This window comes from Lissotriton helveticus, chromosome 3_1 (assembly GCF_964261635.1).
Source record: "Lissotriton helveticus chromosome 3_1, aLisHel1.1, whole genome shotgun sequence".
NCBI classification, from domain to species: Eukaryota; Metazoa; Chordata; class Amphibia; order Caudata; family Salamandridae; genus Lissotriton; species Lissotriton helveticus.
In genome coordinates this window covers 1,605,552,956-1,605,625,044 of record NC_136061.1, presented here as the reverse complement: position 1 = coordinate 1,605,625,044, position 72,089 = coordinate 1,605,552,956, and positions in this window count along the sequence as shown.

The window sequence follows — 72,089 nt, the reverse complement described above, 5'->3', positions numbered from 1 at the left end:
TGTACATTGTCATTATGTTTACAAGGATCACTGAAAGAATATCGACTGAAAGAATATCGACTACCCAAAATGTCGTTGAGAAAATATCGACAGTCAAAATATCGAGTTTCTATCTACAAACAGGTAAGTACAAAAATATCGAGTACAAAATATCGTTTACAAAAATATCGTTGTAAAAAATATCGACTTTACTAAAAACAATGTTTAATTACATTAATATAAAAAATTAATTACTAAAATATAATTAACAATACTTAAAATAACTTTTAATAATTAAATAATTAATGAAAGTAAAAAAATTATTTTTTTTTCATCATATTTCTTAAAACATATATATATAGTAACAAAATTTAATTAAATAATAGGCAATATTGTATATGTACCCCAAAAACCCAAAACTGACCCTGAACCCTAAAAATACCCCTTTACCCAAAAACTGAAAACTGACCCTGAACCCTAAAAATACCCCTTTACCCAAAAACTGAAAACTGACCCTGAACCCTAAAAATACCCCTTTACCCAAAAACTGAAAACTGACCCTGAACCCTAAAAATACCCCTTTACCCAAAAACTGAAAACTGACCCTGAACCCTAAAAATACCCCTTTGCCCAAAAACTGAAAACTGACCCTGAACCCTAAAAATACCCCTTTGCCCAAAAACTGAAAACTGACCCTGAACCCCTTAAAATACCCCTTTGCCCAAAAACTGAAAACTGACCCTGAACCCTAAAAATACCCCTTTGCCCAAAAACTGAAAACTGACCCTGAACCCTAAAAATACCCCTTTGCCCACAAACTGAAAACTGACCCTGAACCCTAAAAATACCCCTTTACCCAAAAACTGAAAACTGACCCTGAACCCTAAAAATACCCCTTTGCCCAAAAACTGAAAACTGACCCTGAACCCTAAAAATACCCCTTTAATTTAACATAATTAGCAATTAATCAATTAAATTAAATTAATTACCAATTACATTTTAATTAATTAAAAAATATTTTTTAATTAACAATTATTTAAATATTACTACCAATTATTAAATTTACATATTTAATTAATTATAATTAAATTACTTCCCACCCTATTCCCCTATAAACCCACAACCCGCTACAGAAAATACATTATTTTAATTTACATAATTAGCAATTAATCAATTAAATTAAATTAATTACCAATTAAATTGTAAATAATTAACATATATTATTTAATTACCAATTAATTAATTATTACTACCAATTAATACATTTACATATTTCATTTATTATAATTAAATTACTTCCCACCCTATTCCCCTATAAACCCACAACCCGCTACAGAATAAAATTACACAATAATTAAAAAAAATTATTAATTAAAAATAATTATTTAAAAAAATGACACTTTTCACATATATTATAACATAAAAACACTATAAATAATTAAATATTATTTAAAAAACTATATTTTTTACTATCTAGATTATATACTTGGATATTTTCACTGTCTATATTATTTACAGTCGATATTACTTCACTTACTTTAAAAACGATATTTTGACTGTCGATATTCTGTCTAGTCGATATTTTCTCCAAACGATATTTAAAACTCGATATTCTTTCCAGTCGATATTTTGGAGTCGATATTATGTCTGTGCACCTGTTTACAACCCACTCTCCAAGGGGCCTTTTGCTTAACCTTCGGGCTGTGCCAGCAGGCCACAACCAAGATAGCCTGCTCTCCTTAAGTTGACCGCCCTCCGGTCAACAGAGCCGCAGGTAAATAATGTGCCTCAATGAGACAACCATACTGGGGTATACCCCCTTCGATGTTATAAACATATACCAAGGCATCTTGGGTAGGGGAGGAGAGGTCAAGGACCACCAGCAGGTCAGTCCCCCCTCTCCCGCCAGCCCAGAGCCCCACAATGACTGCTTGCCCTTTTCAAGGGGCAGCCAGTCCATACCAAAAAGGAAGTCCACAGCCTTTTCTTGCCTGGGACCCCGCCACAGGGCGAGTAGCTTACTGGCGCGCTCGCCCCCCCCCCCCCCCGACCGAACAGACTTCACTGCTGGGCGCCACCTCTGCACCAATCCCCTGTTCATGTATGACCGGGAATCAGCCTCCGCTCTTACCACTGCCAGTTAATTCACAGCTGATGGCACGCTGGGCCCCCAACGTTAACTCACCATCTATCATAATGCTTATGTGGAGGCCTGATCCAGACAAATGCACTGTAGTGAGCTGATTGGCACAAAGCCAAGAAACCCCGTATCTGGCACCTTAGTGGCTTTCCTCACTTGCTGCTTTTCGCCCTTTTTATTCAGCCGACCTGTTGCTGCCACTCCTATTGTAGGAGGTAGACAGTTAATAAATTAACGTCCAGGCCGACTGCAAATACCTGTAGTGACATGCAATCCTTGTCAAACTACCTGGCATGCATTATCCTCAGAATAATTATACATTCAAGATTGCAGGCCTGTGAAGCGGCTCGAGATTCAATGTTCTTGGAGGCTACTTCTCCCATTGTCCAATATAATGCGTGGCCAAACCAAGCCCGAGGAGAATTATGCATGGAATAAATAATGCGAAGATTTCACCGCTGCTGATGGAGCCTAATTTTAGCTAATGACATGTTTGCAGTAATATGTTAACTTTTACCCTTAAGTTAACTGCAGGCGGTTACATTAAAGACGTCTTCATATCTAAAATGAATTCAAACTTCATAACCCCACCATGGGAAAAGTGAACGCATTAAACATGAATCTTTATCGACTGGAACATAGACTTACAGGCAATAACTGCACACATTCCCGAATTGCTCTGATGAAATGGCGAATTAACACCCAATATTCATGATAATGACATAGCTACGCCAGGCTCCAACATATTCTGTTTTTTGTGCCAAATTCCACGGCTATGAGATAAATTTAGAATGAACAGTTACGCGTCCCGAATATATTACTAGGATCAAACCAATATTGTCTGGCAATGTTGATCTTCATAGAGTAGTATTTGCATCCAAGAAGGGACAGCCCTGACATCCCGACATACCAAATACATCTGCATTTTAATTAAATGTAATTGATTCTACGTTGATTATAGAATTTCATTTTTTTTTTTTTTATAAAAAAGCCAGTGAGTGTGAAAGGGAGTCAACGCTGAAACCATTCACAGTCATGTGACATGGACACTTTGGGAAAGGCCCCTCTGATAGGCAGAAAAATGCCCACCTCTAAATGTTTACGCTTTCAGAATTGTAAAATTAAATTCCCACTTTACTGTTAAAAAGCAGTTTACCAATACAGTTCACTACAATTATCAGTTATTAAGTAGACTAAGGTAACCTAGAGCTACTATTGGAAATGAGCCATGAAACAGTGATAAAATGACTTTGAGCTTTTCACTGTCAGGACATATAAACATAATCACATATGTCCTATGTTGAAATACAAGGGCCCCTGCCCTATTAGTGATTAGGGCCTGCCTTATGGGTGACGTAAATGGCATTAAAGGAATATGTCTGCTGACAAAAGGTTTATTTGCTGGTATAAGTAGCATGTTAAGACTGCACAACAGGTTGCAGAGCAGGCTTGAGGTATGTTTTACAATGCTACTTCAGGTGGTGTCACCATGATAGCTGCCGACTACTTGTAGCATTTAATTAACAGGCCCTGGGTTCGTGTTGAACCACCTATGCGCCCAGGATCTAGAACACTATCCTTGTATCCATACGGATCACCCTAACTCAACCCCAATTTAGGTAAGGGTTGAAGCTGTTCTTTAACATCACGTTGCCTTAACAATAACTTTGCTTACAGGACCAGATACCTCTCTAAACTCTAGTTTACTATATCATTGCTGTTCACACGCAACCGTGTGCCTGCCTTTAGGAGAGGTTTTTGCTCTGAAACTAACCTATACATACATACATGGAGGGCCCTTTAGTGTTTTTGGCGCCCCCACACCCCATGTCCTCCTTCTCGGATTCGCCTCATTACCCCGGGCAAAAAGTGCCCCTCATCGCTCCGTACATAATTTATTACTAAACACCGTGCCGCCCCTTAGATCAGTGGCCCCCTCCGCAGGTCACAGCTCCAGTGTAACTTCAAGGCCTGTGTGCGCAGCCCTAGATCTAGTGGCGAAGAATGCCATAGAAGGGGGCTCTACCAAATCTGATGCCTAATGTCTGGCCACCTGGTAATAATGTTAAGTGCACCAGCCACCAAACCAGTGGGGAGAAATGGTGCCAAGGTCACAAATGAATGGCATTGTAATGTCAAGTACACCTTAATCAAATAACGTTCTCTATTCCCTGCTTCAAAGTAGACAACCCACAGCCACACATGCCACGAAAACGCTTTCGGAAACAAATATGAGCAGAGTGGGTGACTGACTGTCACCCTAAACTTATGTTAAAGAAATGTGAAATGTGGAAATGTTGAATTCACTCCATATGGTTTGATGAACAAGTATTATTTTATTTATTTTTCCATTTTTATATAGCGAGAAATGGCCCGAGGCCATCAGAGCGTTTTGCACAAGAATCAGATTACATTACGCACATGATTTAGGCACAGGGAGGTTAAGTGATGTGCCCTGAACCCCAGGATGTTCAGTCTAGACTGGCATTTGAACTAGGTTCCCCAGTTCGGCGTGACCATCTTCGTTTAGTAGGAGGTGCCTGCCTAATGTGCAATTAATAACTTTTAGGCGAGACAGCCGCATAAATATTGTTCTTGGTCAGATCGGATACTGTATGCCTCGGTATGATATTGTATAGTATCATATCGAAACGTGATATGATATGACAACATGTCACAGCTGGGTCTAGTTGCTTAGTAAGCTAATGCCTCTGCTGTAAAGACCTGTGTTTAACCTCCGGGTCACCGGTTCAAATCCCGGTGAGTTCCCGCAGCCTTTCATCCTCCGGTGTTACTGCACATGCTGCACTGCTTCCAGATACGCCCCTGACCAGCTATACTTGCCTATATTTTATTCGAATCGATCGCATTTTTCCCCACAGTAGCAATCAGCATTAGAAATCACAGTGTCATGAAGAGCGCTAAGAGGGAGAATCAATCAATGTGCTCATCGCATCCAACAACTTGACCTCCCGCATATAAATCTTTCCGAGGGCACCCTGCCTGTTTTGCAGCTGTGAGCCCGATGCCTATTCCCCCGGGAGGTGTTTACCGCTGGTCTCGGGTGACTGGAATGACCGTAACATTTTTGCGCGCCATCCGCCTTCATTTAATGTAATGTTTGCTTTAAAAGGGGGATCAGAGCGTTTTACAGAGCACCAGTTACGCTACATGCGGACACATTATTCATTTTTAGGCACGGAGAGATTAAGTAATTTGCCCGGAATCACAGTAGATTTTGGATCAGAGCGTTTTACATATCACCAGTTACGCTACATGCGGACACATTATTCATTTTTAGGCACGGAGAGATTAAGTAATTTGCCCGGAATCACAGTAGATTTTGGATCAGAGCGTTTTACATATCACCAGTTACGCTACATGCGGACACATTATTCATTTTTGGCACGGAGATATTAAGTAATTTGCCCGGAATCACAGTAGATTTTGGCGTCGTTACCGAGACTCGAACCCAGATCCCCAGGTCCGAGGTCGAACGCACTAGCCGTTAAGCCAACCCTGTTCTTGTTTTTTGCTCCCTTGTAATGTTCTCATGTATAGCTCTGTCCCTATTGGGAAGCACTCTGATACCTTCGGGTAAAGTCAGCGCTATATCAAATAACATAACACCAATAATAAACATAACGACTCGGCGCCTGCCATGCCACCAGCCCTCTCTAAGGACTGTTAGAATCACAGACTGTGATCGTGTGCCCAATTACCCGATAATTTTGCATTTCAACCACAAGCGAACAACAAATGGTGCTTTGGAGCGTCTTTTACCCTGCAATTTCTCGGCAGTATTCGCGTTCTTGGGACCGTTTCTCTTTGCTCTGCGGGGCACCCGTTCAATAAAAGGCTCACACCCCACACGATTACCGTGGATGTCGTAAAGTCGCATCTGTTCCTAAGACGTGCCAGGGAACATACCAATGCCCATCTGGATGCGCGAGTATCGGAGGGGCTGTAAAGCCAAAGGGCGCCCCGAACCATTTCCGCACACGCGCCACACGTGAACGAAATTACTTTTAAGGAAATTGCCATTCACAATAGGCCTGACCTATTGGGCTCGGATCATAGAAGATGGCCGCGTAGGGCCATCAACCCACTCGAAGTGGACTAACGAGCCCCTCAAAATGGCCGCACCTGGCCCTGACCCCTACGACTGTATCCCCTAAGACAAGGCTGCCTGTCGGTATCTACAGAGGCCAACCCGTGCTCGTACACATGCGAGCAAAATGCGGTGCTCCGGTGTATTTTATTCACTAATCCTCCCAGAGTGCGTCGCCCGCCTATCGCGGCGGAAACTCCTAGCGCTACAACATGCTGGCCGCCACTTCTAGCGGCGCGAAGGCATTCGAGGCGTCTATTAAACATGTATTACCCGGAACGCTATGCCTCCATGATACGAACTGCCCTTGATAATAGCTGCGACGATCATTGACCTGTTGGGCTATTTTTGGAAAGGGCAGATCTGTTGCTAGCAGGGGAAGATCGGTTGAGGGAATGGTGCCATCCCAGCCGGCTGTATGCCAAACATTGATCCATTATTACTATTGCGCCCAGCCTGTATGCAGCCGGGCTACGATGTGTTTACAACAGGCGCTGTCTGCCACACTACATATATCTATGGGATTATGAATCAGCACTTATTTCAGATTGCTATGTCTTGTAAGTGAATTTCGTTTTCTTTAATTGCAGTAATTTGTTCATTAAGTCTCATCTTTCATTCTTAGTAAGCGAAAACAAACCCACATTCCCAACATTTGCTTGACATTTTCTCAAACTACCCTTGTTTGTCACCAATACCATATTTTCATTTTCAGTAAACAAACTAACTTGTTTCCGACTATAGGTCCTGAACCGTCAATCATTTCGAAATATCCAAAATATTATTTCTACTTTCTAATTTTTAACGGTATTATATCATTGTGTGTTGCTTGTATAGCACAATTTACATTACATGAGGACACACACATTTTGTTTGTTAGGCACAGGGAGATCAGTGATTTGCCCAGAATCAGAGGATGTTTGGCATCGTTACCGAGACTCGAACCCTGATCCCCAGGTCCGATGTTGCCCTAGCCGATAAGCCAACTCCTCGCTCCGGATGCAATTAACTTTTAGGATTGTATATTACCGGACAAGCTCCTGCTTCCGCTTGGAACTCTCCCCGACTGCATTCATTTCCACGAAGCATTACCTCGGAGTAAAGAAAAAAGAAAAAGAGGAGACATCGTTTAGGTTACGTATCTTGTGCTACTGCATTCGTAGTGCCGCTTGTACTTGATGAGCCTTGTGCTAAACAGCGTCACCGGTAGGCACTAAGACTCACCTAGCGACTACGCTGTGAGGCCCTCTCCTCTCCTCCATGTGCAGAGACCCAGCTACACTGTAATTCTTTTGCTGGTCTGCTGCCGCCGGAGCTGTTGGGAGAAGACAAAGAGGGTTAGTTGTGCCTCCCCCGAGGTTTTATACCCTCGGGGGAGGGAAGGTCGACCCTGCCTTCGTGACGACTCTGAGCTCCCGTGATAGGCTCACTTGGACATGCTTTACTGGCTCCCACCTGTCCTGTTGCTGCCTCGAGGACATCACAACTGGCTCCCGACCCGGATGCCATCTAAGGGCGCCACGCCCCTAGGAGCGGGTGGCGCCGTCATTGGAACTACACTGCCTCCTTCGACCATTTTCAAAAGTCACCAGGGCACCTTTTGTGACCTGAATCCTGCTGTCTTGACTTGTACAGGAACTAATCACATACAAAAGTTCAGGGCAGGAAAAAATAAACTCGAGCTATGCTGCTCCTCAGGTGCGCTCTGCAGAATTTAAAAAGGTCAGGGCCCAGACAATGGCACGGAAAGATGATAGGGGTGAAAGACTGCATGAACCTTTGAACCAACCAAGACTTGGCTATGATCGTGAAACCCATAAGAAAGGAGCAGAGGAGAAAGAGGGTCATACGTAGATAGAATGTGTGAGAGAATGTGGAGAGAGAAAGAGCAGATGAACATGAAGAGTGAAATAGCGAGAGCGGAGGCAGAGGGGAAGATAGTAGAGGGCGGGGGAAACAAGACAAACACCAATGACAGTTTACACAAAAAAGAGAATGCGACTAAAGACCTTCAACACCTACTCACGATGCATTAGGCACCATTGCATTTTCTCACTAATTACAGGAACGACTTCAATAGTTATGAGGTTACTTACATACTTGCCAATATTTTAGAAGAAGTAAAAGATTTAAAAAAAAATAATCGGGATAATGTATTTCTCACTTTGACTTCTATTGAGGCCTGAATCAGGTCTATTGTCATGTACTGGGACTAAATTAAAATATCGTTTTTTTTCCTTACCCTTTAGGATCACGAAGAAACTGATATAGCAGGCAGAGAGAGCGTGAGAAAGAACGTGTACTGTCTTGCGGGAGCAGGTTACTGGCAGTGCATACTCCATAACTCCTGGTCACATAAGACCAGTCCCTGTCCGTAGAAGTCCACAAAGGAATCAGATTTAGCATACAGGAATTCAGAGGCGGCAAACTAGCCTTGAAATCGGTAATCTCCCTCCTGATTCTGAAGGTGTGACATGTATGTGTTTATGTGAAACATTTCAATGGTTTTAGTGTTCTTATGAATGACATTTAACTGCCAAATGTGTGACACTTAGAGTGACACTTTCTTGCGAGTAACACCAAACAATTAAGTCCCTGAAAACAGAGAAATATCAGAAAGTATGTCATTTTCAACAATGAGAAGCTCTAAAAAGTTATTAAAACACCTTTGCAGAAGTTGTTTGCACTCACCCTTGGGCACTGCTGTTGCTTGCTGCTTGCTGCTGCTGGGGTTGGGCTCCTGACGCCGTTAGTGATCCCCGGCGCCATCTACCACCTCGGCTGCCGCGGGAGGAACTACGGTTCCCAGCATCCCTAGCGGCCGGACACCACCACCACTTCCTGTCCCGCGCACCAGGAGGTGCTCAAAATCGCGGAGCTCCCTCGGTGGAGCGGGGACCTTTGCAGAAGTTGTTTGCACTCACCCTTGGGCACTGCTGTTGCTTGCTGCTTGCTGCTGCTGGGGTTGGGCTCCTGACGCCGTTAGTGATCCCCGGCGCCATCTACCACCTCGGCTGCCGCGGGAGGAACTACGGTTCCCAGCATCCCTAGCGGCCGGACACCACCACCACTTCCTGTCCCGCGCACCAGGAGGTGCTCAAAATCGCGTAGCTCCCTCGGTGGAGCGGGGACCTTTGCAGAAGTTGTTTGCACTCACCCTTGGGCACTGCTGTTGCTTGCTGCTTGCTGCTGCTGGGGTTGGGCTCCTGACGCCGTTAGTGATCCCCGGCGCCATCTACCACCTCGGCTGCCGCGGGAGGAACTACGGTTCCCAGCATCCCTAGCGGCCGGACACCACCACCACTTCCTGTCCCGCGCACCAGGAGGTGCTCAAAATCGCGGAGCTCCCTCCGCGTCGCGGACGCGCGCGGACGGCGTCGGGCGGAGCCCGGGCAGAGGGCGGGCCGTCTGTGGCCGTCCGGGGCAGGAGGAGGCAGGGCAGGGCCACCCCACTTTCATCCACCGTACCGGTTTCAACTTGTGGCGCTTCACTGTGGTGCCGCAACTCAGCATGTCAACTCGCTCCGGTAAGGCCTTGAGGGGTGGCGGGGAAAGTGCCCCCGGGGGCACCATGTTTGGCTCTATGGATAAATTCCTGACTAGGGTGGCGGCTGTCATCGACAACGAACTTGCCATATCTGAACGGCGTCTTTCTTTTGACTTTCCTCCTTCTAAAAGCCCTTCTCCAGCAATAGTGTTGTCCCCACAAAATTCTATTTCCCCTGCACCCTTGCCTGGGGATCTACCTGGGGATTCTTATATTGCACCATTAGAGGGTGGTATAGAAGGGGTAGAAAGCTCACTGACCGGTAACCACGGTACTAGCTCCTGTGCCGTGCTTATAGATCCATGTACTGAGTTTTCCTTAGTAGGCCCCCCTGGCATTCAGTCCCAACACTGCCCCAAGGTTTCTGCTCTTGTCCCACAACCTCCGCCTAAAACTCGATCTAACCAGGAACCTAACAAAAGGAAGGGGAAGAGGGCAATTTATACTCGAAAGGGCTGTCCATCCAAGAGTACTAACCATCCCAGGTACCCGCCCCAGAGGGGTTCTTCCCCCCTGGGTGCCGCAGGACCTGTATCTTCAGGGACATCTATCTGTGCTCCAACTGCTATTGATACAGTACTACCTTCCCTGCTGGCCCCACCAACGCCTGACCAGGCCAACGTGGGTCCCTCCTTGGAGTCGATCGAGAAGCTGGTCAAGTCTCTTGTGTTGCCACTTATAGACCAGGTCAAGAGGTTGGGGGACAGGCTTGACTGCTTTGAGCAGGTTACCAGGGACAATTTTTTTGCCCTGAAAACCCTGCTCAAGCTCCAGCCAAAGCTCAGTGAGGATAGGACAGATAGGTTAGATAAGACCAATAGGATAGAGGTTCCAGTGAGACCCCCCTCGGGAGATCAGCTGACGCAGCCGCCCAAGCAACCAGCCTCTGGGAATTCTATCTTGGCTGCTCCTAAGGTTGGTCCTAGGCAGTTAAAGCCGAATGCTTCCACTCATGCTGCTCAAGTGCATGCTACCCCTCCCCCAGTAGTAACAACCCTGGTGTCTACCCAGGGCCCAAGGCAACATCAGAAGGGAGGGACGGGCCCTACTTCGCAACCTGGGGCCGTTTTATCTGCCACAACTGGCGGTGTAGCATCAACTCCTAAGGTTGCATCTATCCCCGTCCCACCTATAAACCGTTCCCCTTTAGGTCCTCCTCAGAATAGTAGACGAAAGTGCCCCCCAGTTAACCTCCCCCCTGAGTGTCACCCGTACGTTGTTATCCTTACCAAAGTCCCCCCTATTGGGAGTACCCAGCGGGAAAACCATCAGGCACTCAAGAATAAGGTCATCCACTGGCTGAAAGCCAACAGGCCCTTGCCTGCGGGAGTGGATGGTATTATTCTTGGTGTACGCAGGGTGGGATGGATTGGAAACGGGAAAAAATCGCTTGAAGGGGATTGTGTGGTGGTAAACTTCCAAGATGCTAGGGTCGCCCAGCTAATATGCTCTCAAGGTCAACCCACGGTTGGAACGGGTATCGACATAGTCGACTTGACATTCTTCTACCCACGGTCTATTATGACCACTCCCACCTTTCACCTTGGACAACCCACCTATATCAGCAGTCCTGGGGGCCAATTCTCTGTGGAGAACACTGTCCACGGCCTTTCGACCCCGGGAGTTTTTCCCCAGCAGCTATGCCTAGCTCCAGTGATACCAAACTGGGGACCCTGGAGCTGTTGACTCAGTTATGTTCCCGGGGAGGTCGCTGTGGCTCCAAGCCTTGTTGCTGAGTCAACACCTTACCTCAAATCCAATGGCTCCTCCTCCTCATCGCAAATTCAGACTACGGCCGAGCTTGTAGAGGAGAAGGGGGAGACTGGGGCATCCTATAATCTTCTGGCTAGTCCCCCTGGTGTGGGTCCTGTGGTCTTATCATCTCCTGTCGAGGATTGTAGCATTGCGGCTGTAACGGACCCCCAGATTAGGGTTTTCAGCTGGAATGTGGCGGGACTCGAGAGGAAGCTGGCGCTGCCGGACTGGAACGAGCGTGTGGAGCAATACTCCATATGCTTGTTCCAGGAAACCTGGAGTCGGGTGCCCCTACACAAGGCGGGCTATTCCACCCACTTTTCGCCGGCAGTAGAAAGTGCAACTGGCAGGGGCCGCCCTTCCGGTGGCCTGTTAATCTGGGTAGCCACTGAACTCAACTGTGGGGTGGAGGAGAGGGACACTAATTGCCCTGATCTCCTAAATATTTTACTGAGAAATTCCCAGGGCAGAGTTATTCTAAACATTTTTAACATCTACGCCCGTGGCACTAAGGGGGGAAGAGAATCCCCAGTAATAGCTTGTCTGGAAGCCCAACTCCGCTCATCTCCCCACAGGTCCTGTACCTTGCTGGCAGGTGACCTGAACTGCACTTTCGAGCCCCTGGACCAGGATATCCTAGCAGACCAAGAGGAACTTGATAATGGGTGGGGGATTCCGCCCCTCGAGCTTAGTCCTATTAAAAAGTGGACAGAAGTGGCCCTCCAGATCAACTCACTAGTTATGGAGTTTGGTCTTAGAGCTGCCAACGGCAGGACTAGGTCCGACAAAGTAGGGGCGCACACCTACAACAGGCCAGGGCACATGTCACGGATTGATTATTTTCTCCTTGACATACACCTGTGGAGCCTGGTGGAGGACATGGTAATTGTACCTTCTGTAGAGAGTGACCACAATCTCCTGTCCCTCACCCTGTCCCACAGGTGTTTCAATAGCACCGTGAGTAGATCTCCTTGCAACCCCGCCCCGGACCCGTCAGTGGTTACAAACTGTGGTCGAAGGTTAAAGTGGGCGAAGCTAGCTCTTTCGGAGGAGAAAACTTCTGTGATTAGGCAGCTTCTGGTTTCAGCCCTAGCCAATCTTGATTGCCAAGAGGAAGGGCTGATGGAGGTGGCACCCAGGTTCTGTGTCATAATTCAGGCCATTGGCGACCTCTTTTTAGTTCCAGCTCACCCGAGTGGAAGGAAATCAAGCTTACGATCGGGTCAGGGCTGGTACAATCAGAAGTGTAGGGAGGCGAAGTCACTTCTCATCGAGGCAGTCAAGTCCAAATTACCGTCTAGGACTAGGGAGGCCAGGAGATACTATGCACTCTGCCAGAAAAATGCAAGGATGGAGTGGGAGGTTAATTTCTAGCAGGACCTCCTGGCTGCCAGTCGTGGGAAAGATGCCAAAGGTTTTTGGGACATGGTGGGCAAAAGGAATCGTCCTGACGACTCCCGGAGGACGTGTACCATCAATGCCCAGACTTGGTTCTCCCATTTCCAAAATCTCTATTCTGCTGTCGAAGGCCCACTTAATGATTCCTTTAAACTCCCACCCTTTACTCTAGTTCGTGACCTGGAACTGTTTTCTCCCTTGGATGTAACAAAGCAGATCAAAACCTTGGTCCCTTTGAAAGCAGCTGGTCCGGATGGCCTACCGGGGGATATCCTCCGTGCTTACCCGGAAGAATGGGGGGTACTAATCTCTGCACTCCTCAACGCAATCATGGGGGGAGGCCCTGTGCCTGACTCCTGGAGAGGTGCGGAGGTGGTCCCCATTTTCAAAAAGGGCAGTCGGGACTTACCCGGGAACTATAGGCCTATAAGCCTAATAGACTCAAGCCAGAAATTGGCTGGGAAAACCATCTTGGGGAGAATCACTCAATGGGTGGACGACAACCACATTCTGTCCGACATGCAGGCTGGGTTCCGTTCGGGTACAGGAACTATTGAACAGGTCTTTAGGCTTTTGTTATTACACTGGAAGGTGGTGGTACTGGGCAAAGGCAGTCTTTACTTGGCCTTTATTGACCTTAAGACTGCCTTTGACCTGGTACCAAGGGAGGAACTTTGGAGGGTGCTTCACGGTTTAGGGATGCCCCCATACTTACTAAACCTCCTTATTAACCTGCACACCAACACCTATGCCCAGGTTAGATGGGGGCTGAATGGGGAAAAGACCGATAAGATCAGGGTCGAGAGGGGAGTAAGACAGGGCTGTGTTTTGGCCCCTACCTTATTCTCCCTCTATATTAACGGGGTGGTAGATCATCTTCTGGGCGAACCATCAGACGCCCCCATTTTGGGAGGAGTAAAAATTCCAACTCTGTTGTTCGCCGATGACACCCTCCTCATCTCTAAAACCCCCCAAGGTCTACAGACACTGCTGAACCGCTTCCAGGACTTCTGTACCACCAAGGGCCTCGTCATCAACATAGACAAGACTAAGTACCTAGTCATGCATCCACCTCGCAAACTTGGCCGCCCTCCAATTCTGAACTCTATACCCCTAGAAAGAGTGGCAGAATTTGATTATCTGGGAATCCGACTGAATGATGCGATGAGCTGGACTGCCCACATTGATAAAATGACTTTGGCGCACAAAAGGGTGGGGGGCGCCCTTCTTAAGGAGTACAATAACTCCACAAAACATTGTGTTGCTCCTATACTTGAGATCTACAAAGCTCGTGCGGTCCCAGCGTCACTCTATGGATCGGAACTGTGGGGCTTGGGCAAAGTTGACCCATTAAGCAAGGCCGAAAACAAATTTATCAAGGATCTCCTTGCCATTCCATCGAGCAGCCCGACCATCCCAGTGCTCATGGACACTGGCTGTAAAGCCATAAGGGACCAGGCTCGGCTTCGTCCCCTTCTGCTCTGGGCACGCTTGTGGAGGGTCCCGGAGCTACAATCCTATGCCAATGGCTTGGCAGAAGTGATGCACGCTGATGGTTGGAGTAGCATCAAATGGCTGAAGGACATAAAACATCTCTTAGGGGAACTAGGTTTGGACTCTTGCTGGCATAGTCACTCCGCTCCTCCAAAGAAGATTTAAAAAAAACTTTTCTGGGAGTGGGTTTGTGTGAAGCGCTCTAGAAGTCAGCAGCACTGCAAAACCACCGCAGCTTTCCTGCTGTTCAAAGACGCTGTCTTGTACGAGCCATACATGGATATTATATCAGTTGCTATGGATAGGTCCTTGTATATCAAATTCCGGCTAGGAACCTTGCCCTTGGCCGACCTCTGCTCGAGGTGGAATAAAGCCCTGCCCACATCACGCTTCTGTGCTCTTTGCCAGGATAAGCCAGAGACGGTGCCACATTTCCTTTTCGAATGCCCGGATGCTATGGTCGCCCCAGATCACGTTGGCTTGGTCCCATCTGCAGAGAACTGGGGACTCGTCAGCACTCTGTTGCCCTTCGGATTCTTTTAACTAATACAGCCCCTCCTATTGTTTGTGCTGTTGCTAAGTTTTTAAAATGGGCCTGGTTGATTAGACTTAGAAGACTGTCCACATCAATTTAATTCTTTTTTATCTAATTTATGCTGACCTAACGTGTTTTTAATTTTCATAATATTTGTACAGTCTTACTTATTTCGACATGCTGTTTTTATCTTTTTGTACTGCTTTTATGATATATGCATATCGAAATAAAGCAATCAATCATCAATCATTAAAACACTATCAGGCACCTGAAACAGAAGGTGGTTAACCTACTGCCCTTTTCTAAAATTATTGTACTTTAATGGAGCTCGAAATTGTCACACAGATGATAATACATCGCAATTAAGACACAGAATTACAATTATAAAATGTTGAAGTGGAATTTTTTGACTCGGGGAAGTAGTCCATTTTCTGTTATACTGCTTTCTAAAAAGGTTTTTACTTTTGACATTGTGAACATTGAAGCTCTGTATTTCACAACAAGAACGCTCTGTGGGCTTATATTAGGCTGTCATGCTTACCTGCCTCGAAGGAAGGGGTCCCGCGAAAACATGCTTAGCCTGACAACTCATTGTTGATCCATAATATCAAAAGTGGTGCTTAATCAGGTGTCTATGAGAGGATAAAAAGTAGACTGTAATTGTCAGAGAAAGTCAGTGCCAGACACACCTGACTTCTGCCAAGAAGTGCCTCCCCACATTAGTGTCTGCCACAGACTATGAGACAGCTAGGTTTGATTGCGTCTTCTATGCAAACTGTGGGCAAACTAGGGTAATGCTGAAGCAGGTCTGCTGCTGGTAATGATTGGCAGGCGGATGAGAGGGTGAGCAATCTCCAGAGGCCTGACCTTCTGTTTGTCTCTTGTACAGCTGGGTGTCTACTAGTGCAGTCACTGCTGGCCAGGACTATTTGTACCATGTCCATCCAAACACCAGACTTAAAGTAGCTGACATAGCTAGCTAGTCCTTGAGGTCTTTTTTGTGCACTTGACCCTGCCTGGACAGAGTGTTCAGTCTTACTGCATCAAGCAACACAGCACACTCTTCACTCTGACCGTGATGATGCATGACATACCTGAGGGATTGTGTACGGTGTCTGAGTGGGCAAGGCAGGGGGAAAAAAAGCATGAATAGAAAGCTCATAGTGAAGCATTGAAATGTAGCATGTCTGGAAAATTACAGAAGGCACCACTGAATCCAGGTAAAGGCTCACTAGACCCAGCTGTTATTGTTTGTTTAGTTTTAGAAAGTGCACACTGCATTCTGTTAGAGTGATTCACTCTGCCTTCTGGATCCAAATGATGTGTTCAGAGAGGTCGGATTTAGCAGATTTGTTTTTACAGCCAACAACCACTGTAATAATATAATACTAGTCACCATAGCAACCCAGGCCGACAGTGGCTAACTAAATTAATTTCCTGGGAACACAGTAGAACAGCAAGCCATGATTAGTGGACCTGGGCTGTTTGTTACTCTTGCACTGGCACCTAGTAATCGCATATCTACAAAGGGGCTTTAAAGTGTGGTGAATGCATTTTAGTGCAGTGATGCGGACACCAGCAAAAAAATGCGTTAGCTTTGCCTCGATGCGTGGTACTTGGCAGGTCCGGTCTTCACATTGGCATCTTGGTGGAATTACTGGATGCATATATTGAAACAGAGCATAACGACAATAGTGCAGAGGAATGGGCCACAGTAGATGGTGCGACCGTGAAGCTAGCGCAGGCCACGTGACTCTCTACAGTGGAATGTGTTCAAGGAATGGTCAGAGCTCGAAGAATAACTGGGAAACAGATTTTGCTGTCTCAAAAACCTCAAATAAATAAGCATGCTTGAAATGCACGCTGATACACGGATATTAAATGAAATAATTCAGACAAACAAAATGAAAACATTACTTAAAAGGTGTCTGAGAAACAAAAAAAACATGCAGCTTATAAGCACGCTTGAAATGCGTGCTGACACAAGAACAATAAATACGGTGCAGGCAAACCTAATACAAGAAGTGCCATCAACCAAAGCGGATGGAAAGGAGTGCCTGGTCCATGAGAAACTGATAACAGAAACACACAAGGAACGGAAATAGTATGCAACAGCCAATAGAAATGGAGGAACAGTAATTGGCCAGTACAGCAACAAATGAGAAGTAACGGAGGGATGTAACCCTGTTTTAAGATATATTAAATACAATAGATTTCACAAGCACAGCGCAAGCGCTGTGCAGGCGAAACCTAAAACTCAATAACGGGTTAGTTGTGTAATACATTCCTATAGTGCCATCTTCAGTTCTTGCGATCATTTAAAAACCACTTGAATTCCGGCATTATAGATTCTTATGACACCGGGACCCCATCATTGCAATGTAGGACCATATAGAGAGAGAGAAATGGATAAAGACAGAGAGAGCGTGAGAGAGACAGATAAAGAGGGATAAAGAGAGAGAAAGCACAGAGAAAGAGGGATAAAGAGAGAGAAAGCGATATAGTGAGAAGCAGTGAGATATCAAATACTTGGGTAGTGGGGATGCAACAAGCTCACAACAGCACTCCCCACCGGCACATACATATTGGTTCACAGAAGCAAAAATAAAGACAGAATGCTGAAAATGTAGCACCACAATCCAATTGTGTAATTTTATCGCTAATAATGTGGTGGCCAACACTTGCTAATTTTAGTTATGTACTACACACATACATTTGCTGGGCAATGGACATCTGTACCAACCAAAGAACTACTTACACAGTTTGATTCAGCCTTTTAGCCTTTTCCACCCAAAAAACGCACAACTTATTAAAACTGACATACTTAACAAAATGCACATATCCACAAAACCGAACAAAATTCTAATATGCAGTGGAGTACAAAAATGAACAGCAATACCATACTAATTGCAAATTGTACACTTTTGGACTTGGCCCTTTCTGCATGGCCATTCCCAAACTTTATGCATTTCCACTTCTGTTTTCTGAACTTGTTTGTGTTGGCTTTTAGGACTCTGTGCACTTTACCACTGTTAATGAGTGCTAATCAGTGCTAAAATGCTTGTGCTCTCTCCTTTAAACATGGTAAAATTTGCTTACACCCAAATGGCATATTTAAGTTACTTATAATTCCCTAGTAAAGGTGTACCACATGTACCAAGGGCCTGTACATTAAATGCAACTTCTGGACCTTCAGGAATTATTGTGCCACCTACTTAAGCAGCCTTTTAAAGAGTTCTCAGGCCTGCTTTTGCAGCCTTTGTGTGCAGTTTTAAACTGCCATTTCAATCCAGCAAAATAAACCCTTTGCCAGACCTAAGCTTTCCTTTTTTTAATACAAGTCACCCTTAGGGTAGGCTTTAAATAGCCCATAGTGCCAGGTGTACTGTATTTAAAAAGTTAAACATGTACTTTTAACGTTTGCATGTCCTGGTTGTGAAAAAATCTAAAATTCGCCATTCACTACTGTGTGGCCCACATCTCCCATAGGATAACATTGGGTTACCTTATTATATTTAATAAGTGGTGACTTTCCATTTGGAAATACAACAATGATGGACAGAATGTGGATCAATGTCACACATTCACCCCAGTCCAAAGATCTGGGCCCAAATCCATCGTTTTTCCACTCCACACCACCCTGGGGTAGACAATGGCGATATGCAAATCAGCGCTGACCCTGTGCCCCATGGGAACAGTCCAGTCCGAACTACAAAAGCCATGTCCTTCCCAGAACGGAAACAAGCATCCGAGGACCGGCCCGGTTTCGAGGTAACACCTCTCTTCAGCCCGGCTAGCTTGATTCCAGTGGTGTGGAGTGCCTGGGACTCACGTCTGAGCATCCCCAGTACACTTAGAGCGGTAACTGCAAACACAACAATGATGGACAGAATGTGGATCAATGTCACACATTCACCCCAGTCCAAAGATCTGGGCCCAAATCCATCGTTTTTCCACTCCACACCACCCTGGGTTAGACAATGGCGATATGCAAATCAGCGCTGACCCTGTGCCCTATGGGAACAGTCCAGTCCGAAATACAAAAGCCATGTCCTTCCCAGAACGGAAACAAGCATCCGAGGACCGGCCCGGTTTCGAGGTAACACCTCTCTTCAGCCCGGCTAGCTTGATTCCAGTGGTGTGGAGTGCCTGGGACTCACGTCTGAGCATCCCCAGTACACTTAGAGCGGTAACTGCAAACACAACAATGATGGACAGAATGTGGATCAATGTCACACATTCACCCCAGTCCAAATATCTGGGCCCAAATCCATCGTTTTTCCACTCCACACCACCCTGGGTTAGACAATGGCGATATGCAAATCAGCGCTGACCCTGTGCCCCATGGGAACAGTCCAGTCCGAACTACAAAAGCCATGTCTTTCCCAGAACGGAAACAAGCATCCGAGGACCGGCCCGGTTTTGAGGTAACACCTCTCTTCAGCCCGGCTAGCTTGATTCCAGTGGTGTGGAGTGCCTGGGACTCACGTCTGAGCATCCCCAGTACACTTAGAGCGGTAACTGCAAACACAACAATGATGGACAGAATGTGGATCAATGTCACACATTCACCCCAGTCCAAAGATCTGGGCCCAAATCCATTGTTTTTCCACTCCACACCACCCTGGGTTAGACAATGGCGATATGCAAATCAACACTGACCCTGTGCCCCATGGGAACAGTCCAGTCCGAACTACAAAAGCCATGTCCTTCCCAGCACGGAAGCAAGCATCCGAGGACCGGCCCAGTTTCGAGGTAACACCTCTCTTCAGCCCGGCTAGCTTGATTCCAGTGGTGTGGAGTGCCTGGGACTCACGTCTGAGCATCCCCAGTACACTTAGAGCGGTAACTGCAAACACAACAATGGTGGACAGAATGTGGATCAATGTCACACATTCACCCCAGTCCAAAGATCTGGGCCCAAATCCATCGTTTTTCCACTCCACACCACCCTGGGTTAGACAATGGCGATATGCAAATCAGCGCTGACCCTGTGCCCCATGGGAACAGTCCAGTCCGAACTACAAAAGCCATGTCCTTCCCAGAACGGAAACAAACTTTCCATTTGGAGCCTGAACGAATGTTGAATTTGCTGTCTTTGGAGTTTTAATTTAACACTCTCTTTAATGTTAAAATTGAATTTTAAGTCACATTCTGAGAATGGCAGTTTTATAAAGGTGGCATTTTCTTGTCCCAGATCCAACTCCTCAGTACACCTCGGGACCTGTGAAAGACTCAGATGGACTGTTGTGCTGCTCTGCAAGAAGGACTGCTACTCTTCTGCCCTGCGACTTGAGTGAGAAGGACTTGATCCCCATCTTAAACCATGGACCACCAGAGTGGCCCCTTCCTGCACATAAACAATCTCCCCATGACACAGGCATTCTTGCACCATGGTACAAGGGTGCCTGCAACGGCACATGGCAGCAATTTGTGTGCCTACGCAGGGAAAAGCACAGAGATGCAGCATATATCTGTAAATATGTCGCATGCCTGTGCTTCAAAACGAACGCAGCGCAGGAAAATGACTTGCGACACTGTGCTGCGTTAGTTCCTCGTAAATAGGGCCCTTTGTATTTTTATCAACACAAAACTATATACTTGCACAACTTCGCATCAATATTTAATTGTAATTTGAAGAAATAATAAAAAACCAAGGACATGTTTTAATTGTTAACACATTTTTTCAATATTGTGTTGCATATCCGAAATAGACATGCATAAATTCCAAAACGGTAATGTTAGTGGGGATCACTAAATTGTGGTAGAGTCACTGTTTATCAAGCTTTGTTTATTTGACTGATATCAAATTCGGCATTATCTGGAATGTATATAAATCATACAGTTTCTAATTCTCCATTACTTGCACAGGGACATATCCCTGCTAATACTTAACCCACACACATGTGTGTCCATGGGTCTCTCGTGCATGGGTATAACAGATATGTATAGGTGCCTATGGATTTGGTAATCCATCAGTAAATTGCAATAGTGACATTTTGAAAGCAACTGATAACTATACCTTTATTAGATAGCTGATATGACCACTGGGATGTATGAAAGTCTACTCCAACCATATATTTCCAACACCTACATATTGTAAGGTTTCAATCACTGGCTGGCAGAGTTCTCTTGTCCAGATTGGCTTATGAGGAGAATGCACTGAGTCTGAAATTCGTTCGATTTTAGACACTATTTTTTCAAAACATAGCAATTGCATTTTATCAAACTCAATCAATCAATCATTTGTAAAGCACACTACATATCCGCGAGGGTCTCAAGGCGCTCGGGGGGATGCTACTGATCGAACAGCCAGGTCTTGATTATCCTCCTGAAGGTTAGCAGGTCTTGGGTCTGTCGTAGGCTCAGTGGGAGGGTGTTCCATGTCTTGGCGGCGAGGAGGGAGAAGGATCTCCCACCAGTGGTTGTTCTTCGGATGCGCGGGACGGTGGGGAGTGAGAGGTCGGCGGAGCGTAGCTGGCGGTTGGGGATGTAGAAGGAGAGCCGTCTGTTGAGGTAGGCTGGGCCAGTCTTGTGGAGTGCCTTGTGTGCGTGGGTGAGGAGCTTGGAGGATATCCTCTTGTTGACGGAGAGCCAGTGCAGGTTTCTCAGGTGGGGGTGATGTGGGCGTGGCGTGGTACGTCGAGGATCAGTCGTGCTGAGGCGATTTGGGTGCGTTGTAGTCGTTTGATGAGCTTGGTTGGGGCTGCCGCGTAGAGGGCGTTTCAGTAGTCGAGTCTGTTGCTGACGAGGGACTGGGTAACTGTCTTTCTTGTATCTGGCGCGATCCATCTGTAGATCTTGCGGAGCATGCGGAAGGTGTTGAAGCAGGATGAGGAGAAGGCGTTGTCTTGCTTGGTCATTGAGAGCGTTGGGTCGAGGATGATTCCCAGGTAGCGTGCATGGTCGGTGGGTGTCGGGGCTGCCCCCAGTGCTGTCGGCCACCAGAAGTCGACCTAGGCTGAAGGGTTGGAGACGAGGATGAGGACCTCCATCTTGTCCGAGTTCAGCTTCAGACGGCTGATCTTCATCCAGTCGGCGATGACCTTCATTCCTTCGTGGAGGTTAGCTTTGGCTGTGATGGGGTCCTTGGTGAGGGGGAGGATCAGCTTAATGTCGTCGGTGTTGGAGATTATGTTGAGGTTGTGCTGTCGGGCTATGTGTGCGAGCAGGGCCATGTAAATGTTGAACAGCGTAGGGCTGAAGGAGGATCCCTGGGGTACGACGCAGATGATCTTGGAGGCTTTGGAATGGAATGGGGAGGCGGACGCTCTGGGTACTGCCAGAGAGGAAGGAGGTGGTCCAATCCAGAGCCTTGTCTCAGATCCCTGTGGCGTGTTGGCGTGCGCTGGTAGACGGTGTCGAAGATGGCAGAGAGGTCTAGGAGGATGAGTGCTGCGGTCTCACCGTTGTCCAGCATGGTCCTGATGTCGTCGGTGGTGGCGATGAGGGCAGTCTCAGTGCTGTGGTTGCCGCGGAACCCTGACTGGGAAGGGTCCAGGATTCTGTTTTATTCGAGGTATCGGGTTAGCTGTCTGTTGACGGTTTTCTCGATGACCTTGGCCGGGAAGGGGAGCAGAGAGATGGGCCGGAAGTTCTTGAGGTCTCTTGGGTCTGCCTTAGGATTTTTGAGTAGGGCGTTGATCTCGGCATGTTTCCAGATCTCTGGGAAGGTCGCGGTCTCGAGGGAGAGATCTATGACGTTGCGCAGGTTGGGTGCGATGGTGCTGCTTGCTCTGTTGAAGACGTGGTGCGGGAATGGGTCCGACGGAGAGCCGGAGTGGATTGAGCGCATGGCCTTGATGGTGTCATCGATGCTCACGCTGGCCCAGCCTAGGAGGGGGTCGTGATTGATGGTGTATGGAGGGTCTGTTGTGTTGCTGTCTGTTGGGTCTGTCTGGGTGTTGAAGCTAACGTGGATGTCTGCTATCTTGCAGTGGAATGAGGTGGCGAGGGAGTCGCACAGGGCTTGCGACGGTAGGATGACGTTGGTGTTGGAGCTGGGGTTGGAGAGTTCCTTCACGATGATGAAGAGCTCCTTGCTATTGTGTGCATTGTTGTTGAGGCGGTCTTTGAAAGAGGTCCTCTTAGCCGCCCTGATGAGGTGGTGGTGGTTGCGGATCGCGTCCTTGTTTGCTGCGTGGCTTTCCGGAGTTTGTTCACTGTGCCATTTCTTCTCTAGTTTCTGGCAGGCTTGCTTGGAGGCTAGGAGTTCTGGGGTGAACCAGCTGGCCCTCTTGCTGGTGTCTCTGTGGGGGGGTTTCTTCAGGGGGGCGAGGGTGTTGGCGCAGTCCTCGATCCAGCGCCTGAGGCTGTGGGCAGCGTCTTCGGTGTTGGAGGTTTTTGTGGGTGGGCTAAGAGCGAGGTTTGCGTGTAGTTGGTCTTCGGTGATTTTGCGCCAGGAGCGGTGGGGGATCTGTTAGGTGCGGTGGTGTGTGATGGGTTTCTGGAAGACGAAGTGGATGCAGCGGTGGTCGGTTCAGAGGAGTTCGGTGGTGTGGCTGATGGAGACGTATCGGCTTGAGGAGAAGACTCGGCCGGCGGAGTGGGTGGGCGTTGTGATGAGTTGCTTCAGTCCGAGGTTGGCGAGGTTATCGATCAGGGTTGTGGAGTTGTTGTCGTTATTGTTCTCAAGGTGAAAGTTCAGGTCTCCGAGGAGGATGTAGTCCTGGAGGTTAGGGCGTGCGTGCTGATCAAGTCGGCAATGGAGTCGCTGAACTGGGGGCAGAGTCCGGGGGGTCGGTAGACGAGGGTGCCTCTGAGGGTGGAATTAGGGTCTGTGTGGATCTGGAAATGCATGTGTTCGGCAGTGCTGAGCGCGTCATCGGTGCTAGTTGAGACCCTGATACTGTTCTTGTGGACGATGGCGATTCCTCCTCTGACTCCATTGGTGCAGTCTCTGCGGGTGATCTGGTAGCCACCTGGGATGGCTATGGTGATGTCGGGTGCAGAGGAGTTGGTAAACCAGTTCTCTGTCAGGAAGGTGACGTCCGGGGATGTTGTGTCGAGCAGGTCCCAGAGCTCGACGGCATGCTTGAGTGCGGAGCGGGTGTTCAGTAGTATGCATCCGAGGTGGTTGGGGTCTTTCTTGGCGGGTGGTTCATCGGCTCTGAGGCTGATGTAGCTGCAGTTCCGGCAGGTGAAGGGGCCGGGTGTGCGTTTCGGGTCGGCAAGGATGCAGGTGTGGCTCCGTCCGGAGTTGAGAGCATGCAGAGTGATGGCGTCATAGTGGCAGCGGTCGTCGCGGCGGGTGCGGGGTAAAGGGGTTTTGGCTCAGAGGGGCTCGTCTTAGGTGCGCCTTCTGCGCACCAGCTGCGCGGCCTCGCAGCTGCTGGCATATATGTGAAGGTGGGAGGGAGGAGCAGCTGGGAGGCGGGGGGCGGGGGCAGAGATTGGGCTGTGGGCAGTCAGGGGGGCGGGGCTGCAGGGGCGAGGGCGGTGAGGGACAACGAAGGTAACAGGAGGAAAAAGCAGCACAAAAATTGAGGTTAAAACGAGTTGCACAGAAGGAAAAAGGGCACAAAAAAACGAGTGGAACGGAGGGTGGATGGGCACAAAAAGCGTGGGAAAAACAAGTGGAACAGTGGGCAGAAAGCCACAAAAACGAGGGGAAAATTAGTTAAACAAAGGGCAGAAAGGCACAAAAAACGAGGGAAAAATGAGAGGACAGAGGGCAGAAAGGCACAAAAAATGAGGGAAAAATGAGTGGAACAGAGGGCAGAAAGGCACAAAAAACAAGGGGAAACGGAGTGGCACAGAGGGCAGAAGGGCACAAAAAAACAAGTGAACAGAGGGCAGAAGGGCAGAAAAACGAGGGAAAAACAAGTGGAACATAGGGCAGAAAGGCACAAAAAACAAGGAAAAACGAGTGGCACAGAGGGCAGAAGGGTACAAGAAAACGAGTGGAACAGAGGACAGAAAGGTACAAAAAACGAGGGATAAACAAGTGGAACAGAGAGCAGAAAGGCACAAAACATGAGGAAACAACGAGTGGAACAGAGGGCAGGAAGGCACAAAAAACAAGGGAAAAACGAGTGGAACAGAGGGCAGAAAGGCACAAAAAACTAGGAAAAACGAGTGGAACAGAGGGCAGAAAGGCACAAAAAACAAGGGAAAAAGGAGTGGCACAGAGGGCAGAAGGGCACAAGAAAATGAGTGGAACAGAGGTCTGAAGGGCACAAAAACGAGGGAAAAACGAATGGAACATAGGGCAGAAAGGCACAAAAAACGAGGAAAAAGGGAGTGGCACAGAGGGCAGAAGGGCACAAGAAAACGACTGGAACAGAGGGCAGAAAGGCACAAAAAACGAGGGAAAAACGAGTGGAACAGAGGGCAGAAAGTCACAAAAAACTAGGGAAAACGAGTGGAACAGAGAGTTGCACAGAGGGCAGAAGGGCACAAGAAAACGAGTGCACAGAGGGCAGAAGGGCACAAAAAACAAGTGGAACAGAGGGCATAAGGGCACAAAAAAATGAGTGAAAAACGGGTGGAACAGAGGTCAGAAAGGCACAAAAAATGAGGGAAAAACGAGTGGAACAGTAGGCAGAAAGGCACAAAAAACTAGGGAAAATCGAGTGGCACAGAGGGCAGAAGGGCACAAGAAAACGAGTGGAACAGAGGGCAGAAGGGCACATAAACGATGGAAATATAGGGGAACAGAGGGCAGAATGGCACAAAAACGAGTGGCACAGAGGGCAGAAGGGCACAAGAAAACGAGTGGAACAGAGGGCAGAAGGGCACAAAAACGAGGGAAATACTAGGGGAACAGAGGGCAGAATGGCACAAAAACGAGGGAAAAACGAGGGGAACAGAGGGCAGGGAGGCACAAAAAGTAAGGGAAAAATGAGGGGAACAGAGGGCAGAACGGGAAGAGAGGCACGGGGGCAGCGAAGGGAACAGAAGGGAAAACCGGGCAGAGAGAGCACGGGGACAGCGAGGGGAACAGAGGGAACACAGGGGCATGGACCACGTACAGGCAGCGGGGGAAGACAGACAACAGCAGTCACAGACACAACAATGAAAATACAGGCAATACAATAAAAGCAATAAAGCGCGGATGAACAAACCTACCGACGGCCTACCACTGGCCACCAGGGATGAGGCGCAGGTGGCAGCCTGCGGGTGGTGGAGGGCCTCGAACTTCCTCGGCAGCGGCAGCTGGGGCAGGGACACACAGGCGGTGCTGTGGGGAGGGGGAGCGACCTACCTGGTGGGGTCAAGGGTCGCTCCCACTCACACAGGAATATAATCCATCCAAGGCTTAGCCCACATTTGTTTTTCTCTGACCCTTCTGAGCATGTAGGTTTCAAACACATGTTCGCCTTCTATGTGTTTGAGTTGCCCACAGGCATTAACTTAGTACAGTTCTTTTTTAAATTTTCTTAAATGAATGAAATCTAAATGCCAGTTTATGGTACCTCTCTTTTGTTAGCATTGGTCTATATGGAATCCTATCACAACCAAACCACATTTTGTCAATTCCTACACACCCTAGGGTATCTATCACTAGGTCCTGGACCCCCTCACTTTGATTGATTGAATGGGCCACTGAGTTGAATATAACATTTGCAAGAGAGTAAGCAATTCTTTCCTTAAATATGCTTGTTCAGTTCAGTTTTCCTCACTCAGACACATATCCCTGGCAAACTCTGATCCACATCTATGAGGCAAGGCTTTGCAGGGAAGAATGGGGATGTGAAACATATATCTGACATCAATAGGTTTGAACAGTGATCCACACACTAGTCACCAGGGAATATTTTTGATCAGGGAGCTTTCATGGGAAAGTCTGCATTATTCCAACCTGGGGCCAGTTAGCACTCCAGCAAGGCAACCAAATCCAGATATATCTGAAAACTGGGGTTGGTTGAAATTTCCATTTCAACTTGCATAATTTCAATACTTTTTGGGTGCGTTTGCTATGCAAAATTCCCAAAATTAAGTGAGTACACTGCCCTGTGTAATTACGCACATTTTTCAGCAAATTTTTAACGCACGCTGTAAAAACGCTCAACCATGATGCAAGTAGCTGCTGTTTGTGGAGCCTATTTGTTTTGCATTTGTTTTTAGCATGACATGCGCCATTGTGTCTAACATTGACGCAAGGCCACATTTGTAGCTAAAATGTAGCATCAAATGCTGTTTTTCATTTTGTATACTTATGCATAAATCTGCATATTTTTTCCAAAATTGTGAATAGTTTCACAAAAGCAAATTAACAAATGTCCCCCATTCCTACTGAAAACTAGAACAAAGGGCACTACAGGGTATTGTGGAGGTCATGAGTAACAGCATATTTTATTACCCAGAATCTCCTGAAAATCTTAAAGGATGGGTAAAAGAAATCCCAATTTGTACTGTTTTCTGTGACAGTAATTGCCAATACATCTGCAAATGATTAAGTCCTACAATCCAACATTTCCACACTTCTCCTGATAAAAATGGTATTCCACATGTGTGGGTTGGACTATTGCATGGGGCAGAAGTCGGCGAGACGTTGACCTTGTGGACACCATATTGATGCTACTTTGGCTTCTAGAGGTCACAGTTGTGACCTACTCCTAGCCATTATGATAGGCCAATTCATAGATGTTTAATTTTGTTTTTTTAGGAGGTGGGTTTATTGTTGCCCATGACCATTTCTAAAGCTTTCTATTTTTTGAAACAATGTTTGAACTTTGCAGGGCATTCTGTGTGGAGGAAAAACTGTTGACATCTATGTCACATATATCAGCACTTCTCCAGGTGTCTGGGTTTCCGACATGTCTGAGGTTAGTAGGATTCACCGGTGTTGGGTAACCCCCAGGCCCAAATGAATGTGTCGTAATTTGGCAGCAACTGAATTAGCATTTAGCTCAGCTACACAAGCTTTCATCATTAACTTGACCAAACGTGCGGGGGCCATTTTGTATTTGTCAGCTTCCATTTTGAATGAACATGCGGCCTCGTGGTCAGCATGCCCTTTTGTCCTTCCTCCATGCCAATGACCATTTACCTTGCCCGGCAACAGGCTATTTTTAGCACTGGTCAAACTCACGCATGCGTACTCGAACATTTGGATTAATGAGTGGTCACCTCTTAGGAATGTTCTCCGAAACTGACCAGTGGTACTAAACTCCTCCCACGAGTTGGCTGTGTTCCAAAAATGCCCTTATATGTACCTAAATTAAGCAAAGAGTATACCGCCTACCTTTTTATTACTGTTAAGAATTGTATAAAAGAGGTCGCGCACCGATGTTCAGTGTGATACTTCTTGCATTACCGAAGGGTGCTGTAGGAGTGTACCACCACCCCATGGGGTCTTAATAAACTTGTCTTTTGCATTTTCCAGTTTCCGTGCCAACTTCTATTCTATGCTGTTTGAGAGTTTTTGCAGAGTATGTAGACCTGACGAAACCCAATACCACAAATGTATACCTTAACTACGCATGCTTTACATCGCATGCCATTACAATGCGGTTGTTACAATGACTACATTGTTACAACGCAAACCATTACATCCAAGTCATTTCAACAACTTGCTGTAGGGGGTGCGCTGGATTTAGGGATAGTATAATTTATTATTCCTTTTCCAGTTTGTGCAACAGTAGGGAAGGTGTTGGATTGTAAATCCAACACCTTCTGCCCCCTACAGCAAGTCATTGTAACGACTTGAAATGTAATGGTTCGCGTTTTAATAACACAGTCACTGTAACGACCGCGTTGTAATGGCATGCGATGTAAAGAATGCGATCTAAAGGCTGTTTCTTTGCCCCAATACTAATACTGAAGAATGCTGGGTGGCCCCAGGCCCAGATACTGCAGCTACCCTCACCACAAAATCGAGGTAATTCAAAGCTTCTTTATAGCGCTTTTCATAGGCATGTTTTCTGGCCCTACTATTAGCAATAGGCCAACCAACACTTGTGGGGTACTTTTGTAAGTGAGCCCAATGTGCAAAGGATAATATGATACTTGCAATTTGCAAATGAATTTCTCTATATTTTTAGCTTGCTATTGTAAGTCAGTGCCCTCCACAACACACTTTGATAGTATTTCCTTAGACCAACGTGGTATTATGGCAAACCAGAAGGGTAAACGTGAAGTGTCTCCTATACCTAAACTCAAATTGTTGCTTACATCTAAAAAAAAAAAAATGTTATTCACCTCCATTTAATGTTCATTAAAGCTTTCATTATCAAGTGACACAGAGCCATTGCACAGCTAAACAAGCATTTGCAATGCAATAGGTCTTGCATTTCCGAAAAGTAGAGCTCTTGGTGTTGAAAATGACAATGTTTTTTACTTTTGTTTTATGTATGCAGTGGAGTGATGATACTTGCACAGCACTATTGCCATTCGAATTACCCCGTGATGCTGGAGAACCAGAAATGGGAAATAGGTTATGAGGGAAGCGTAATATGCTGGCTGGGAAAAAAAAGGAACGACAATGGAATTATATGCTCCTGAAGCCACAACATTTTAAACAGGATTATGTATTTCCCAAACATAACACATAATCCACAACCTACTGTATAATCTCAGACAAACATATTGTGGTCCAAATGAAAGGAAAAAAACAAACCTGACATGTTGTTTTGGGCAATGTCATGTTCTCTCCAGTTTAATCTGTCACCGTACAGTTGTTGATTGTTGAATTCAAGTAGTAAACTGGTACTAATGAGGTTATTTTTTTCCCCAGCTCGGAATTATTGTCACAGATGTTCTTAGTAAAGTGCTGTCACTTACCCCCTGGGCCTTTTATGTGCTCTAAAAAAGAACATTCAAAATAAACATAGATACACAGATAGACATACACAAAGGTGCAAGCACAGATGGAAATAAACACGCATACACTGACACAAACTCACACATAGACATACATATATTTGGAAATAGACACCTGCAGCTGCATACACAGATAGATGCAATCACATAAGCATACAGACCCGCATGCTCACATACACATGCAGGCACAATCACATAGGAACACAGCCACACACAGGCAGATAGACATGACACAAACTATGTAGAAGTCTTTCTTATTTGCTGAACCACAGCTGTGAAGGTTCAGAATACCCTGCCGTTCACTGGTTTCTAATAGGAGGTTTAAAGCGTCCCGTCGGTCTGTGATGGTACAGTACCAAAAAAACATGAATGGGCAGATGGGGATAAGAGGCAGATACGGCAGGCAGACAGACAGAGAAACAAGAGACAGATGGACAGATGGAGATAAGAGGCAGATAGGGTGGCAGATTTAAAAACAACATATAGATGGACAGACAGAGAAACAAAAGACGGGAGGGGCGATACGGAAAACAGAGATGGGAGAAATAGAGATACAGATGTGCAGAAACGAGATGTTATAAGCAAAGAGAGCGAAATGGGGCAGAATGGGTGGATGGTTATCGAGAGTGAGCTAGAGATAGATAAAGACATAGAGGTAAGGTGAGAGAGACGGAGGGAGGGAGAGATGGGGCGACTTGGATGAAGGAGTAAGACAAGGGAGCAAGAGAGAGATAAGACAAAGGGGTGGGTAAGATAAAAGATAGAGATGGAGTAAGATATTGCGTGACAAGGATGGGTGGGTTAAATCCATACTAAAATTATAAAGAGAGAGCCCAAACCTTTGAGGCGGGTAATCTCAGTAACCACAGCACCTATCACAACACCCAATACAGCGTTGGAAAGGGCAGTTGCAGCAGAAGGACATAGGCTATGCAGACGGCCACCATATATTTTTATATATTTTTTTTTTTGCAGAGTTTTATATAGCGCGAAGTTGACCCGAACTGAATCAGGTATCAGAGCACCAGTTACGTTACATGAGGACACACATTCATTTTTGTTAGGCACGGGGAGATTAAGTGATTTGCCCAGAATCACAGGATGTTTGGCGTTGTTATCAAGACTCAAACCCAGATCCCCAGGCCCGAGGTCAAGCGCCTTAGCCGTTAGGCCAACTCCTCTATACATTTAATAGGTAAAAGAGCCGTGCCATTAAAGTAGTCCCTTGTGGGCGTGTCTGCGTTGTGCTGTGGGCGTGGGCTGGGGGCGTGACTAACGCTGGGGGCGTGTGGTACGGCCATCACATCGTGGGCTGTGGGCTTGTGCTGGGGTCGTGACAAACGCTGGGGGCGTGTGTCCGCCCTTCATGCCATGTGAGTCGTACATACAAGCGCCAATTACGTTGCTGCGCAGCATCAAGGGGCACGCTGGGCGCGTGTGTCCGGCCTTCATGCCATGTGAACGCAATGGCGCCGCATCAAGGGGCACGCTGGGGGCGTGAGAAACGCTGGGGGCGTGTGTTACGTTCCGCCCTTCATGCCATGTGGATCGTACATTAATCAGAAGATCGTCTGCTGTGGCCGTGTGCTGGGGGCGTGACAAACCCGTTCTCCTGGAGGCCTGGTAAGTAACATTACTGCAGCCTCTCCTGCGCGCTGTTACTGAACTCTCTCATTCAACGAAATTACACGCACCTCCTACCATCAACCAGGGCTCTAGCCAGGCTCAGGCGGCGGAACAGTACACTAATTACACACACCTGATAACATCAACCAGGGCGGCAGCTGGGCCTCAAGCAGGGGAACACACGCCTGCTAACATCGAACAGGCCTGCATCTGGGACTCAAGCGGGGGAACACGCAAATGAGCGTGTCTGCGGGGACAATGACTGCAGCCTCTCCTACTCGCTGTCACTCAACTCTCTCATTAAACGGATTTACCCGCAGCTGATAACTCTCTCATTCAACGACATTACACGCCCCTGCTAACATTAACCAGGGCTGTAGCCGGGCTCACGCGGCGGATCACTACACCAATTACACGCGCCTGCTAACATCAACCAGGGCTGCAGCTGGGCCTTCACCGTCCCTATTCTAATGAAACAAAAAATTATGTCTACCGCGAGATTTTAAAATAAATTGCCCTTGCCAAATACACACATTACACACATTCTATTTCATACCCAGACAACGTCGGGACGGGCTGCTAGTAAGAGATAAAGAGAGGGTGAGAGTAGGATCAAAAGACAAGGGAATGGGTAAGGTGAGAGAGACAGAAAGAGGGGAGAGAGAGATGAGGAGACATGGGATGGGGAAACGTGATAGAGAAAGAGAGAGGGAGAGATTGGAAGACATGGGTGGACTGGTAAATTGGAGAGAAAGAGGAAGGATGGTAGAGCGAGATTTGGAGAGAGAGAGAGAGATACTTAGAAAAAGAGCACAATAATGTGAATGAAAGACAGGGAAATAAGGTGTACTGAGAGATAAAGACACAGATCAGCTAGAATAAAATGTCTGCACAGAGCATGGGAGCAGGGCTTTAAGTGGGATAAAAATACTGGGGTGTCTCTCAAAGGGGCGTGGTCAATGTAATTAAGGGTGTGGCGAAAAACATGTAAGCTAAAAATCTATGTTTAGCATAGTGTGCCCCCTGACTCTGTTTCTGTCATTGAATCTAGATAAATGATACAACAAGTAACTTCATACCTACAACAAGTCAGGATTATTGGCTTTGTCAATGGCTGTTAATTGCAAAAGATAAATAAGCAGCAACTACGGCACGACAATGTTGCTGCTCCAGAGTTTAAAAAAGAGAAGGGAAATCCAGAGAGAAAATGTCCCTCTTTAAAGGATTTCCCTTCCGCTACAAGACTCACCTGGCATGGCGTCATGCCGTAACTTCTACACTAGTGAGAATTGAGCAGTGGGAGCACGCACACAACAATGTGCATTCTGTCCCTGGAGTCCGGAAAAAAAAACGGGCCGCCTCTGCTAGAACACAAAACAGAGCCCGATAGAGACTCGTTTCGAGGCCCCCCTTAAAAAACTGCCAGTGCACAGACCCGGTGAGACCCGGCCCCCTTAAAGCCCTTCTTGGGAGGTAGAGTGGGGATCTGGAACGAGGTGTGATAATTGACAGTCAAAGGCTCAGAGCCACATCACGTTTCTCTTAAATACTGCACTGAGGCAGGATCTGGATCTACGGCAGAGTTTTTTACTTCTCTTTTAGGTTTTTATTAGGCATGCACAGTCAATGATATAGAAGTTCTACCCCTGTCTTTTGGGAGGGAATTTGTTGAAAGTAATTGGTGCATTCCAACTTTATCGATGCAGTTCTCTGATGGGAGTTTCCCGCCTTTGAAGAAGGACTCTCACATCTCATTTCATGCACACAGAATACGATTATTAGCACAAACACACACCAACAAGATACACACCACTCAAAGCACAAATGCAAGGGCAGTCAGGCATCCCACGCACCTGCCACATGTGGTATTGGTTGTGTATGTAATGTTATGCGCATGGCTTGTCTCGTGTATGTGTTAGCGCGTGTATGTGTGTGCGTGCGTGGAATGTATGGAATGTAAGAATAGAGAATGTGAAGAGAGGAGAAGAGGCTGGAGGAGAAGGGTTAAGGTTGCTGTTGTGTCGGTGCCGCTGTTATCCTGTACTTGCTTTAATAAAAGAAGAAGTGCGGAACTGAACTTGCCTACGAGTTTCTTTGCAACATATGGCGACGAGCGGGATTGAAACTACCTTCCAGCGGCACTGAGCACGGAAAAAAAAAAAAAAAAGGATGAAAAGAAATTGAAACTGATAATCATCTTAACGGACGGAATTGTGAGGATTGATGAAGATTTATGAGGATTGCCGACGTTCAACCAACGAAAACCTTATTGGGTAAATTAATTTACAATTTCCAGCAGCGCCCACCTCTTACAGGATCCGCCGTTACAGGATCCGCCGTTGGTGAGCATTTTTCAAGCCAGCATTTTTCAAGTAGCCCGCGAGTAAACATCTCGGAGCGCTCCATTGATGCAACTTCCTCGGAGCGTTCCATAGACGCGGCTTGCTGTGTGACGTCGAGACTCTGAGGACGTTTCACAAAAAAGCGGCTTTGAGCTTCCGTAGCGTTCATCGTCATTACGTATGACTACACGACGTGGCAGCCATTTTGTTGGTCGTATCCTAGCAACGTCCGGCACACACCGAGTACTGAATTCGATGCAGATAGTTTTTCATGAATTTACACGGCTGGTGTTCTTCGTGTGATTAATTCAAAAGGAACTTTCAGTAAGCAATCAGCTAGGATCTATTATTCACGACTACTTTCAAATCTTAAATCTTATAACCAGCCGACCTAATATTATTTAAATTTTATAAACAACCATCCAATATTAACATTGAACTATGGTGAACAATTTGCCCAAGTCTAAAAACATCCATATTGTGTGAACATTGGTGAACTTTTTGCACAAGCATCAACTCTATTTGGATTATACCTTCTATTTTTCTTAATAATTAATTACTTTTACTGACCAAAATGTCCTCAATTCTTCCGCCACCATTCTTCTTAGCGGAATCGGGCGAACCTCCCATAGCATGGGATTTATGGCTCGATATGTTTGAAGCATATGTTGAAGTTTTAGCGGAGGAAGAATCTTCTCAAGAACGAATGGTATCTTTACTTAAACACAGACTTGGCGCAGTGGGGTTAAGGGAATTTAAAAATTTACCTAAAATTGAGAATGCTGGGGACATGGGTGTTTATCAATGTGCTGTCAAACAAATGCAGGAAAGATTTGGGAGAAAAATTAATGTGGTAATGGAGAGATTTAAGTTTTATTCGAGGGCTCAGAAAGCGGATGAGTCGATTGACCAGTATGTTTCAGTGCTAAGGGGTTTGGCTGTTACGTGTGAATTTGAAAACATGACTTATGACCAAGTTTTACGTGACCAAATCCTTATGAAAACAAAGTCAAAGAAAATTCAAGAAAAATTATGGTCATCAAGTAGTACTTCATTAAAAAATGCTATTGAAGTAGCTAGGGGTGTGGAGATTTCGGACCAATGTATTCGTGAAGTTAGAAATGAGAAAAGTGATCTTGCATCTGGTTCAGTTAATGAGATAAATAAGGGTGATAAATCTAAATCTAAAAATGAGAATAAGTCATTTATGAACTATAATAATAAGAAAAGCAATGAGAAAAGTTATGAGAAAAGCAATGAGCAAAAGAAGTTTTTATGTTATAGATGTGGATCGTCTAACCATTTAGCGAACTACAAATGGTGTCCTGCACTTGACAAAATCTGCACGAATTGTAAAAAGAAAGGTCATTTTACTAGAGTGTGCCACAATTTCAAGGCCAAAGTTAATTGTATTCAAGAGGATGATCTGGATGATATAAATTATATCCAAGATGGTGATGCCTTTCATGTTGTAGGTGAGATTTGCAGTGTACACGATGAATCAGTTAAGGTGAAGGGTAGAGTTAAAGAACTGCCATCTACTATCGTTAATATTGATGGTTTAGAGGTTAAGATAATGGTAGACTCTTGCGCGTGGTACACCTTCATGGGTATGGACCAATTTAAATCACTTTGGCCGAACAGATCGTTATTAGTTCAGGATGTACATCCTGGGGGTTATACTGGACATAAGATACCCTTAGAAGGATTCATTTTAGCCAAAATTAGTTTTGGACACAATTCATGCCATGGTAAAATATATATATCTAGCAAAGGAGCAACCATTCTAGGATGGCCGCACATGTTTGATTTAGGCATGAAAATTGATCCTCGTTTAGAGTGTCCTGTTTATTCCATTCAGGATGATTGTCGTGAAATGAATGATTATTCATTTTTAAAGGAAAAATTCCCTGATGTTTTTTCCAATAATATTGGCAAAATGATTGGATTTAAACATAAAATTGTTTTAAGGGAGGGCACATGTCCTGTGAAGCAAAAACTTAGAAATGTACCTATCAGTTATAGAGGAAAATTGGGTGAAATACTTAAAAAATTGTGCAAGGATGAAATTATTGAACCAGTTGAGAGCTCAGATTGGGTTTCGCCAGTCGTGATTTCCCTTAAATCCAATGGCGATTTACGTCTATGTGTTGACTTAAGATGTTTGAATGAAGCTATTTGGGTTGACACATTTCCACTTCCAAATTTGCAAGAACTTACATCTTCCATGGGTGGGTCTTCTTGGTTCTCCAAGATTGACTTAACAAATGCTTATCACCAAATTGTTCTTGATGATGATTCAACACATTGTACTGCTTTCATTACCACTGAAGGGATGTTTAGATATAAACGCATGCCATTCGGTCTGGCAAGTGCGTCTGCAGTATTTCAAAGAGAGATGTGCAGGATCTTGAAGGGTATAAAAAATGCTAAAGTATTTCAGGACGATATTTTAATATATGGAGATAACAAGGAGTGTCATGATGAAAGTTTGTATGCTGTTCTAGATGCCCTGAAGAACAGTGGACTAACCATCAAAAATGAGAAATGCGTGTTTGGTAAATCTGAAGTGGAGTATTTAGGACACATTATATCTAAAGATGGTATTCGACCTAAGATCAGTCATGTTGATGCTATCTTAGCTGTTCCTGAACCTGCAAATAAGGAGCAATTAATGTCGTTCTTGGGGTTAACAGAATTTTATTCACGCTTTATTGAAAACTACGCTGTAAAAGTTGAACCATTGAGACTCTTGCTAAAGAGGAATGCTGTTTTTACATGGGACGAGCATCAAAAAATGTGTTTTGAAAAACTTAAGAAAGAAATAGTTACTACACCATGTTTAAAACCATTTTTACCAAATGCTAAATGTATATTATCTGTGGATGCGTCTGGTCATGGCATTGGTGCAGTTTTTTCTCAATGTGTTAAGTCAGAAAAATGGGTAGTGGCATATGCTTCTCGCACGTTAACAAAATCGGAACGAAATTACTCTGTAATAGAGAAGGAATTATTGGCAGCTTCATGGGCAGCTGAAAGATTTAGGATGTATGTTTGGGGAAAGAAATTCAAAATTTTTACTGACCACAAACCATTGGTTAACATTTTGAGACCTGAAGGAGGGAAGAATTTAACTCCTAGGTTAGCGCGTTTGGCGTCAAAACTACAGATGTTTAGTTTCGACATTGAGTACATTCCCGGTAAAGACAATGTGGTTGCTGATGGTCTTTCAAGATTACCAAATGTGGATTCAGTAGGAAGTGAAACAAATATGGATGGTGAAATAGCTTTTACCATCAAGGACGTATTTCTGATAAATGAAATGAAGGCTGATAATATTGTTTCTGAGACATCTTGGATGTGCGAGATGGATAAGGATGTGGTATTGAAGGAGATCAAAAGATTCATAGTGAATGGGTGGCCAAGGGAATCCAGTTTACGTGGTGAGAGTGTTGCGTTTTCAAAGATTAGAGAGGAGTTATGTATTGTTAATGACATTGTTCTAAGAGGTGACAGAATTGTGCCTCCAGAGGGATTGAGAGAAAGTATTGTTGAGAAGAGTCACATGGGGCATGGTGGCATGTCCAGTACTAAAAGAAGAGTTAAGGAGTGGTTTTGGTGGCCAGGAGTTGATCCTATGGTAGATAGATTAGTGAGGGATTGCAAGATTTGTGGGACTCGTGATAAAGTAGCAAAACCATTAAGAGTACCTTTGACTATGGTGGAATTACCCGAGTATCCATGGCAAAAGGTGGCGATTGATTTCATGGGGCCATTTTCAGCTGTATCTGCAAAGGACTGTTATGCTATTGTGTTGGTCGATTATTATTCGAAATGGCCCGAGGTGAGAATGGTAAGTGGAATGACTACGGAGGTGGTCATTGAATTTTTAGAGGATGTGTTTTCAAGGGAAGGTGTTCCAGAAATATTAGTTTCGGATAATGGTCCTCAATTTGTATCGCAGAAGATGGAGGAGTTCTTGGTAATAATGGGTATTAAGCACATAAAATCATCTTTATATCATCCCGAAAGTAATGGTCAAGTTGAGCGCTTCAACAGAGTAGTTAAGGAAGTGATTGAATTGGCATTAAGTGCAGGCTTGCTCTGGAGGAAAGCACTACTAGAAAGATTAACTGCGTATCGTGTGACTCCGCATTCTGCCACAGGAAAGACGCCTTTTGAGATTTTGAGAGGTAGGAAACCATTTACTGGGTTAGTTCCTTGGTGGTTGAGGAAAAGAAATGAGAGGATACGGTGCAGTAATAAAGACATTGATAAGGAAGTTAGGTCTGAAGTCAAAAATTATCAGGATCGTAGCCAGAAGTATCATGGAGGTAAGTGTAATTGGCCTTCGGAAAGGATTGGTCAAATGGTTCGGGTGAAGAATCCTAGGATTGTGTTGAAGGGTGAAAGTGTATGGTCCAGACCCTTGAGAGTAGTGAAGGTATTTAGTGGAGCAGTAGAATTAGAAGATGGTAAGAGGTGGAATTTTCGACAATTGAGTTATTGTAATGAGAGGGGTGGTGCGGTAGGTTCGTTGTCGAGTTCTGATTCTGGTAGAGTTGATAAGGGGACGTGTAGTGGATATATGTTAGGTGATGATTTTGGTCTAAAGAAAGATGGCACGTCAAATGGTAGCATGATTAGTTATGATGTTAGATGTGATGCTAGATGTGATACAGGAAGTGATATTAGAGACATCGTTAACGATGTTCCCTCTTGTTCTAACATTAGTGTTGAGAGTAGCAATTTACGTCGTGGCAATAGAGCAAGGAAATTGCCTGCCCGGTTTTCTGAATTCAAATTAGGATAGTTTTTGTGATAGTGTCTTTAATTGTTGAGGAGGAGGGTGTGTGGTATTGGTTGTGTATGTAATGTTATGCGCATGGCTTGTCTCGTGTATGTGTTAGCGCGTGTATGTGTGTGCGTGCGTGGAATGTATGGAATGTAAGAATAGAGAATGTGGAGAGAGGAGAAGAGGCTGGAGGAGAAGGGTGGAGGTTGCTGTTGTGTCGGTGCCGCTGTTATCCTGTACTTGCTTTAATAAAAGAAGAAGTGCGGAACTGAACTTGCCTACGAGTTTCTTTGCAACACCACACACAAACGCACGCACACAAAAACACACAGAAGCGCACGCACATTACCCAGCTAGAAACGAGAAAGAAAGAAAAAGATGAAATACATTAAAAACATCTCAAGATCGTTCTGATGACCTTTAAAATGAAAGAGGCTGACAGACAGTATGCTCTTTGGCAAGTGTAACCGCAAATCCACATAACAAATATGTTTCAGTTATAGACACGAGGGCAGAAAACATTTTAGTTTGAAGAATGTACAGAAACTGAACTTGTTTTACTGACTATTATATAACACATAAAACAAATCAAGAGCAAGTTCCTGCATGTACTTTAAAAAAATAAAGTTTAAGAAAATTGCCTTGAAATGTACACTTCATCATGTACAAGCAGCAAGTAAATTCCCGATTACAGTGCAGCCAAATTCTATGAAGCACTGTAGTCAGCACAACAGCTGCTGGTAAAGGACAACTGGTGCCACCGTGCCAGTAAAGGATCGCTTGCTACAGCAGTAACTAATAACAATTAAAAAACAGAGGGGCATATTACCAAGCAATAGCGATAATTATCGCTATTGCTTGGTTAGAGACAAAAATTTACCGCTGAGCTGCGGCGATTTTTATCGCAGATAAACCTTGGTATTACCAAGGTTTATCGCAAATGCGATAAAAAACGGCCGCAATGCATGAATATCGCTGAAAAGTCAGCGATACTCATGCATTACCGAGCTAATGCTCTTAGCCATGTTATCCACCTCCCATTGGATAACATGGCTAAGAACTGCTCAGGGCAGGTGTTAGCTTTTGGAGATATTCGCGCTTAGCGCGAATATCTCCAAAAGTTGGTAATAGGAGATAGCGATGTTAGCGACTGTTTCCAGTCGCTAACATCTTGGCACGCCCACTTTGCATGTCATTAGTGATAAATATCACTGACATGCAAAGTGGGGCCCAAGATGGTCGCTATCTCCTACTAGCTGTCGCTAACTGGTGTTAGCGACAGCTAGGTAATAGGGAGATAATTTTATCTCAGCTTTCTTGGCTTTTAATGCCAAAAAAGCGGAGATAAACCCCCTTGATAATATGCCCCAGAATCACAGAACGTTACGTCAAAGCCAAGACTACAACTGAGTTCAGCAGTTCCAAAGTCGGCAGCTGTGGCCGTAATGCCACATCCTCACCACTCTTCAAAAGCTATGCACAGTGTATCCGCTGAAACCATATTGATAGGAATTTGGGGCCTTATTTATGAAAAGTGACGCATTGCTGCGTGAAAACACGATGCGTCACTTTTCACTGCGCTCTCCCTGCGACATGATTGATGCGTCATATTTATAATATGACGCATCATGTCGCAAGGAGTTACAGATACGTCAGTATTTCTGACGTATCTGTAAGCGCAAAAGTCACGCATTGCTGGGGTGTGTCACAAAAGTGACGCAACTCCAGCAATGCGTTCTTTCACATGGGGAAAGCCCCATGTGAAAGGGCTTGCGTCAGTCTTACGCCTGCTGTGAGGCAGGCGCAAGATTTTGACGCAACAGCGTCCTAAAAGTGACGCAGTGAAATCTCATAGATTTCACTGCGTCACTATTACGAGGCTTCTTGCGGGGGAACGCCCCCTCTGCATACATTATACCTGACGCAGGTATAATGTAGCGCAGGGGTTTACAAAGTGAGGCATCTGCTTAGATGCGTCACTTTGTAAACAGTGCACAACAGGACGCATGTTTTATGCCGCCGATGCGTCACAAAAAGTGACGCATCGGAAGCGCAAAACTGACGCACGGCCTCATAAATGAGGCCCTTGGTGCTGTTTCGCCGCTTACCTCTGAAAATGGACCGCCGATAATGAGCACTGACGAGCAGCGGCAGAAAGTAAAAAAAAAAAAAAGTTCCCCCACACAACAGCTGAAGAATGAAAGCTTTAGGAAACAGGGCCGGACTGACTACCGGCCATTTTGGAATGCTGCCGAGCTGGGGTTTGCTTTCACTGCGGTGGGGGCTGATTTCCTCAATGGAGACCTGCGTGTGCTTTGAAATAAACAAAGCAGAACGAATTTCATTCAGCACACGCAAGTCCCCATCAACGAATTCAGCCCCCAGCTCGGCAGCATGCCAAAACGCCCCGTAGCCAGTCTGGCCCTGTTAGGAAACTGTAATTTACCGGTGCACCTCAGCCTTGAACGGAAGTGACGTATCACATTCGAACGAGTTAGGCGACAGCAAAGAAGAGTAACCTTAGAGTGAACCAACAGTAAGTAGCAGGCGTGGAAAAAATAGTATTATTGATTACAGCAGGTCTTGCAGATAGCACATGCCCACTGTAGCTCAACCTAAAAATGGAGTAAACTCCCGCTCAATTGCTGACTGGTATTGTGGGCTTTTGATAAACTATACATATTATACATCTAACATAGGAAGAGAATGATGCAATCTCAGTATTTTATTTTTGTTGATCAATCTATAACTTTATTGAACTACTGATGGATTCCACACCTGATTCATTCACAGACTGAAAGTAAATGTAAAGGAAATAAATGGAAAATATGTGATTTTTTAGTCTACGAAAAAAAGCAAAAAGGGATTGACTGCTTACTGGAGCATAGACAACCCTCCTTCCTCTAAAATGTGAGAGGAAGAAGTTGTGCATCTGTGACACAACTTCTTCCTCTCACATTTTAGAGGAAGGAGGGTTGTCAATGCTCCAGCAAGGAGCCGGATGCTGATTGGGAATTTTCTTAACTGTGTCTCGGTTCCCCAGCAAGGAGCCAAATGCAGTATAAATTACATCCAAAAATATGCCAACAACATGGGCATAAACACACAGCCCCTTCCTCTCTTAAGGCTTCTGACGGAGGGAAAATCTTTAAGAGAGGAAGGAATTATGCATCTGTCCTCCACCATGCTTGGAGAGATACTTCATCTGAAAAAATCTATATATAAGCAGCAGTTCAAACACCATCAGAAGTTAAGACTACTCTTTCTTAGTAACGGCAATGGTGAAACCCGGAAAACATCCTTTACAACGCAACTTTTACCACGCAGTGCTTTTACATCGCAACTTTTACAACAGAAACCATTACAACGCATTGCGCTGGGGGGCGCTCTAGCATAGGGAATAGATTTAATTTACTATCCAACACCTTCCCTACTATCCACGGGGACTGGAGTTGGAATAGTAAATTAAACTATTCACTATCCAGCACCCCAAAGCGCTATGCGTTGTAATGGTATGCGTTGTAAAAACTGCGATGTAAAAGCATGCGTGGTAAAAGCATGCATTGTAATGTCATACATCCGTGAAACCCAGGTGTCCAGAAAATTCACAGAACAATGTTGTGATGTTCTATATTCCAGTTTAGTTTTTACTTCATCAAATCAGTGTACTCTAGAACATTTAATTTTATTTGTTAAATGAAGGTTAACCAGGATTACAACCCTGAGATTGCAATAAATTAGAGTGAGCTCAAGGGGATGCACTTGATTGGAGGGATCCAGCTTTCGGAGCATGTGTCTGTGGCAGGTCACTTGACTACCAACCTGAGGAAACTCTGCATTGTAAGGAGTGCATCAAGTGCCATGCCACCATAGTGGTGCTTCCCCCAGCCACTCAGACCTCCGTACCCCAACCTCCATCCCAGTGGGTGCTTACAATCTTGAACCCCTCACATGAATTTCTGGAGTCGGAATTCCCGGAGAGTCTTTGTTCCTTTCTAGATCAGACATTATCTGTCTATTTCCCCTACTCCAACCCCCCCTGAATCTCTCACCTTGCCTTCTTTTCCCCTTACGTATTTGTGCTTATTGTTTATCTCGACCTTACAAGTAACTATGTTGCCATGCTCTAAGAACTGTGTAACCTTTGTAACGATGTAACATGTAACTATGATCTGATTCTCATGTAAAGCGCTCTGATACCTCCGGGTCTAGCCAGCGCTATATAAAACTTTTAAAATAAATAAATAAATAAATGTTGAAACTGTTTAGGAATAAGTTTACACACACCTGTGTGGTCCATCTTTAAGTGTGACTCATTTTTTGCACCTATGTGGAGGCCATTTTTGGAAGGCCCCAATTAAAAAACGATGCTTTCTTCATAATATTTCCCATCTGCTATGATTCAGATGGAGCTCTTACTACTATTCTGTGTTTGGGCTTGCCTGTATGACATAATACTGGCTTCTATCTTTTTTGTACATAATAGATGACCTGTGTCTTTCGTAATCTGATCGCCCTAAATTTCTGTCCTTCCTTGGTAATTAAGCACTTTCCTGAAAATGATCCATCCTTAGGTGATGTACAATTCAATCTCTGGTACAGTTGTAGGACAACAAGACCTCCTGCACTAGAGGATTTGGTTAGACTGATAACAAGGTTGGTCGAAGGGATCATAATGGGCCATATTTATGGCCAAGTCATGCAGTGCAGCGCAGCAAGTCTCCCGGCTGTGCTGCACTGAGTGACAGGGCAAGGGAAGGAATGCGCTATATTTAAGGCAATACAGTGCATTCCTGCCATTTCCCCTGCACTGGCGGCCTTTTGACTGCCTAGCGCAAACTCAAGCACCCATGCACCACAGTGCAAGGACGCCAGCGTTGTAATGAGGATTGTTTTTGTGCAAGAAGGGATACCTTTCCTCACAAAAACAATCCCCTGAGGTTTTTCCTCTTTCTTTGTGTGCTGCAGACAAACATATTTCTCTTCATTACACCTCACCTGGGGAGGCGTAGGCTTTTGAAACCATTCCCATGTCTACCACTTCTGGTATATCTGAGAATGTGTCAAAATCCATGGATATTGTGGGGAAATACCCACACAAAGCCCATAGAAATGCATCCCTGGCTCATGAAGCAACGCAGGGCCACGCAAGGTGGCCTTATGTGGGTTCATAAATCTCATTTTTAATTTGTGTTGCGCTTGCCGGTAAATATGCCCCCATGATTCTATAAGCATTTCATGTCCACTCACCTTTCACCACTAGTAGATGCTGGTGTACTACAAGAGTGCATGAACTGCCATTAATATCTTGAGGAGGAGGCAATAACGGCCAATTCTTGTGGTCGAAAGTAACAGTGCTTAATTTGTGAAACAATAAGTGCAAAGTCTCTCATCAGGAGGCCACTGTAGAAAACATCACCCAATTGCCCCTCCCAGCGTGGCCAATGAAAGTACCAACACAGCTACTAATCATCATACTCCTACAAGTGTGACAGTATGGACTATTCCAGACCCCCAAAGCCATAAAAATGGTTCGAAGGCAGGTGTTTAATTTTTGTTATGCACATTCAGTTAATAAACAACTGTTCTTGCGCTCATCTGTAAATTAGACAAGCAGCACCACCATGTGGCAGGCTGTCATAATTGCTAGTGTTGACAATTAGGTGCTGGTGCCGAGCACTGAAAACCGCCGGCTCAAATTAAGCAAAACAGTTTCAATCTTTGTATCAGCTAACACATACAGACAGCTAGCTTTATGCACTTTTTATTGTCTGACTCAGTATGATTGACAGCTCAATGGAAGTTCAGTGGCAGTGTTTCGACTGTGCTTCATCGAATGCTAAACATGCATTTAAATAGTATTGCGGTTCAGAATCTCCCGGTTTTATGGGGGGAGGGGCGGCATACAATCTTCAATCTGCATTTTCCAAAAATAATGATACGGTAACCTGTCAACTGAGGTATCGAGACTGGTGACATTTGTATGCAATTGAGAAGGTTTCATGTAACTAACGCATGCAGTAGAAAATGACATTGTGCATGCATGATGCACATGTTGTTTGCTCATTGTTAAAGAAATGACTGACTCATAGCAACAAAGCCTGACAGGAAGTGGTTTAGGGTTGACTGGTGTAAACACAAACTACCCATGCGATGTCTGCATGAATCAGATGACCTCTAACATGGGATGGGTATTTTACAACAAATATTCACTTTGGTCTCTTTCGTCATTTTTTTCAGAACATCAAGAAAAACACAATCACACCATGCACGCCCACCTGCCAGGCATGATTATCATCAGCATAAAAGAAGAAAGACCATTTTTATCAAAGGTACAAAAGGGTGAAGATAGTATATGTATCCTGTAGGGAACACCGTATACCGTCCCCTTCAGGCTAAAGCCACAATACATTCGGGAAAGAAATTCTTGTCACGTGCGCCTAATGCAAAACCATCCTAACAACTGCTAAAAGCTGTGCAAGAAACGAAAGGCTGAAATACAAATATAGTTAGAAACAAATAACTACACAACAATGGCAAATAAAGGTGAGTGTACACAACTAGATATAAGCTCTACATGTCTTGTCTTGTTACTGGTCTTTATACAGTACAGACTTGTGTAGCACAAGTGGTAACCCGGGAAGCCTTTCTCACTTTCCGAACATTCCTACGCATAAGGACATCTGAATTATCCACCGATGATATGGTTGGGCTTTGTGTTCTAGTATATCTCTAGGTTACATTACATTATCATATTAAATGACTGCTAGGCAGATGATGTTCGTGTCAGACAAATGTAGCCTGAGAGATTTGCCTGTTTCTTTCTTATACTTTAGACCTGTAACTTGCCAATTGCTCATCTTAAGGGCATTTGACTCTGTGTGATGTATACATCAATCAACTGATTATAATAAAGTACGTGAAGAATACCAAGTAATGCTCAGCGTGTGTTTCTTGCGTTCGATAATGTATATGTTACTTTGGGGCATATTATCAAGGGGCTTTATCTCCGCTTTTTTGGCTTTAAAAGCCAAGAAAGCGGAGATAAAATTATCTCCCTATTACCAAGCTGTCGCTAACACCAGTTAGCGACAGCTAATAGGAGATAGTGACCATCTTGGGCCCTGCTTTGCATGTCAGTGATATTTATCACTAATGACATGCAAAGTGGGCGTGCCAAGATGTTAGGGACTGAAAACAGTCGCTAACATCGCTATCTCCTATTACCAACTTTTGGAGATATTCGCGCTAAGCGCGAATATCTCCAAAAGCTAACACTTGCCCAGGAGCAGTTCTTAGCCATGTTATCCAATGGGAGGTGGATAACATGGCTAAGAGCATTTGCTCGATAATGCATGAATATCGCTGACTTTTCAGCGATATTCATGCATTGCGGCCGTTTTTTATCGCATTTGCGATAAACCTTGCTAATAGCAAGGTTTATCTGCGATAAAAATCGCCGATTTGCGGCGATAATGTTTGTCTCTAAATAAGTTAGAGACAAAAATTATCTCTATTGGTTGGTAATATGCCCCTTTGTTTTATGTTTCATTACACACATGGTTAATATTAGCAGTGCAGTTTTTTGCGCAGTAAATCATCATTATGCGACATTGAGTAATTCATGATAAGAATAAACCATGCCACCCCTCTTCCCCTACAAATGATGTAATTTGCCTATATAATCTGTGATAGTAGCCTGGTTTTGAATGTGATGGGTTGCTTTGCCATTTGTCTTAATGTTGAACTCAAGACTTCTATTAAGGCAGTGCATGGAAACTCACACCAAAGCAGGTGCAACCACCTTATCACCCTATTTAATGAACTTTAGTCAGTCTTTTTCCTGCTGGACAGGTTTGGTGCTGCCTGCAACGCTGGCAGATTCTGTGGTTGACTCAACTTGATGGTAGATCAGTTAACCATTTGAGGTTGAATGGTCAGCCGCCATGCCTGGCAGAGGTAAGTAACTCCTTCACAGACAGCTGCAGAAATGGAGGCAGGCTTCAGGAAACATCTTGTACGGGATTCATTCCAGCTGGAAAATATCACTCTGCATGTGTTCTACATGTGCTGGTGAAATGCCCATTAGCATTCAGGGTCTGTCTGGCAGATAGGGCAAAAAGGCAATTCCTGTTGGGCTGCTCTAGCAGATTAGTGTTTGGGCTAGGCTTTTGGAAGTTTGAGGGCCTGTTTTATGGCCAGGTGGGCCGATTTTTACAAAGACTTTCCTGATATTACCACAAACATTATCTCTAGGAAACACAAATCAATGCCTTCTCACCTGCCTTGCAGAATACTAATACAACGTGTCTTTATAAGTTCAAAACTGGCCTGATTTGCAAATGTGGGCCACTTTTCTGGCTATCTGATTCACTAATTAGGGCCACATTAATGTTGGTGCCCAGGTGTTAGACCTGCCAGCCTTAGGGTGGTCTTCCTCCCAACTATTACCTTCCTCCTCTATTTGTCCTGATCTAGGGTTTGCTGGCATTAGGGCTCTGCACACTTTACCACTGCTAACCAGTGCTAAAGAACATTTACTCTCTCCTCTAAACATGGTAATATTGCCTTATCCCCAATTGGGATATTTAATTTACTTTTAAACCCCTAGTAAATTAGTACTACATGTACCTAGGGCCTGTAAATTAAATGCTACTTGTGGGCCTGCAGCACTGGTTTTGTCTCCCACCTAAGTAGCCTTTAAACGTGCCTCAGGCCTGCCATTGAAGGGCCTGTGTGTGCACTTTAAACTAGCATTTCGACTTGGCAAATTAACCTTTTGCCAGGCCAAAACCTTCCTTTTATACACATACTAGCTTACCCATCGCGCTTTGCTGCGATCTCCGAAGAAAGGAAATTCAAGGAAACTCGTCATGATAACATTCAATTTACATTGTGTCATTTTTATTGAAACTTATTCATTTTAATATGGAAAACATTTCAAAGTGTCGTTTTAATTCTATTTATTAATTCGAGTGCTTGTAGATCCACGATTTTTTGTTTTTCCATCTGGTGCGTACATCAGTATTCGAAAGATTATGAGGGCCCCGGGGGGGCGATATTTAAAAAATGTTTATGCCAGAAACCTTCGCAGGAGTGTACTCAACAACTTCCCATAGTTTCCTGGTGATCGGATGAATGGTGTTTTAATTCTATTGATTTATTCGAGTGCTTGTGGATACACGATGTTTTGTTTTTCCGTCTTGTGCGTACATCAGTATTCGAAAGATTATGAGGGTCCTGGGGGGGCGATCTTTAAAAAGATTTTATGGCAGAAACCTTGCGGGAGTGTACCCAACAGCTTCCCAAAGTTTCATGGCGATTGGATGAATGGTGTTTTAATTCTATTTATTTATTGGAGTGCTTGTGGATACCATTTGTTGTTTTTCCGTCTGGTGCGTACATCAGTATTCGAAAGATTATGAGGGCCCCGGGGGGCCGATATTTAAAAAATATTTATGGCAGAAACCATTGCGGGAGTGTACTCAACAACTTCCCAAAGTTTCATGGCGATCGGATGAATGGTGTTTTAATTCTATTTATTTATTCGAGTGCTTGTGGATACACAATTTGTTGTTTTTCTGTCTGGTGCGTACATCAGTATTCGAATGTTTATGAGGGCCCTGGGGGCTGATATTTAAAAAAATGTTATGCCAGAAACCTTCGCTGGAGGGTACTCAACAACTTCCCAAAGTTTCATGGCAATCGGATGAAAGGTGTAGTAATGCATATGCCAGAAACCTTCACGGGAGTGTACTCAAAAACTTCTCAAAGTTTCATGGCGATCAAATGAATGGTGTAGTAATGCATAAAGGACAAACAGACAGACAGACAGACAGACATACATTCGTTTTTATATATATATAGATAAGTCACCCCTATGGTAGGCCCTGGACCACCCAGAGGACAGGATACAATGTTTTTAGAAAGTAGCAAATGCACCTTTAAGTTTTGTATGTGATGGAAGAAAGAAAATATCATTCTCTTTTTCACTACTGCAAGGCCTATCATTCCTATAGGATAACATTGGAGTTGCCTTATTACATTATATAAGTGTCATTTCCAAATGGAAAGTGAAAACCAGTTCAAGTTTGGTGTCTCAGGAATCACAATTTAAAATCTTAACTTATGGTGAAGTCAGTTTTTAAATTGCCATTCGGAAAATGTCACTTTTAGAAAGCTTGCATTTTCCTGCCGTATCCATTTAGTGCCTGTTGCCTGTCTCTGGTCACATGACTGCGTGTAGCTGACAGTTGGGTTTTGTATATTCTCCTTAGACAACCGCACACAATAGTGAGCTTAGGTGTGCCTATATCATCCATCACTGACAGTAAGAGAGGGAGTAGCTTGGTACATCACCATTTACACCTGAATAGGCTGCATACCCCCTGTAGTTAGGCTGGAGCCAGGGCAGGGGAGGCAGAATTCCCAGAGACTTCAAATGAAAACCCCTAGAAGCTTCTCCCCCACTTCACAGGCACAACTGGGTATAAATGCTGGACCTACAACACCACCACCTGTGGAGACCTTGCCTTGAAGGACTGCTGTACTGCAGAAAGACTGCCACTCTGCTGGGATGCCCTCTGCTAGACTCCTACTTCCTTTGCTGGCCTGCTGTCTACTACCCTTTTTCCTGGTTGAGAAGGACTGGACCTGCATCTCTTGAACCCAGATCCCAGAGTGATTCCAAGGGCTAGTTGGCTGGCTTCCTGATCTGAAGCCATTGGGGCATAACAGGCTTTCAATAATGTAGCACCTGGACTCTGTCATCTGTGAGTCTATCCTACCAAGTGGTGCCACCCCAGTCCTGGACCCTTAGAAGCGGGCTTACGGTTCTTTGCCAGTCTCTGTAGATACTGCAGAATTGATGCCGCTCCTCTGCTTTGTGGATTGGACTCATCGCAAAGACTCACTTCCTCGCATCTTCGGTGCAGGCCCTCGCATCTCTCTTTGACGTCAGCCTTGACAATGATGCGGAACACCGCATTGTAGCCTTGCGGCTCCTTGGAGCACATCCCCCGACTGCACAAAGCATCCCGAACTCCAGACTTTGCATATCAAGCTCTTGTTGCCAGGATCCTCAACGTCAATGGTACAGGACCTCACACCACAGCCTCACCGTATCTTGGAACCGTCCCATTGCTTCTGCTGTGCAACATATCTTTGAAGTGGATCCATGCAATGCCCCACAAACCAGGATTTAAGGTAATCTGTTCAGCAGACCTAACTGGGTCCCTGTAGCCGGCCTGCGCTCCATTGCAGTCTGCCTAAACATGTGACTTTGTCTCGGTCCAGCACAACCAGATATACACAGTTGGTGCTTTACAACTTTTGGTGGTATTTTCCCTAAAAACTTCATATCTCCAGTTCTACTAATTGGATTTTTGTTATTTCGGTCTTTTTTTATTTATTAAATACTACTCTTTTCTAACTATGTGGTGTGTTTTAACTGTGTTACTGTTTGAAGTGTTGCACAAATACTTTAAACATTTCCTCCTAGTTAAGCCTGACTGCTCTGTGCCAAGCTTCCCTAAGGTTGAGCACAGGTTAATTTTGGATGTATTTGTGACTTCGCCCTTAGGAGAATTGTGTTTGTTCACACCCTCAACCAGACTCAGTTTCTTACACATCCCAACCCTGTCAGCAGTGCTAGACATTGTTGGGTTCTCCAATATTACAATAAACAAATTAGGTTGTATCTCTGAAAAGCTAGAAATAAATAAAAAGCAAATTAATGTAAGGGGAGTTCTACCACTATGACAAGGCTTGTACTCCACTTGTGGGGCTCAATGACTGTGAACAAAGGTCTGTGTCCTCCATTATTTCATCAATTGCACTAGGCACTGAGGGGCAGATTTATGTCGGACTTGCGCCACGTTTACGCCGACGTTGCGTCACGCAACGGTGCGGAAACGTGGCGCATCCCTGCGACCTATTTACAACGTGACGCATCTAGGCAGATGCGTTACGTTGTAAAGCCCTGCGCCACATGAAACCTGCGTCAGGTTTCATGTGGGCGTTCTGTCGCAGAGTGAGCGTTCCCTCGTAGGAAAGCCCCGTAAAACTGACGCAGTGAAATCTACAAGATTTCACTGAGTCAGTTTTACGACGCTGCTGGGTCAAATCCTTATGCCTGCTTGAAGCAGGCGTAAGGAGTGACGCACCACGTTATGTATGGGTGGCCTATGTACATTGCAGGAGTTGCGTCGCACTTGCGACGCTACTCCAGCAATGCGCCGCCCGTACACCACAAGATGCGTCACGCATCTGCCCTTCCTTGCACCATGGTGCGCCGCATTGTAAATGCGGCGCATCTGTGGTGCCGCAAGGAGGGAATTGCGTGACGCATCAGTTCTGGCGCATCCCTGCTGATTTGCAGAGATGCGCCAGAACTCATAAATCTGCCCCTGATAGTTTATGGGCTGACAGTGGATGTCTTCCTCTGTTGCTGCATTCAGACCACTTGCAAAATGTAGTCATTGTTTTGGGATGTTATGAGACCATGGATTATAAATGGAGGGAGAGTATGGTTAAATTCCCTCAATGTTCATAAACCAATCCTTGTTAGATAAACATATTTTCAATTACGCAACCTGGACTTGATCCCATAGGTGTACCATCATGCAGCAGGCCTGTCCTCAGACAAAATTGTGCAAAGCATTTAAACAGCAGCAAATATACTGAGTTCAAGAAGCCAATTATTGATATATTAAGTAGGACCTAAGGCTTCTGCCGGACAAGGCAAATGGAGACAATAGGTTTGTATCAATGTGTGCTGGTGATGAATTTTTTACATTTTTAATTTTTATTGTACAAATATAGAAGTGCGGTACTAGGCTCTCTCTTAGATTGGTAAGACGAGGGCACTATGTGCTTTTAAAATACCCCTCACACACTAAGAATCCCTTAGTGTCATGCTTCATCATTGGGGTCTTCCCGTCCCTCTACGGGGCGGGGCGTGCTACGACCTACGGATTACGCGGGAGCACTGATTATGTGACAGAAGGCAATGTGTTGGTGCAGTGTAAGTGATTTCAGTGAAGTGTAGGGACCTAAATACGTGAGTAAAAAAATTACGTGAGTAAACAAATAAAAAATTCCCTGGCTAGTAGAAAAAATATATTTTATTTGCTTCTCTGGCTGGGAATGTTAAAAAGGGGGTTTTGTGGTAGAGCTGTTAGCTTGCTACCTGGTCGACATGTTTCACAAGCAGTCCCCTACTGCTTGTTCATCAGGACCTCTAGTGGTCCCTACCGGTTGTTACTCAGTTCTAAAGTTGTAAGCCTAAAGTCCTACAAACTGGTAGCAAAAATAGGCTTCAGGGCATGAGTTGGCCCTAGGTGAAGCGTAATAAAAAGTCTTTTCAAAAAGATTTTTCAAAAATATTGATACACTGGTCTCTGTAAAAGAAAATGGGAAAAAGGAAAACCATAGACATATCAATATGATTGCACATAGTTCACAACATCCACATTTCATCGGGGTTACCATAATTACTCAGGTAGCCTGTTTTTGCAATGCGTACACATTAGGCTGCATTGGGAGAGGCAAAAGGTACATGCAATAATTTTTTGCCAATAATTGTTTGCTCATTCCTTGTAGCCTGTCAAGTGCGAAGACAAACACAGAATCTCAACAAATACACACACAGACGTGACTCAATACACTTTAAAAGCAACCAGCTGACTGAGTGTCCAAGGACATGAAGCTTCCGTTTTTGTGATCAAAATACTTGTTTTTTGGTGGATAACGAAAAAAGGGGGGGTTTTGATAATAAACCGAAGAAAACATAAGTATACATACTCTTTAGACATATGTTGAGTGCCCCATGAGCCGGCAGGCAAAGGGTATTCCACGCGGTCAACTGTAAAATAAAGCCGCACCCTCACATCAATTACGTTTTTTCATAGTTTGTTTTTACCTTGTTGCTGAAACAGACCAAGTTTTTGAGACTCGTGGTCGGAGTATGTTACTTACGTTACCGCTTGTGTACACTGCCTTATTCCTCTATGCTTCCTCTATTGTTTTGGAGACAATAGGTTTACCATCTTCTTGCCTTCCCCAAATCCAGTTGTGTTCTGAGGTGCTGGTGGTGGGAAACCTTTTGCATATTAACTATGGGATAGTGACGGGCAAAAACTCGTAACCCAATCCCAAGGAAGGATCTATAGGGTCCGACCAGTAGCGGAGGAGTCTTGATTGGTATATAGGGATTGGAAATGAGTCCCCACCAATGGGGGGATGCCTTGCCTAATGAAGCTGGTTTTCAACAAAGTTATGCATATTTAACCATGTGATGTGATAACCTAAGTGGCGGGTGAAATATCACAAGAGGAAGTGGTGGTTTGTGAGGTGTGCAAGCTCATTTAATGCATGGTGTGTAGCAGTATGAATACTCCAATATAACAGGTTCAAGTTATGCATTGCTGTTGCAGCTGAATTTACAGGGATTGACCAATAGCGGAGGAGTCTTGATTTGTATGGCAGGGTCAAAGTTCAAAATGGCTGTGATGATGTCATTCGAAATAGCGAGTGATATGATGTGGTCACTGGATCAAGGTAAGCTGATGTATTTAATCACATGATTGTATTGAGGATCCATCCAATAGGTTGTGGTGGAAACCATGCTAACAATAATTTGGATTTATAAAAATAGAGAAGAATACGCATGTCTGATTTACAGTTACAATTGTTGCCTCTTCTGAGGTGTTGTGATATTCATGACACACATAGGGATTTTGTTTTATGATTTTGATTGGAAATATAAATTAACAGTGTGCGAGAACTGTAAAATATATGTTTGATGTAAATATGGAAAATATTCCAGTTGGTGTTAGTGGGTCTTGATTTGAGGAAGGGACACTTTGGGGACAGACCTAAAATATTGGATTTTTGCAGACATTATTTATGTCGGTATTGTTAATGAAAGTGGATAGTGCTATGTAATATATATGTTAATGTCTATAATGACCTATTTGTTAGTATGCAACACCTTCGGATAATGACTGTATGAAGAGAGTCTAAAGCTATTCTAAAGGACTGTGAGCTTGTACAACTGATATAAGTGGGTGGATATATCTTGTGAGCTCTCTAGAGGATTGATAGGGAAGATATTTATTGGAAATGAGGTGTAGCTTTACATGTTTATCGCCTGTTCCAGGAGAATATCAATAAAGCATAACTCGAGAAGAGAGACATTTTACATCTGGTATTTTCCTTGAAAGTTCATTACAATTGATGTAAATATTATTGAATGAATTTGAATGTAATGAGTTGCTCACTGCTCTTTATCTCTGTTGTCCTGCTGCACCTGCACTTAAACTGCTGATATACTGCCTATTTGCACCTTGCCCGCTTTTTAGATTTTTAGCTTCAGCATTTTTTTAATAGTTTATTTAGCGGTTTTTATCTAGTTTACACTTACCTCATGCTTCTGCTGCTCTCCGGTCCACCGCGGCTCCATCACCCGTTTGAGTGGAGAGAGAAGGAGAATGGGAGAGGACATCCGCATTGACTGCCGCCATATTGGGGTGGTTTGTCGAGTGATGGTCTAGTCTTGCCCTCTAGGCTGAGCCGGCCCATACTTAATCGGCCCTGACAAAGGCCCGCCAAAGCAAGCCCATCTGTGCCTGTACACCCACATGCCGCGCACAGTGCCAGCCGCGCTCCTGTTTTTAGGGGAGCTATTTTAAAATGTACACATACTCCCAAGAGAGTTTGCTGGCCTTGTCCACCCCCAGGCTGCGCTGTGCCGGCCCCAGTTTTAATTGTGGCACTAGCTCACACCCCTGGAAATGTCATATTTGCAGCCTAAAGCTCTCCTACATTAAATCTACATTAACAGGGACTTCTCTTAGGGCACAGTCAAGGCTTTAAGGCACACTTATTAACGCATGCTCGCTCATCAAACATAAGTTTAAATTTGCCAACTTTGCTGAAGAGCAGAGGCTGGACATCCTGTTTGTGGTAGAAACCTGGACAGAAGAAGCCTCTGGTTCTGACCTAGTGGTAGCCATTCCACCTGGTTTTGCCAACTTTAGGAAGGACCGTAAAGGGAAAAAAGGCGGGGGACTCCCAGTTTTCTACAAGATTTACTTAAAAGCCACCTTTAATGACATTCCAGCGGGATTATCTTGTGAGGCACTAGTTTGCCAAATAACTAGTAGTCACACCCACTCATTCAATGGAATGCTCATCTTTCGCCCCCCTGGACCCAGGGCCAACTTTCTGCAATCTTTGGCTCATCTATTAGAGTATAAAGTGAACTTCCAGGATTACACTATACTTGGGGACTTACATTTTCACTTAAAAAATGCACAAGACAATGACTCCTAGGCCCGGATGGACCTTTTCACTAGCGTTGGCCTGACACAGTTGACAGAAGGTCGTACGCATAGAGTCGGCCACGTGCTGGATGTGGTTTTCTCTGATTGTCCACTCTTGAAATTTAACAGGAGCTTATAACTTCTTTGGTCAGACCGCTCAGCGGTCCGTTTCACTATTAATCTGCGATCTACTGCAAGTAACAAGCAGGTGCCAAAAAAAAGCAAGAGCCATTTTCTACGGCATCGCCTAGATCATACTGAACTATCTTCCAAACTTAGTCGTATTAGACCTCCTCTAGCCACTGCCCCAGGAAGAGAAGCCCTAGATTACCATTACTGGATCGGGTCCTCAATACGGGCAACCTTTACCCAAAAATCCAGAAAAATCACAAGGACAGCCCCCACCGAACCATGGTTTTCAGAGGAGCTGAGACTTCTTAAAAGGCAGTGCCACAGGCAAGAAAGGTGCTGGAGACTCATTTAATAAAAAAGATCGCTATAGGGAAATACTTATCCACTACAAAGATAGGATTTGTACTGAAAAAATCAAGTATTTCTCAGAGACCATTGACAAAACAAAGAATAATGCCAAAGAACTGTTTGCCACAGTTGAAAAACTGAGCCAAGTACAGGTATATTACTGGTATATAAAGAAACGATCCCGGATCAAGTATTTTGTGACATCCTGGCTTCCACCTTCTGTAGCAAGGTTCGGGACATCTACAACAAATTTACACTGAACCCCACTCAGGTGGCAAGTAGTTGGGATCCCCTGAGTTAAAACGCCCCTTTAGCCCAAATTCAGTACCTCTTTCCGAGCTCCCTCCCATTACTTATGAGCAGGTGGTCAAACTTCTCGCTGCCGCCAAATCAGGCTCACCATTGGATCTGTGCCCCCCCCAAGATCGTAATCTCAGGAATCGAACCGATAGCCGGCCATCTCACAGGAATATTTAATCCTAATATGAAAACTGGTATCTTTTCCAAATTATGGAAAAAGACCTCCATCTTACCACTATTGAAAAAAGCAAATATGGACAAAACAGACCCTGCCTACTATTGTCCAATAGCTCTATTGCCACTGCCAGCAAAAATCCTTGAAATATACATGAATCAAGAACTTACCTTATTTATTTCTTAACATCATCAACATTTTGGATCCTTCCCCATTTGGTTTTCGCGGCGGTCACAACACGGAGCTTGCATTGATTACAGCCACAGAGGAAATTAGGCGCTCAGTAGATAAAGGAAGCATGGCGGCACTGATCCTCCTGGATCTGTCGGCAGCATTCAACACGGTGGACTATGGTCTTCTTCTACATCGGCTTCAAGAAATAGGCATTGCCGGCACCACCCTACAACTATTTAATTCCTTTTTTTCTAACCGGGAACAATTTGTGGAGATGGATGGCCTGAGTTCTCAGAATTTTAATCTTCCTTGTGGGGTTCCACAGGGCTCATCCCTCAGCCCAACTCTTTCTAATTTGTATGTGGTTCCCCTTGCCAGGCTTAATAAATCCTTCGGATTTGCCATGGTATCCTATGCCGATGACACGCAGATTATAGTGTCCATCTCAGAGGATCCTCGCAGCACCATCCACAACTTTCATGCCTGTATGAGACAGGTGAGCAAATGGATGTCTGAAAACTGCCTTAAACTGTACTCCAATAAAACGGAGGTTCTTCTCTTTGGCGGAGATGTCTCCCATTGGTCCTCAGACTGGTGGCCTAGAGAACTCAGCCCTTTCCCCACTCCAGTCTCCAAGGCTAGGAACCTGGGAGTCATCTTTGACACCACTCTCTCACTAGCCCATCATGTGAATGCAATTAAATCAGCCATCTGGTACATCCTAAAACTTCTGAGGAAAATCGTCAACTTTATACCACCTGACTTACAGAAAACAGTTGTCTCGGCATTAGTGTTGTCTAGGCTAAACTACTACAACAGGCTTCTTGATTGGTATGAATAAAGCCCTTCTCATTAAGATGCAAGTCTTGCAGAATTCAGCCACCCGCCTGCTATTTAAACTGCCTAAATACGCTTCTGGAAAGGCGGCCCTTAATTCTCTCCACTGGCTCCCGGTGGAAAAAAGGATTTAAGTTTAAGGCCCTCTGCATTGCCTTTTCGGGCATTGCACAATTAGGGTCCAGCATATCTGATGGACCTCTTTCATTGGTACACTCTTCCCAGAATGCTGAGGTCTGCTTCCCATCAGCTAGTGAAAGTACCCAAGGCACGTCTCTCCAACTGGGGTGGAAAAAGCTTTCTCTACATTATCACTAGATTATGGAATCCATTGCCACTCTCATTGAAAAACTCATCAAACCTGATATCCTCAGGAAGAGGCTCTTTCAGGCCTAAAGCTACGCAGTGTTAGTTCTCTTCCTTTCATTCCCCATGGCTGGCTGGAGATTGGACGTCAGCGCCTAGACCCCTCCGGGTATTAGTGCGCTATATAAATATATAAATAAAAATAAATTAATTCAGAATCGATCATTATGTTAGGTTAGAAGGTGAATACATTTAATAACTGCAGAAAATCCACTACATTCAAAATTATATGTCACTCATTATTTTACAATGTAAAATGGGGATGTGTACATCTTTCATTTTTATAAATGTTTCTATTTTTAAATACCTTTTTCTATATCTCTTTTTTACAGCCCTGATGAAGTCCCATTCAAGGGACTAAACATGTTGGTTGGAATGGCAATGTGTTCATGATATGCTGGGAAGATGAATGGAGAATAAAATGGACTATGGTATGAATTGGTCTTCTGGAATATTTTAATACCCTTACTGTGGAATATCCTGTGATTTTCACTGATTTATTATCCAAATATTGGAATTATACTGGATGTACTGACAGCGAACAAAGCACATTTTTGAGTGATTCTCCCCTATTTATGTTGCTTTAAACTTGTGTGTATGTGAGGTTCAGAGTCAGTGTGATGGAACATATTTGAGTGTGTATGAATTAAATATTTGTGAGCAAGTGAGTGTATGTGAACATGCAATTATGTGTATAGTTGGAGCATCACTCACAGTAGCCACTGAAGTGGGTTCACCTTGATGAAGAAGAAACAGTGATGGCACCATTGACTTTGCGAGAGATGGCTGCCAGGTGATAGGGCAAAATCTTTAGAGTGTGTTGCAGAAGGATGAATTAATTGGAAGGCCACCGGGCTGAAGGGTTCGCCGTAGGTGAAGGAGAGTGATGGATCAATGAAACACAAAATTGGGCTTCAATGCAAACTACAACAGTGCAAAACTGGAGCTGAGAGGCGGGTAGCTATGTTTTCAACACTACTGGAGATACTGTTGTATTCTAGAAAGATGGTAATGCAAATTAAAAGTCACTGTAATAGTAAAGGCCAAATCCAGCACTAGAAATCGGTTGTCAGTTTAATAATTAATGAATGCGATCTGTGAATTGTGAGATGTGTGATGCTATTTTTTGAAGTTAGTTTATCAAGACCAGGACCAGAACCAGGCTTTTTTATATACGCCTGATTCGTTAAAACAATTAGAAACTAGCAATTTTCAACCCACCACACCCACAAAAAAAAGCATCATGAAATCTTTGCCAATGCTTGTTTATTTTCATGTTTCTTATAACAAAAACTAGTTACACGGATTTTTCAATATGAATATTTTTGGAAATACTAGCATGCATCAACACATTTTACTAAATTATCCTTCAAAGAAATGGTACTTAAAGTTTCACAATAGTTTAGCAAAACCTCTTTTTCCTAGTGGCATTTTTTAATGAACATTTTGTTTTGAAGGCAAAGAATCATCAATCTTACTTTCATCTTTTGCATATATTTGCATCTAATCAGATATCATCCTGGAAGTGTTATACATAGCCTCATATTGTTAAACTTTGCAAAAGTGTAGACATTTTTATATTGGAACCAATGTCAGTAGTGCAGTCTGAAAATAGGTTTCATTTGAGCACTCACCCTAATAACAAAGGCTTATGTTAATGAACCATAACGTTGAAATAGCATTAACATATGTCCCTAAATATTATCTTCACTGTAGACAATGCCCTTCTCTGATCCATAATGTGGAGCTCTAATCTGGTAGACAAAGGATTAGTGCTGCAGGGGGTCGCAAGGACAAAATCAACATGAAAATGTGTTGGTCTTGCTCCCAAACAATATGTCTTGGGTGTTAGGCTAGCACTAGAGGTGCCCTGTGCAACAATGTTTGTTGGCGCCCCCAATAACCCCCGCTGCCACAGATTCCCTCACTACCATCATTTAACAGTGCCCCTTAAGTCTCCATAACCAGTCTCTCAGATTCATTTCGTTTTAAAGCGCCACTCATACCAGTGTGAGGTGTCAGAACACTTTACATCAAACACACATTTAACAGGGACAATGACACGTGTAAGTCAGTGTACAGGAAATGTTACATAAGACAGAGGATTACAAGATGTAGGAGTCAAGTTTCATCCATATTGGTAGGCAGTTTAGTTTTAGAGTCCTTGGTCTGGAAATGCACAAATTCAGAATTTAAAGCATAAAATTAATTGTTTGGGGTTCTCTTTAATAATAATAATTCATTTCTACCCAAATGATCCCTTTTTGCAAGATTAGGTTAAGGAAAGAAGAGACAAAAAAACATGTAGGTCTAATATGCACTTTGCAGTTTGAATGCAGCTCCCTGATGACAGTTATTAGCTCATTGTTCCATATTAGGATTTTAACTTATAAACTGCAAGTAACAAAAAGATCTCTCTGACAAGAGCAGTAACCCATTGACCTATTAACATTTCTTGCACTTTGTGATCTGCATGGCACACAATCTTAGCAGCAGGCATATTAACCGTCTGAGCTACCTTACGAGGAGTGAAACTTCCACTAGACAAAACTCAGTCTCTCTCCAGGAAGAACATTATTCTTTGGAGTTAGCTTGACATTTTTATTGATGTCTGAAAATTGCAGGAGGCAAGGAATGCAGCAGCAGGTCGTTTTCAAGCCATAATATATTTGCAAACAGGCCGCCCCACACCAAGTTAAAGCTCGGTGCGGTGGCACCGATTGTACCACCCTAGAGCTGGCCCTGTATAGGAATTCCACACCCCTGATTGTAATGATATCTGCATTTTGTTATTCTTGCATTATTTGTAGATATTTAAATTCTAGTATGTACTTCCTATGATGCTGCTAGGGCACATATTAAGAGAAATCACCTCATCAGAAGACATCAATGGTAATTTGATGTCACTTGCTATCATGTCGTTGGGACATGATAAGAGCGTTTAATATGGAAGACATGGGTATATGGGAAGTTAAAGATCGAGCGAGACACAGTGAGAGAGGCTGGAAAAGATAGAGTCAGAAATGGAGCGACAGAAAGACAGGGGGTGAGATGAAAACATGCAGAGTCAGAAAAAGGGAAAGACAGGGAAAGATGAAAAAGTAGAGAGAAACTGAGGAGAGAGAAAGTGAATAGAGAGAGGAGAAAGAGATGTGATCACAGAAGTCAAAGACAGGGGGGTCATACAAAAAGAGCGAAAAGGACTGGTTCAGAAAGACAAGGGACAGACAGGAAAAGATGGAGAAAGAGAGAGAAACTAGAGAGACAGAAAGGTTAAAGAGAAAGAGAGGTAATCATGGATGACAAAGACGGGAGAGTGATCATCATCATAAAACTTTATTTCGGTCATTGCGACCATAAAAGTGCAAATGCACAGTACAAGGAAACAAGATAAAAAACATACCAAAGTTCATTAACTACAAATCATCAAGGTTCAACTGTGTTAATGTTCCTAGACATTGATGTAAGCAGTTAAAATGGCTTCCTAAGCAGTTAGAAATGGGTCAGCAAGAGCCTATGCCACGATGGATCTGCGCAGCATGGCCCGCCATGCAGTCAGAGTGCTAAAAAAATGCTATAGTCAAAGCTAAAAAACATATAATTAATTAAAATAAGACTAAAAGATTAGTAAAAAAAGATGACACACAATTACATTCTCAATAAGGACCTTGTGATAATCCACATTTTACCAAGAACCTTGGCAACTGCACAGGCAACTAGGAGACTAGAATTGGATTTTAGAATGCGCAACGCTTATCGATGGCAGCGAGTGTCAAGCCGCCTACACACCGGAGATAACCATTAGGAAAGGGTACATGGGACACACCAAGAAAATGTGGCTAAGTGACTAAACTGCAAGATAACAACCTGGACAAAACTGCATTGTAGTGGAGGGCTGCCGCGAGGAGGCCGTAAAGGTATTCACCGGAAGGGAGCCAAATCTGAATTTGCACATAAAGCTTCCTGACATGCGGGATCGTAATAGCCTCCAGATAATGTTCATAGACACCTAACAGTTTGAATTCCATAAAATCCAATGTAAGGTTGCCCCAAGACGAGTAATAAACAGAAGTCTGAGCTACCCAATTCCAATATTGTTTCTTAATCAGATCTTTACTAGGCAATAATGCTGGGTCTTTTATGTCCCATGTTCTCTCCAGCCCTATCGTAGAAAGCAGGGACTTCACCTGAGAGAGTCAACCAATTTTCTTTTTTCCTCAACAGTCAAGAGCATGGGTGGAGAATTTCGGAGTTTGGATCTCCGAATATTTTAGGATCAATGAGGAGATGGACTGACCCTTTGCGGTTTGGGGGGGGGGGGTTTCAAGGCCACAGCTCATGGACAAATAATCTCCTTTTCGGCCGCCCAGTCTATGGCCCGGCCGACAAAAATAGCTGAACTGCAGGGGGCGGTGGAAAGGGCTCATGCCCAGAGGACCCAGTCATGTCCACATCACCTGGATAAGGCTAGAAAGGCCCTCAGAGACTACTTTGTTTTAGAAGCGATCAGTTTCCCAATCCTTTCAACAAAATGTCTATGTAGATAGCCAGCTGGCTGGCAAATTGCTGGCCAGCTCCACAAAAAACAAACAAGAAGCACCCATTGTTCTGAAGGTCACCGACCCCAAGACCGGAATAGAAGTAACTAATAGTGAAGAGATTCCGCAGATTTTTTTAGAACACTTCCAGAAACTCTACACTACTGAATACTTGGTGAGGGAGGGGATGATACACAAGTATTCTGATAATATATATATTCCCAGATTATCCGATTCTCGGATTAACCAGTTAAAATCAGATTTAGAAACAGCTGAGATTTTGGCAGCTATTAAATAAACGGCTGGGGCTAAAGCGTGCGGGGAAAATGGGTTCCCAACATAATTTTACAAGACTTTTTCAAAAGAATTGATTCTACCCATGAAAAAACTTTTTAATCATATCAAAAAGGGTGGCCAGGTTCCTCCGGTTTTTAAAGAGGCAATTGTTGTTTGCTTCATAAAAAAAGGACAAAAACCCGAAGGACTTCAATTCATTCAAGCGGATGTATGACGTTACTCCGCATACCGTTACAACTACCTACCATTACAACGCGACCATTACAACGCATACCATTACAACGCATAGCGCTTTGGGGTGCTGGATAGTGGTAAGTATAATTTACTATTCTAACTCCAGTCCCCGTGGACCCTAGGGAAGGTGTTGGATAGTAAATTATACCATTCCCTATCCTATAGCGCCCCCCAGCGCAATGCGTTGTAATGGTATGCGTTATAAAAGTCGCATTGTAATGGTAGTGGGGAGTAACGAATGTGTTGTAACAGGTGCATACCCATGCAAGCCCATTAGCCTCCTCAACTCGGACTACAAGATTTTAATGAAGGTCTGGGATGAGCATTTTTTATTGGCTGCACAAGAAACAATTCATAAAGATCAGGCAGGTTTTATAGCAGGAAGATCCATGGTAGCCAATACGTAATTTCTAATACAGGCTCTGGGTTATTGTAACACCAACTCTTTCTCAGCCTGTATAATGATGGTCGATGTGGAGAAAGCATTTGACCTGGTGAATTGAAACACTCTTTTTTTCGCCCTTGGGCAATTTGGTTTCCCCCCCCCCACAAGTTATTGCAATGTTACGTAGTGTTTATCAGGGGGCACAAGCCCAGGTGGTAAACAATACGAAATGGGCAGGTACAGTAAAGGTAAATCGGGCGACAAGACAAGGATGCCCGCTCTCCCCTTTGCTTTTTACCTTTTATATAGAACCTCTAGGTATTAGAATGTGTGACAACGCCGCAATTAAGGCCCCAATTCAGGATATGGTCAAATTAAAACTTTTTGCGGACGATATTATTTTGTATTTGAAGTCCAATAATTATAATTTATAAGTGGTGTTGAGGGAATTCAGTAAATTCGGATTAATGAGGGGCTATAAAATAAATCCAAATCAATCAATCAATCAATCAGGTCATTTATAGAGCGCACTACTCACCCGTAGGGTCTCAAGGCGCTGGGTTGGGGGGGGGGGCCGTTACTGCTCGAACAGCCAGGTCTTGAGCTTCTTCCTGAAGGAGAGGTGGTCTTGGGTCAGGCGCAGGTGGGTCGGGAGAGAGTTCCAGGTCTTGGCGGCCAGGTAGGAGAAGGACCTTCCTCCTGTTGTCGCTCTTCGGATGCGGGGGACGGCGGCGAGGGCGTGGCTGGTTGATCTGAGGAGGCGCTTGGGAGTGTAGAAGTTGATCCGGTTGTTGAGGTAGCTCGGGCCTTGGTCGTGTAGGGCTTTGTGCGCGTGGGTGAGGAGACGGAAGGTGATTCTCTTGTTGACCGGGAGCCAATGCAGATCTCTCAGGTGTCCGGAGATGTGGCTGCGTCGGGGGATGTCGAGGATGAGTCTGGCCGAGGCGTTCTGGATCCGCTGGAGTCTCTTCTGGAGCTTGGCGGTGGTTCCGGCGTAAAGGGCGTTGCCGTAGTCCAGTCGGCTGGTGACGAGGGCCTGGGTGACCGTCTTCCTCGTCTCGGTGGGGATCCACCGGAAGATCTTACGTAGCATGCGCAGGATGTTGAAGCAAGACGAGGAGACGGCGTTTACTTGTCTGGTCATGGAGAGGGAGGAGTCCAGGATGAAGCCCAGGTTACGTGCGTGGTCCGTCGGTTTGGGTGCGGTGCCCAGGGCGGGGGGCCACCAGGAGTCGTCCCAGGCGGAGGGCGAGGAGCCCAGGATGAGGACCTCCGTCTTGTCCGAGTTCAGTTTCAGGCGGCTGGTCGTCATCCATTCGGCTACCTCTCTCATCCCTTCGTGCAGGTTGGCTCTGGCGGTGGCGGGGTCGTTGGTCAGGGAGAGGATCAGCTGGGTGTCGTCGGCGTAGGAGATGATGTTGAGGTTGTGTTGGCGTGCGATGGCCACGAGGGGGCTCATGTAGACGTTGAAGAGGGTGGGGCTCAGTGAGGATCCTTGAGGGACGCCGCAGATGACTTTGGTGGCCTCTGACTTGTACGGTGGTAGGCGGACTCTCTGTGTTCTTCCGTCGAGGAAGGAGGTGATCCATTTCAGTGCCTTGTCCTGGATTCCGATGTTGCCAAGGCGCTGTACTAGGGTGCGGTGGCAGACAGTGTCGAAAGCCGCGGAGAGGTCCAGGAGGATGAGGGCCGCTGTTTCTCCGTTGTCCATCAGAGTTCGTATGTCATCGGTGGCAGCGATGAGGGCGGTCTCGGTGCTGTGGTTGGCTCGGAAGCCAGACTGTGAGGGGTCGAGGGATCCATTCGTCTCGAGGAAGGCGGCCAGCTGTTTGTTGACGGTCTTCTCGATGACTTTGGCCGGGAACGGGAGGAGCGAGATGGGACGGTAGTTCTTGAGGTCGGTGGGGTCTGCTGCGGGGGTGTCCCACAAAACTGAAGTTCTTGTTTTAAATTCAGATATAAATTTTCTCCCACCCTGTCTCAGGGTGCATGCCGCAAAGCCAGACCCAATTAGATATTTGGGGATATTTATGTCCAACCAATATCAACAGTTGTACAGTCTGAATTACGTAAGAATGCAAGAAAATATAAAGAGATCTTTAGAGCAGTGGCTTTTACTCCCCCTAACCTTGGTTGGACGGGTATCACTCATCAAGATGTCCATACTTCGGTTACTCATTTTTCTATTTATTAATTTACCTATTAAAATAAATATGTGTTTTTTTAAAGAAATGGAAACCCTGATTAGACAATTTGTTTGGGGAAAAAAAGCCCCAAGGGTTAAACTTACATCACTACAATTAACGATTCAACAAGGAGGTCTGACTTTATCCAATTTAAGAACCTATTACGATGACGCTTTTTTGGACTTACTAGCAGGCTTAATGGGCTCAAATGGAGTTAGAGATAACTCCTTTGTGGACAGAATGGTGCAGGAAACCGGCTCTCAGATCTTAATATTTAAAAAAAACCTCCAAATTGCCGACAAAAACAAGATATAAGACACTGAAGGACTATTCTTTTAGACTTCAGTCTTTTTTTAAAGTGACAGGTTCCTCTGGGTTACAGTATTTGAAATTGAGGTAATGTAAGAGCCTCGGCCTCCAAATTCAATCAGGCTACTTGAGAAACTGGGAAGGCTGTGGGCTTGGGGTGCTAAGAGATTTTCCAATCCAGAATAGGGTGATTTCTTGGCGGGAGGTGCTTCTGAGGGATGGGAGTCAGAGGAAGCCTGACTTTTTTAAATATTTACAAATTGTTCATTTCGTAAAAAATTCGAAGGGTATTTTTGACACAACAAACAAACTTGTGATAGCTCTTTTCGGGGCTAAATTAAGTGGCGTAGGGAACTGGTAAGGTTTATTACGAAATCAGGGCCAACTCCCATTGATTGAGAACCATTTGGAAAAGGTGGCCAGCAAAACACAATGTACTTTTTCCATTTCCGAATGGGAAGCCCTATGTCTGTACCTTACTCCGAATGCACTCAAGAAAAGGTATCTGGATGCCGAAGCTAGGTGCTTGCTATGCCAGGCGGAAGGAGAAGGGGGCTGGCTCCATTGTTTCTTTACATGTCCTAGGTTGGGGTCTTTTTGGGAGGCAATTTTTTGGGCCCTAAACCAGACATTTGAGAAGAGGGTATTGCCGGAGGCCAAAGTTGCCCTGTTTGGAATTTGTAGAGATATAACAATTTTAACGGAAGCAGAAGTAACTTTTCTTTCTATTACTTGCTTATTAGCCCGCTCCTTGATCCTACAAAATTGGAGGTCTAGTGATGTTCCCACCTATGACAAATGGCTGAACAAAATGAAAAAGGACACAGACTTTTGAAACGCTTACGCGAGGCGGGTGGGAACTTCCAGGAAATTCAATAAGAATTGGAAGTTTCCAAGCAACGTGGAAAACCCGATAGAGGGAAAGAATTATTCGGAATTTAGAATCTAATAATTGGTTTATTATTCTTATAATGTTTGGAGGAATTAGAAATATGTTCTGTCAAACCCTTTAGTACTTTAAAATTTTAATTGTTTGCATTTTTGCACTAGCACTTGCACTTTTTTTCGCACTTTGGTATTATATATTCTTCAATTACTCTGTTTGAGATACTTCTGATAGCCATGTTTTAAAAAAAGGATCTACCGTGCCATTGCTTGTAACCTGGAAAGATGAAGTCATCGATTTTGTGCTGATTAAGGTTAAATGTTTGCCTATATGTTATTTATTGCTCTTGATGCTCTGCTCAATAAAAAATATTTTTTTTAAAATAGCACTAACTTCAGCAAGTGCAGCAGCATATGTGAGCAACTCAGGAGTGGACTTTAAACGCAACCAAAAGAGAAGAGGGCATAGCATAGCTTTGTCCACAATTGAGGTTCTACACATATCCAGTTTTAGTGGGTGAAGGGGGGGGGTACTCTGGGGAAGTGAGCAAAACCCTTTCCAAAATTTATTTTCAGTCTCAAGAAAAACATCCAGTTTTTTTGAAGCCGCTAAGTTTGCCCATTAACAATGCTGAACCCACAGCCCAGTGACCATACTTATGGAGTGCGGCTGCTACTGGTTTGCTCTGGGAGATCCTATGCTCTTTACTCAAGACCAAAGTGGTCTGCCTATGCTGAAGAGTCCACTTCGTTACATGGTGCTTCAAGGCCAAATCTTCGGAGAGAGTGACACCCACATAGTCAAAGGTGGTCACTCTCTCCAGGGGAATCCCTCCCAGTGTCAACTTGCCTTTAAATGATTTGTGGGGATGCAACATTAGGAGTTTGATCTTTGAGGTATTAACCTCTAAGCCTCTCATTGCGCAAAAGGCTTTGCAGTGATCTAAACGCAATTGCAGACCTCTAGGTGCCTTGGAGATTATCAGCATATCATCAGCGTATCATCAGCAAACAGTAGAGTTGTCACCTTGACTCCCCCCAAAATAGGTGCATCAGCAGGAATATCAGTAATATACTGAACAACTACATTTATAAAAAGCGAGAAGACAGTAGGAGCCAGTACACAGCCCTGTCGGACCCCCCTATCAACTCTAATTGGGTCTGTCAATTGTCCTTGGCTACCCCAGAGGATCCTTGCATCCTCATGGAGACGAACAACCAACGCCAGTATCTTAGAGGGGAGCCCCATCTTCTTTAGGACGCACCAGAGCTTGCATCTGGGGATAAGGTCAAATGCAGACTTTAAGTCAATGAATGCTACGTGCAAGCTTCCCTGTCCAATAGTCACAGTCTTCCAGGCCAATAAAAGGAAGTGAAAAAGCTGGCCGATAGTGCTAGTTTTCTGCCTGAACCCTGCTTGAAAAGGGGACAGGATGTTATTGTCACATATCCAAGTCTGGATCTTCAGTGCACGGGCAAAGACCTTATGGGCACTATCAATCAGGCTGATAGGCATGTAGTTGGAGGGCATTGAGCGGTCACCCTTCTTAAAGACCGGACTCAGCTTGGCTCCCTTCCAAGAAGGTGGTATTGGAGCACCTGCAGAAATTGTGTTGGCTAGTGCCAAAGTAGATATTGACCAATTCTCAATGTCACTAAGAAAGACATCACCAGGAATGCCATTTGGCCCCCGGGCTTTGTTCCTAATGATAGAAATAATACTGTACCTAACTTCAGCTAAGTAGAAAAGCCCGCTAGTCTGGGGATAAATGCAGTCCAGAATAGGGGACTCATTGACAAACTCACTTGGTCCAGTATAAAGTGCAGAGAAATGATCATGCCAGGTAGCAATGGCAATGTTATTAGTGGGTGACCCAGGTATTTCTGCATCTCCCCGGGGGAATAAAATCCAAAACCGCTGAGAGTCATTTCTATGACAAGTGTCACTAATCAACAACCATCGAATCGCTTCCCAATCCTTTTTTGCTCTAAACAAAGCTGCCTTATAGGACCTCCTAGTTTCTCTCAATTTAACCACATTATTTGCTCTAATTGCAGTGGCCAATTTTGATCTGAGGCTCCTGCACTCCTGGTTAAACCAGGAGAACTGTGGCCTGGTATTGTAGTGTAGTTCCTATTATCCCAATAGGCTCTGCGCATTGGAATAATACCTTCAATAGTATAGGCCTAGACCAGACGTTAACTAGGTCTTCTATTGTCGATATTAGACTTAAAGTGGTGGGTTTGCCAGCTAGCTCAGAGTTCACTAGAAACTTTCTCGAATAGGCAAGGAGGAGTTGAACCTCCCTGGATAGACAAGAAGGGATTTAGTTTCTGACAACCATAGAACATGACAACTTTGCTCTCCCCTAATCAAGAGTGTATCTCTAGAGTCGTGTGAAAACAAAAGACAACTTATTTTACTCAGTCAGTACGTGCATTCTTAGTCTCACCAGATTGTAGAGAAAAGGAAGAGACGGCCGTGTTCAATAAAAGATGGTATTTATTGATCAGTCTCTTTTCTCATACAAGAGAAATGGATCGATATTATCGCAATACTTATGGTTAAGTAAAGTGCATACAATAAAAGCAGAAGTATAAAATAATACTGTAAAAACATTTATATGGTTTCTAAGCCATAAGGTGGTTTAAAATGGATAAAATAGATACATACATATATACATTTGACTAATCGTACTCAACTGGTGTTTCTAACTACGCCTACCCCAGTGTACCTGACCTAAGCCTAATACGTGGGCGGGAATAGAAAGTAGCAGTTTAAGTTAAGTTTGTTTTGCCAAGTGACTGACTCAAGAATTCTCTGCAAGGGGTTATTCAGTTCTGTACCTGGAATTTAGGATGAATGAGGGATGGTATCTCTCGTCTCTGGTCTCGATATTCCAGGCTGCCTGCGAGGGGTACCCGGAAGCGCCGGAGCTGGATTTCTCGGCAGGAGAAAGCAGCGTCTCGTTCTCAGCGCGTCAGGAAGGCGGGGCTGCGCCAGCGGGGTCTGCTCTGCTCTGGGCTTCGGCAAGTCTGGCTGCTCCGATCTCGTCACCACCGCGTGTGTTTGCTTAAGGCAATACCGGTAAAATTTATACCTGTAAGGTGCCGAGATTGACGTAAGGATGGACATAGATACGTCAATAAGGATGTCATACGAGCTGGTCGTTAGCACATTCTTTTGCTGAAGTTCTCGGTGAAATCAAAACAATGGCCGCAGGGTTTTTCCCAGGTTGTCATAGGTTTGATTTGTTTTGAGAACTCCGTATGCCTTATCAGGGGCTGGAGGAATATTGCTTGTCTAATTAGATGGCAAGCGTTATGACCTAATCAGATAACACGTTCCTGTGCAGTGGTGTGGCTTATCAGATAACGGTTTCTGCATCATGGGATGGCTGCTAGTTAACTTGTTAACCAGAACAGGGTCAGGAATAGGGGGATCGATACAGAACCTATAGGAATACATCACACCCACTCCACGCTAACTATGGCCATATTTACGAATCTAGGCATAGTAAAACATACTGTAGAGTATCGTGTATACCTTACCACCCCAAAATACATATAATGCATTTCGAAATTATCTAATATACGGAAAAAGCAGTCACATGTATTATATGCACTCACGCTGTAGAATAATGCTAAAGTAATCACACATATGTATACACTATTGCTAAGTTGTATATGAGAATTTACACATGAAATGGCTCTTAATACAGAAAAAAAAGTTCGAGACCACTTCATCACAGAATAAAAATAATTATGAACATACCAGCGGGCAGCTAATGTCTATAAAGTTTCTAAAAATAGAAATTTTAGTTCTCTAAGAATAGTTCTTACTTTAAGCAGAAGATAAGTGTCCCGAAAAATCTTAAAAATATTTTGGGGCTGCTGAAAAAATTGCTGTCCGTGAACTGGAGGGGAAATTGTTCATGTAATTTTATCATTAAAGTTGAAGGCCAAATTCAGGGTGTTGGGAACGCCGTGTGCTAGCTTGCTCAAAAGTCTCTATTTCTGCTCTGGTGAGAACATCATATCATTTAGACTGTCGAAAAAGCTGTCAACAGCTTCCTGGGAGAGTTCCACTAACTCGGAAAAAGGTGTAACCATGCATTCGTGCGCATGATTGTCTCCATTGACGTTTTGATTAGTATTGCTGACAGAAGGTCGTACCTGATCGATGCTGCTTTCATCTTGAACTTCACTACCCCTTAATCGTAGTGGTGAAGTTTCCACGAATGCCGTCATCAGGATTGTTAGCCGTTGAGGGCAGCACAAAGCATGAGCCTTTATTGGACTCAACAATGTTTCTGCATCCATTGGCGCATCTGATTGTAGCGTCAGACAGGTGTCCAACACGCATTCTTCTCCGCACAGCAAGCACCTTAATACAGGTAAAACACATCGATGCCACATTGGTCGAAATGAAAGAAACCAAGTCATGTTCAGGTCTCTAAGCCGGGAAAGTCCCAGGATTTTTGATATCCGGTATCCAATGGCTCGGATTGTTTCTTCCCTTGTCGCAGGTGTTTTGTCTGTGACATGGTTTGCCATAACGAAATATAAGGACTAAGAATAGGATTCCTGCAATTAGTCCCAAAATGAGGTGAAGTCCGCCAAAAATCGAATGGACGAAATCTGGAAAAATACCCAGTATGGCTTTGAATGGTGTTAATGCCATTGAAAATACTGTCTTAAATACTTTTGAGACTCCTCTGGTATCAGAAATATTTAAGATTTCATTCAGGATTTCTGCGAAATGTATGGGGGAATTAGTTGATAACAATGAGTGAATCTCTGCAGTCGTCCTTGCGACTAGGAGATCATACGTTTCTTTTGATGACGTGAGCCTGGTCGGCGTCTGAAGAAGCACTGTTTTCATTCTGCTTAAAGTATCTATTCGAATAGAAGTAATTTTCAAGTTAGGCCATGCCCTTGCCTCCCTGTCTGGAAAGGAGCTGGGGAACAATAAGCGTCCACAGCACTTGACCTTCGCAGTCGTAGTTACGAGATAAGGAGTCCCGGGCATAAGACTACAACATCTGCGGTCCACAATTAGAATGTAACTCCCATTATAGAGTCTTTGAAAAAATGGTTCTTCTGTAGGCGTTTCGAATGTGATTAGCCTCTTAGTTAGGACCTCTGTAATGGTAGCAAACCTTGGTGTTCTACTACTTATCGGGAGTCCACTTGGCCTACTGTTTGTTATCGGCCACATGATTGTGGTTTTACCAGGTCGATGGATACAACTCGGTTCTCCTTTTTACCAGCAAGCGGCGGTAGTACAACTGATCTTGTCCCGTTGATAGACAAGACAGGAACTGCTTTTCTGTAAGAAGGCCAAAATTCCTTCTTTACCGCGATCTTTTCTCTGACTAGATCCCCGACTTTTGGAATCCAGACAGGTCTTGCTGGGACAGGTGGTGGTTCTTCAGTGGTTGTTGGCTGCTGTTTCAACTTTATGTTGCTCAGGTCTTTTCTTGTTTTGTTTAAGTCCTGCAAAATAGCCAAACGATCTTTGATATCAAAGCATTTTTCCTTCACCACTGAAGTCTGACTGTCAAGATCTAAGACTAACATCCTAGTTCCAAACAATAATTCGTACGGACTGAATCCCTTCAGAGAATTTCTTGGCAGGTTGTTTAGACTACGTTGGACACTTATTAGATGTTTGACCCACCCAGCTCCCGAACCTAATATCCTTTCCGTTATAGATAGCTTTATGCCTTGGTTTTTTCTTTACACCATCCCGTATCCCTCAGGAAGGAAGTGAGAAGAATCCCGCTGTGCTATGCTCATTTAGCCATGTTTCCCCACAGGCTTGAGGGCTAAAGTGAAAACATTGGTCAAACGTAGCATGCTCCTAGCGTATATGCCATTTAGACTTGCAAATCTTTGTATAACAGTCCAGACGTCAGCCGAGTGCTGGGGATCTACATTATAAGTGGAAACTAGCCTGTATATGTTAATCGGACGCTTTGCTTTTTACTGTTGATCCTTTCTGGAGTGAAACGCCACGGTAGTATACCGTTTCTCTCGCCACTGCGATCTCTGTTGCAGTCCGGGCATTTTTTTACAAAAATGTGATGCTGCAGGCTCATGCCTGG